Raw genomic sequence first — 70,627 nt, 5'->3', positions numbered from 1 at the left:
GATGAGCACTGAGGATCCTTTATATGTGACAAATTGTTTCTCTCTCACTGCTTTCAAAATTCTTTGTCTTTCAATAGAGTTTATTTATAATGTGTCTTGATGGTGGTTCTGTTTGAGTTCATTCCACATGGGATTCATTAAGCTTCTTAAGTATTTATAGCCATGTATTTCATCACATTTGGGACGTTTTCTGCCCTTATTTCTTTAAATAGTCTCTCTTCTCCTTCTGGGACTCCCACAGTGCACATGTTGGTCTGTCTGATGGTATCACACAGGTGCCTTAGGCTCTGTTCACCAATCATTTTTCTTTCTGTTCCTCAGACTCAACAATTTCCATAGTCCTATTGTTGAGTTTGCAGATTCTTCTACCTCTGCAAACCTGTGAATTTTTTCATTTCAGTTATATTCAGCCCCAGAATTTCTTTCAGTTTTTTAGATTTTCTACATCTTTCTTGGCAAAGTGTATATTTTCTGTATTAATAATTAATTCAACAAATATTTATAAAAAAAACCTACATATACAAGTGAAGAGGAAAAACTGCCTACTTTCAAATGACATTCTACAGGAGGTAACTTACTGACAACAATTAAACAAATACATAAAACCATTCAGGTATTAACAACTGTGATGAAGAAAACAAAACAGTATAGAATAATAGAAAATGTGATGGGGAAGTCCCTTCTAGAGAGAAGGGTTAGCAGAGACCTCGCTTGTGCGGTTAGGCTTGTGAAAGTCTTGGGTAACAGCATTTCAAGCCTCGAGGACAATAAAGGCAGCTTTCTGAATCATGGCCTGTTTGAGGAAGAACCAAGGACCAGCCTGTATTGCCAGAAATAAGGGAGAGGAAGAGGGGCTGGAGAGCTTGGCTGGCTCCAGGCAGCTGGATAATGGGGATATATTGCAAATGGAGCCTTCCTTTTTCTGGGTCACTTTGGGGTTTTCTTCTTTTAAAAAAATCTTTTATTGAGGTATATTTGATGTACAACACTGTTAGTTTTAGCTGTACAACATGGTGATTCAAAATTTTTATTGATTATACTCCATTTGTAGTTATTATAAAATATTGGCTATATTCCCTGTGCTGGACAATAAATCCTTGTAGCTCACTTATTTTATACATAGTAGTTTGTACCTCTTACTAACCTACTCCTATCTTGCCCTTTCACTCTGCCACCAAAAGATCTAAGTTTTAATCTATGTAACAAAACCTTTTTCTTGGAATACCAAAAAAAAAAAAAAAAAAAGAACACTGCTCTATCTACAAGGATAAATCATAAGCTCTAGGGATTGAAAGACACAAAGAGGAACAATTCCAGAACTCTCGTTTGAAAAGACTCTTAGTTGCTGACATATTTGGGGTAGAAGAATCCCATTTTCCTGAAACAAACCAATTAAGTAGTGTGTCTATCCTATTACAACACAACCTCTCTTTTACTTGCCAACTAGGAATGCTGGAAAGAAGTCCAAGGTGCGTTTGGTCTTGAGTGACATGGGGCAAGTCCTCTAATCTCTTTAAAGCTCAGCTCTTCATCTGCCTCTGTGCTGTAGCAAAGTGACATGAACCTTAAGATATTTTGTGAGCATGTAAGTGTATTAGTTCAGGTTGCCTCTAGAAGCAGCTGCCAAGACAGGCTTAGACATGAAGGAGATTAACTGGAGGAAGGCAGAGAGGCTGGTTTGATCCGATGGAAGGAGAGAGAGAGAAGTAAGGAGGCATGGATGGGAAGAGTGCCAAATGCCAGCTCAATTCCAAGAGAAGCTCTTCTAGGAGACCAGGCTGAGGACAGACTGTCCGGGAGCCAAAGTCATCTGCTGAAGGATCCCTTGCCTTGCTGGATGGACCTGCCTTCACGTCCCCTCTGTGCTCAGTCATCAGTGAGGAGACACTTGTGGGAAATGCAGTGTCTGTGCAAATGCAGGCGTGCACGCGGGGAGCAGCGTTTGGGTCCATCAGTCATGGGTGCTCTTTGCAGGAGGATCCAAGCAGCACGTTTCCGTGACTGCAACAATCCACCACCCTCTCGCCTCATAGTTTATTGCTCCCCTCAGGGAACAGCCAGCTATTTCATGGTTCCCGGGGCCTTCTCTTCCTGAGGGGTCAGTGGGACACGTGACAGCTCCCATTGCTGTCCCTGGTTGGCCTCTGGGCACAGCTGGTGGCTCCCAGTCCACCTTCCACTCTCCGTTCTAGTGGCCTCTGGTTAGGATGCCATTCCCACACTGAAAGGACGAAGTGGGTCCCTGGGTTGGACGTTGTTGTATAGGATTCCATGGCAACGGATCAGGCATTTCGTAGGCTCCTGGATTATGGGGATGGCTGAAGTTTGGAGGCCCACAAGGGAAGCTCACACATAGCATAGGCAACTATCCCTGTGAGGATAAACCCCTGACCCTTCCAGCATGGAAGGAGCTGAGAGTGGTTGGCCTGCCACCAGGAGGCTGGTGGGTCTCCTTGGATAGGGCAACATCAGAAGCTCCTGTCAGTGTGTGCTGCTCACAGGCTGGACAGAGGCAGCAGTACCTAGGTCAGTCTTCTAAATGGGGTCCAACCGGTTGATACTATAGGCACGCTCTCTGTCAACATGATCGTTTCATTTATGGGCCCATCACACTGACTCCATTGTTGGAACTCCAGAATCCCAGAGGCTCTGTTGTGATTCTTGCCATTGGTACCCCATGGCATTTTTCCCACGACTGACACCCCTAACACCATACAGTTTGCTGGGCTGTATGGCCCAAGGGATTGGGCTGCTTGTGTGGCAGCCTACACCTGTTGTGGAACTCTTGCATGCTCTGTGAAAGCGTTAGTCCCTCAGCCGTGTCTGACTCTTGGCATTCCCATGAAAAGCAGCCCACCAGACTCCTCTGTCCATGGAAATCCCCAGGCAAGAATACTGAAGTGCATTGCCATTCCCTTCTCCAAGGGATCTTCCCGACCCAGGGATCAAACCTGGGTCTCCAGCATCGCAGGCAGATTCTTTACTGTCTGAACCACCAGGGTAGCCCTTTGTGCTTTGGGCCCCATTCAAAACTGCCAGACTTCCATGTTGCCTGACATATCACCTGGACAGGTATTCTTAGATGTGATGCGTGTTGCCTCCGGAACCCAGCGACTGTGCTTCCTGTTCTGTGGTAGGAGATGCAAGAAGTGGCAATTTGTGTCTTATTTAGGAGTGGGTATCCCAACACCCTCCTGACTGCTGGACTCCTGAGAACATCACTGAAGAGGTAGGTTCCTGAATCAGCAGAGGATTTGAGTTTTACCTCTTGGAGTGCATGTGTCTTAGCAAGGACTCCAGAGCGCTGGCCATCTCTTGCTCATCCTATCCAATCAGCATAATCAATGTAATGGGTCATAATGATTTCTACGGATGTTCAGGCAGTTCATATCTCTTTGAACCATATTATGATGGAGGATGGAAGAGTTAACAGAACCTTGATGCAAAATTGCAGATGAATATCACTTGTCCATCCCGTGTGAATTCAAACTGATTCTGGTCTTCTTTTCTAGGTAAAACTTTTTTAAAAGAACGGGATAGTAAATATTATAGGTTTTGCAGGCCATATCGTCTCTGTTGCAAGTACTTAACTCTGCTGTTGTAGTGTGAAAGCAGATAATATGTAAATGAGTAAACATGGCTGTGTTCCAATAAAACTTTATTTACAAAACAGACAGCCGACCAGGTTCGATCCACACACTGTAGTTTTTTTCATTCCTGCTCTTTTCTATCCAGAATAAAAAGGAGTGTACTCACCAGTTCAGTTAACACACATCATTTACCCGAGACCTGATGCTCTAGTCTTGGTGCCACACCTGGCCAGCAGTGCAGCTGAGGCTTGTCAAGTTCACAGCCGTCCACGGTCACTCTCCAGCTTCCTCAGGGGCCAGCTTGTTAATATGACATGGAAAGTCATCCCCACATCCCTTAGGCCTTTAATGGTGACACTAACCTCTGCCATGACCCTTGAGATGCAATAGTATTTTTGGCTAACTGTTTTGGTGGAGAGGGATTTGTTGCAGAGTTTCCCACGTGGCCTTCATCACTGTAACAGCTCTCTCTTACTCTATAGGCTTAGAAGCTTACGTCAGGGTTACTCCAATTGCCAAGGATATTAATACTGGTGATACATGCAGGGTTTGGAGAAAGGACTATTGGCTGGATCTTCAGATTCTCTGTCTCCACAGCGAACCTGACCCACTGTGAGCCAGACTTTGCCAGGACGCCACCTGTCACCTGGCTCCTGCAATACCTCACTCTCACAGAAACATGATGATTGTGTTAATACAGGTCCTCCAAGAAGCAGAAACCAAGCTGGTATTAAACATGCAAGAAATTAGATGTCCAACAGACACATGAAAAAGATGCTCAACATCACTAATCATCAGAGAAATGCAAATCAAAACCGCAATAAGATATCACCTCACACCTCTCAGAATGGCTATCATCCAAAAAACAAGAAATAACAAGTGTCGGTGAGAATGTGGAAAAGGGAACCCTCATGCACTGTTGGTGGGAATGAAATTTGGTGCAGACACTACGGAAGTACAGGTCTCTCAAAATATTAAAAATAGAATTACCTGTAATTCCACTTCTAGATATTTACCCAAAGAAAACAAAAACACGAGTGTGAAAAGATACATGCTTCCCTATGTTCATCTCAGTATTAGTCACAATACCCAAGATATGGACAGGACCTGTGTCAACAGTTCAGTTCAGTTCAGTCGCTCAGTCATGTCCAACTCTTTGCGACCCCATGAACCGCAGCACGCCAGGCCTCCCTGTCCATCACCAACTCCCGGAGTTCACTCAAACCCATGTCCACTGAGTTGGTGATGCCATAACAGGTGAATGGATAAAAGATTATATACATATATACATAAAGTTTACACATATTTATACACAGTGGAATATAACTCAGTTATTAAAAAATGAAATCGTGCCATTTCGACAACGTGGGTCAATCCAGAAGGTACTACGGTAAGTGAAATAAGACAGAAAGAGAAAGAAAAATACTGCATGATCTCATGTATGCGTGGAAACTTCAAAGAAAACAAACAAAGCACAATGCAAACAAACTCTCTCATAGAGAACAAAAGGGCAGGTGCCAGAAGGAAGTGGGTGGGGAGGTGAAAAAGGCGAAGGCGATTGAGAGGCACAAACCTCCAATTATATAATAAATAAGTCACAGGGATGTAATTAGTGTGCAGTGTAAGGAATATGCTCAAAAATACTGTAATAATTTTGCATAGGGACAGATGGTTACATGACTTATTGTGGTGACCATTTCCTAATGTATGCAAACATCAAATCATGTGCTATACCTGAAACCAACACTGTAGTGTACGTTAACTACGTTTCAATTTTAAAAGTACGTGAGAAATAAATTATTATTATAAGTCACTGGGGGTGTGAGCGAGGACTTCTGGAAACTTAATATCCAGCATTTGAAAAGTTCCCACAATTAAATAACAAAGAACAGACTATCCAGTTTAAACATGGGTAGATTGAGTAGACATTTCTTCAAAGAAAGTGTGCAAGTGGCCAGTAAGGCCCTGAAGAGATGCTGAGCATCACTAATTACTATGGAAACGCAAAGCAAGACCGCAACGACGTACCATTTCACACCCACCTAGCATGGATAATATAACAATAAATAAAAAACTACAAGCGATGATGAAGATGTGGAAAAACTAGAAAACTTGTGCACTGCTGGTGGAAATGTAAGATAGTGCAGCCTAGAAAACACTGTAGTGATTCCTTAAAAAAACTAAAATTGAATTACCACACGATCCAGCAATTTCACTTCTGGGTATAAACTCAAAAGGATCGAAAGCAAGTTCTCAAAGAGATATTTGTACATCCATATTTATAGAAGTGTTATTCACAATAGCCGAAAAGCAGCCCAAATATCCATCAACAGATGAATTCAGTGCATACATACAACAGGGTATTCAGCCTTAAAGTGTTAGTTGCTCAGTCATGTCCCACTGTTTGTGACCCCATGGACGGTAGCCCACCAGGCTTCTCTGTCCACAGAATTCTCCAGGCAAGGATACTGGAGTGGGTTACCATTCCCTTCTCCAGGGGATCTTCCGGACCCCAGGGGATCTTCCTGACCGAAGGATCAAACTCGGGTCTGCTGGATTGCAGGCAGATGTTTTTATCATCTGAGGCACCAGGAAAGCTCCAAAAGGAGGGAAATTTTTTCAGATGCTATAACATAGGCAAATCTTAAAGACATTGTTGGTTAAGTGAAATCAGACAGCCATGAAAGGACAAATACTGTCTGATTCCACTTTGATGGGATGCTTGTAGTAGTCAGATTCAGAGGCACAGAAAGAATGGCAGTCCCAGGGGCCAGGAGCCGGGGCGTGGGTTTGGAGCTCGGGAAGACAGAAAACATTCTGGAGGTAAAGGGCAGTGAGGGCTGCACAGGCGAAGGCGCTTGAGGCTGCTTTAAGATTTGTACTTGTAGTGAATTTCCTGGCAGCCCAGCGGTTAGGACTCTGCCCTGTCACTGCCAAGGTCCCCGGTGTGATCCCTGATCAGGGAACTAAGGTCCCACAAGCCTTGCTGCCCGGCCAAAACAGAAAAAACACTGTGCCCTTTTATATAGGTTAAAAAACGGTGAATTTTATGTACATGTTCTTTACAACAATTTAAAAATTAGTGTTTGAAATGATACATTTTATGTTGTGCATCTTTTAAATTAAAATACACATTTTGAAAAATGCAAGCAATTTATTTTGGGAGGAAGCTTGTGAGAAGAAATGGAGAGGGAGCCAGGAGAGGCTGAGAGGACCATGAGACCACAAGGTAGCCGTGACCCCGCCAAGGCGAGCGGCGCCCTGCGGGGGAAGCGTCTGTCGGCTCTGCCGTTCTAAGCAGAGTCGGCCAGGCTGCCTGGGGACCCCCACCCCTCATGGGGCCTCTCAGAGGAAGCGCGCGCCCCCCAGCAGTAGGCCTGCCCTGGCTGGCTTAGTGAGGGCTGGAAGGAGCCCGGGAAGCCCCAGGGGGAAGGCAGGGATGCGTGTGGAGGGCGGCAACTGCAGCTGCAGGCTGGTCCTCGCTCCCTCCTGACCAGTAGTGACGCTTCAGATCCAACTACGAAAGTCAGCTCAGACCCTGCATCTCACAGACCCTCACACCCCTGGGAGCTGGCCTCTGCCCAGGGCACTCTCACTCAAGGGAATGGCCCTCCGAGGGAGGGACAAGGGCGTCACCACCATACACACTTGTCACGGGGCTGCACGGGTCCTGCTCCAGGCAGTGAGTCCAGATCCCCAGACCGGCTCAAGCCCAAGAACTGAGCAGCAGAGTGAACACGGTATGGGGTGACCCTGCTGATCCTCGTGTTCTTCCCCTCTTGTCAGTTTTTTTTTTTTTTTTAAGGTTTGGACGTTTCCAGGTGGCGCTAGTGGTAAAGAACCTGCCTGCCAATGCAGGAGACATAAGAGACGTGGGTTCGATCCCCGGGTGGAGAAGATGCCCTGGAGGAGGGCACGGCAGCCCACTCCAGTGTCCTTGCCTGGAGAATCCCATGGACAGAGGAGCCTGGGGGGCTACAGCCCACGGGGTCGCTGAGTCGGACAGGACTGGAGTGACTTAACACACGCAGGGAGCGGTCTGGGGCTGCCTGGCCTTCGGGTGCTCCGCCCGGTTAGAATCGCTGCAACTTCCCGCCGTCCACTGCCTCCTGGCCGCCCTCCGGCCCGGCTGACATCCCGGGCGCCGTGCCCCCGCCCCCTGCCCTCGCTGCTTCCGCAGCAGCACCCCCACGTGCCCTCTCGCCCGGGGATTTCAGCCGCGCGGTGTCAGGGCCGCCCACCCCTTCCCGGCCCCTCAAAGTGCTAGGGACCCTCTCCACAGGGCGCTCCAACGACCCCCAACAAGGATGCTCTCTGCATCATCCCCCTGAAACCCTCTCTCCTGCCAGGTTTTCTGCCCTCACAAAATATATCCATTCCAGCGCGGTCTGTCGCAAAGAAAGAAAGAAAGTGAAGTCGCTCAGCAGTGTTCAACTCTTTGTGACCCCATGGACCGTAGCCTACCAGGTTCCGCCGTCCATGGGAATTTCCAGGCAGGAATACTGGAGTAGCCTGTTAACAATTCCCGGGAAATAAAAATATACTCGGAGGAATAAAATCTAACCTTTTCTATCCTCGGGGCTGTCTAGTTTCACCGGCAATGGAATTGCAAGCTGGCCAGTCAGACCGGAGTTCCTGGGGCAAATGGGCTGCTCTCCCACCTCAGCTTAGGGCCGTGTGCAGAGGCATCTCCGCTTAGGGCCGTGTGCAGACGCATCTCCGCTTAGGGCCGTGTGCAGAGGCATCTCCGCTTAGGGCCGTGTGCAGAGGCATCTCCGCTTAGGGCCGTGTGCAGAGGCATCTCAGCTTAGGGCCGCGAGCCGATGCGTCTCCGTTTATGGCCGTGTGCAGAGACTCTGCACCCAGCACCCGGCTCTACCTCTGGAGCCTCAGCAGCCCAGCTGCCCCGCCCAGTGAGAACCTTGCCCCCCTCCCCGCCCTCCAGGAGGCCCTAAAAGCAGCCCCGCCCACCTGCCTGGGGAGAGGGTTTGCTCCAGAGCCTGAGCTCGCGCCTCTCCACCCTCCCACCCAAGAGGGAAAATTTCCTTTCCTCCTGCACCCAACTCGGTCTCATTCTATTGGCTGGAGCTACGTCAGGCAGGAGAACCGTTGTTGGGGACCAGCTCAGAAGTGTTGATAACACATTCACGTCCCTTAGCATCTTTATTCCTTCTTCCAGGCCATCTTGGGCATTTATTCTGTTCTGCAACTTTTTTTTCCAGGCCTTTAAAGGCAATCCTCGCTGTGAGTTTGTCTCACCCTGGGGTTCTTGAATGGTATGAAATTCCAAGAAGGGTCCTTCAAGTCACAGATTCTTATTTCTTTGGTCTTATTTCTAGCCATGAAGATATCATCCCAGGGATACTCACCTGATTCCTGCTGGTCTGTCCTGTTAAGGATTCTTGCACTTCTTGGTGGGTCCTTTCCTTCCTCACTTGTCAGGCTGTCCTCAGCTGGGTTATGCTGAAATTATCAACCTGGCAGCCAGGGAAGAAGGCAGGGGCAGCTCCTGGGGGGACAAGGGGACCAGGCCTCAAAGGCACCTTCCAGCACGGGGGGGGGATCTGCCAGCTCTTCCTGGAGAAGGACGGGCCACCTCTGTATGCTCCCAGAGTCCAGGCTGCTCTTCAGAGCACCAGGGGCTCACGTGTAGACACCACCACTGGGTGTTTCAAGCTCCCAGCTTTCCCCAGCCAGACCTGCTTGGGAGGAGCACCCCAGGATTCCATTAGACTACAGCTAATTGAATGGATTCCATTAGACTAGAGCTCTTCTAGTGCGGGAGATGAGGACCACTTTGTAAGCTCCCCACAGTCCCTCTGCGTCTCACACCCGGCCTTCAACCTGCTGTTCATGCCCCTGAGTCTCTCACTTTCCTGCGGGTCATCGGTTCAGCTTAGCTCTACTGCCTGTGGGGGTTTCCCCCCACCTTTCAAATTCCTGAACATGTACACCTGCAAGGGCACCCCCTCCACTGGGAGGTCTCCTAGGTCACTGCTGGTGGAGCCTGTGGCAATTAGGCCACCACCTTGCAGTAAGGACTGTTTGTACTCCACCCATCTCCCCATCTTGTGCTTCCTGGAGACTTGAGCAGCACATTTTTGTGGTTCCTGCATTAAGTAAGCAAGGAGACTTCTTCTATAGATATGTATAGAAATAAATGGTAGCTAAATAACTACTAACACTCTCACTTAAGTTCTAATAACTCAGTTCTCTGATCTAACAGGAGTAATTTATCATCTATCATATCTAATTCATAAATTTTTGGAGACTCAAATATAACGCTTCATTTAAGGGTGTAATTAAACATTTTAAGGGGCTTCCCTGGAGGCTCAGTCAAGAAACCACCTGCCAAGTAGAAGACACAGGTTCAATCCCTGGGTCAGGAAGATCCCCTGGAGAGGGAATTGGCGACCCACTCCATTCTCATATTCTTGCCTGGAGAATCCCATGGACAGAGGAGTTTGGCAGGCTGCAGTTCACAGAGTTGTAAAGAATGGGACACAAGTTTGCAACGGAGCCCATATGCCCACAAACATCTGAAAGATAAAAAGCAGCAGCAGTGAAGGTCTTTATAACTAGCACAGCTCTTACTGTAATTTCCCTTTACCCGAGGAGAACAATGTTGATGTTGTATTGGGTTGACCAAACAGTTTCTTTGGTTTTTTCCCATAGCATCTTACAAAAAAAACCTGAATGAACTATTTGGCCAACTCAATATAAGGCAATACCAAGCACAGTACCTTAAGCAACTGAGCCTGAAATATCAGTTTAAGTCAGGGAGCTGAGTATGTACTTACCAAATATTCTGAAGACACATTCAAAATGTATCTTATTGATGACTTCAAATTAAAAAAAATAAAACTAATGAGATTACTTTAAAGAGTTTGCCTCTGTCATGGTAAATTTAAAAGCAATGATAATAAATGGTAAGATCCTTTACTTATACAGGTACAAGTGAATATGGCTAAAAATGATATTTAACATGTGTATTAGTGTGGCAATCTGAAGGCACATAATAAGGCAGTGCTTTTCAAATTATTTCCCCCAAATACCCCTAACTTAAAAGGAATATAAATTCAAATATGCAAAGAGGGATTGGCTGGGGAAAAAAGTTTCATTGAATATGGTCAAGTGCTATGAGACAGGAGTGCATACGTGTCAATAAGGTTCTCATCTAATTTCTTTGTCTATTCTATGATCACAAAGGCAATATCAGAAAACAGACAATCAAAAAAACCACATAGTGAATCTGCACGATCTCATTCACCTTGAAGGTGTCAGTGGATACCTTCAGGCCTTTTCCTGTGCATATATGCTCACGTGTACATGTGTCTGTGTTACTGTATTTTAAAATGGGATCAGGCTGGGAACTCCCTGCCAGTCCAGTGGCTAAGAGTCCATGATTCCAATGCACAGGGCATGAGTTCTATCCCTGGCCAGGGCACAAAAATCCCACACGCAGCAGGACTTGACCTAAAAGATGGGGTGAGACTATCTATGCTGTTTAAAAACCTGCCATAATTTCAGTAATCTACTCATTATCAGACAACTGGGGCATTCCGTCTGCTTCTCTGTTGTTAGATACATAGGTTCTCCCCTACTTTTCATAATAAAATCAGTGAGCAAAAATAACTGCTCCAAACAAACCAGAAAAAAGTTAAAGCATAAGAATCTTTTAAAATTTAAAAAAAAAAAAACAAAAAACCACCTGGCTTTAAAAATGTTTAAGAACACAGTTGTAACATCATGAATCTTGCCAGTTCTTTGAACACCAGAGATGGTGGAACACTGGTTTTCCCCTAATTCAATAGCACTGGCAGTTTTGTAAGAAGAGGAGGAGACCCCAGGGACACAGGGCTCGGAGGGAAGACCATGTGCAGACGCAGCAGGGCCAGAGTCGTCTGCAAGCCAAGCGGAGAGGTCTCAGGAGGCACCAAACCTCAGCCTTCAGACTGCGAGAAAGCACATTTCTGTCGGTTAAGCTTTCTAGACTTGGCATTTTGCTATGGCTGCCCTGGCAGATTAATATTGCTGCTAAGTCGCTTCAGTTGTGTCCGACTCTGTGCGACCCCATAGATGGCAGCCCACCAGGCTCCCCCGTCCCTGGGATTCTCCAGGCAAGAACACTGGAATGGGTTGCCATTTCTTTCTCCAATGAAAGTGGAGAAAGTGAAAAGTGAAAGTCACGTCACTCAGTTGTGTCTGACTCTTAGCAACCCCATGGACTGCGGCCTACCAGGCTCCTCCGTCCATGGGATTTTCCAGGCAAGAGTACTGGAGTGGGGTAGTAGGAAGTAAAACTTTAACCTCCATCTCGTGTGTGTGGGGCGTCCAGGTGGAGACAGGAAGCCTGCCTTCTTTCACTCCTAGCAGGCAGATTTGTTTTAGACTCCAGCTGTTTTGGAGAAGGCAATGGCACCCCACTCCAGCAGTCTATGGGGTCAGTCACAGTCAGACACGACTAAGCGACTTCACTTTCACTTTTCACTTTCATGTATTGAAGAAGGAAATGGCACCCTACTCCAGTGTTCTTGCCTGGAGAATCCCAGGGACGGGGGAGCCTGGTGGGCTGCCGTCTATGGGGTCACACAGAGTTGGACACGACCGAAGCGACTTAGCAGCAGCAACTTAGCAGTAGCAGCCAGCTGTTTGCTAAGGACAGGGCTCTGACGAAGGTCAAGTGCAGCTCCAACTATGGGAATAGCTCTTTGAGGGCCTCACCTCTAGGATCTTGGCTCAGATGACTCATCGGGCACAGGCCATTGATTCCACCAGCCACTAAGACTCAAGTACCAAGACTGACAAACTCTGAAGCACAACAGCAGTGCCGGAGACAAATTACAACCCTGATAGTTAGCTCGGTTTTCAGCTTTTGGTATCTAGATTTTCCCTAATTTTTCAGGTTTAACTGTGTATTTTAACATATAGTTAATTTTTCAATTTAGGCATTTTGTAAGGGATATTTTTAAGGCTATCTACTATGCCATATATCTGGAAACTGAGGTCCTACACGTCTTGTTACAAGAGTGAAGAAACCTTTCCTAGGGGCCTTCCTGCAGAATTTCCCTGTGTCTCGTTGGTAGGAGCCTTTGTATTAATCAACCAATCAATTCAGGAAGAATGGGATTTCCAAGACTGACGGAAACTGGTCAGTTTATCTCAGGGCTGCGTGGGGGAGTGATGGACAATGAGACAGATCTGGGGGATAGGGAGGGAACAACTACTGTGGAGACAACATACTATGCCTGAATCAGGGATAATGCAGTGGACACTGGGTAAATCAGTGTGACTAGCACAGAATGTTTACCTAGAGAGTAACAGGACCTAAGAGCAGAAAGGCATTTCAGGGGCCCAAGCGTGGGAGTGCCAAAAATGCCCAGCCAATGAGTTCACAATTTAACTTATGTGTAAAATGGTGACACTGAGGATTTTTGAATCAGAAGATAACAATTAAAACGGTGTGTTCGTACTGCTATTTTGACAACAGTGTTAAGAGTGAAATAGAGGAGGAACAAAGTATAGGCAATAATTATAATTTTTTGCCTATACTGCAAAACTGTATAGGCAGTAACTGAGGCATGTAATTTTCGCAGAAACTGAGGCATGCATGAAGTGATAACGACCCAAACCAGGTAAGATTTCAATAGGAAGTCAAAGGAAGGGAAAGACATTCGGAGAGAAGAATGAACAAAATGTGACTGAATTGGACAGAGGATAAGTTGCGAGGTGGGAGGAAGAGCTTTAGTCTACTTAAATATACATGACAGTGTAAAAAAGACTGAAGAGTCAGATTACAGAGTTTCAATTCCAGCTCTGCCATTTCCCAGCTGGTAACTTCGGACAAATCCCTTAGAAGTCTTTGGTCCTCGGTTGTACCACTTGTAAAAATTTGATATGATTATATAGTTTGGATCTTAAAATGTTGTGAGACTTAAATGAAGAGGTTCTAAATGTCCACAGAAAATTATGGAAGATCACAGATGTTTATTGGGCAGCTCTACCACATACAAGGATTTAGACCGGGTATTACAACAGCAGCTAGTGGGTAGGACACTACTCTTTAAGGCGATGGCTCTGTGTCGGGAGAAGGACCCGTGATTATTCATGTCTTAAGGAGCTGTGAAGAGGGAAGGCATTGAGGGTAAATCGGAGATGGCAAGGACAGGTCTCGATCCATTTCCATCCAGGTAAGGAGATATGGCCGGTGGACGCAGTCACTTCCAGGCCAAGGTGGTTAAAGTACCTTTTGGTGAATTCAGAGGTTATCAGTTGAAAATAGTGGTGCAGGAACTCCCCTGGTGGTTCAGTGGCTAAGACTCTGCTCCCAATGTGGGGTCCTGGTTTCAATCCCTGGTCAGGGAACCAGATCCCACACTCTCCAAATAAAAGTTTGCTGCATCCCACAACTAAGACCCAGAGCAGCCAAATAAAAACAATTTTAAATAAATAAAAAGAGTGGGTGCCAAAGGAGACTGAATTCCTGGCTCTCTGCTTCAAGGTGGGCGGACCGGGAGGGTGGGCGGACGGAAAATATCTCCAGTGGGTTTCGCATGAGTAAGCAAACTTTCATGGTATAAATTCATCCGGATCTCCATAGTGCTCATTACAGCGGTTACCTTGCTGTGACTGAAACACGGGGGTTAAGAAAGTGTTGCAGTGAACCGCTGATGATACAAGTTACCCCCGTACGCCCACTGACTTAAGCCAACAACCATTTTACCTGTCATGACTCCATGAGCCACAAACTGGGCCAGCTCAGTTGAGCAGCTGTTTTTCTCTTCTCCCCAGAAATCACTCCTGAGTCCGTCTGCATCTGAGGCTGACTGAGGATGGGCTCAGGTGACCTTATTCACACGCTGGGCACTGAGCGCAGCTGTCGGCAAGGATGCCTCAGTTTTCCTCAAGGCCTCTGCTGAAGTCTAGTGCGGGCTTGTTGATTACAGCATGCTCTGGTGATTCCAACTATGTCTGAAAAGGGTCAGTTTTACAAAGCAGCCGTCATGCAGAATAAGAGATCACATTTTATGTGCACATGAACAGGTTGAAGGAGGAAATGCCATTTCAGGTGGAGCCTGAATGATGCAAAATGCTTTATCAGGCTGAAAAGGACAGTGATTTACTGACAGTTTGGGGGACCGGAAGCCAAAGTCCAGCAGGGCTGCTGCCACACCTCGGAGAGTCTCGGGGAGGCCCTTTCTTGCCTCGAGCAGCTCCCTGGGCTCCGGGCTGCTTCCCGCCAGGCGCGGCCCCCATGGTCGTGTCCCCACGTCCTCTGTATGTCAGTTTTAAGGACACTTGCCACTTGATTCAGCACCCCCACCTTGGACAATCCAGGACGATCCTCTCTTCTCAAAATCCATAGCTTAATTATATCTGAAAGGGCCCCTTTCCCGTCAAAGGTAACATTAACAGGTTCCCAAGATGAGAACACAGACATACATTTTAGGGGGACCACCATCACCCCACCACAGGTCTAAAAAGCAATTAAAATGAAGAGATTGTGAAACTGGATTAAAAAAAAAAAAAACAACTAGGGACTTCCCTGGTGGTCCAGTGGTAAAGGATCTGCCTTCCAAGACAGGGGATGCAGGTTCAATCCCTGGTCAGGGAGTAAGATCCCACGGGCCGTGGGGCAACTGAGTCTGTGCCACAACTCGAGAGAAGCCTGAGTGTCACAACTGAGACCCAAAGAGGCATAAATAAATATTTTTTAAAATTAAAATAAAAAGACCCAATTATATGACCCTAAAAGAAATACACTTTTACTGTAAAGACAAATAAAAAGGATAGTGAAGTCACTCAGTGGTGTCTGACTCTTTGCGACCCCATGGACTGTAGCCTACCAGGTTCCTCCATCCATGGGATTTTCCAGGCAAGAATACTGGAGTGGGGTGCCGTTTCCTTCTCCAGGAGATCTTCCCAACCCAGGGATTGAACCCAGGTCTCCCGCATTATAGGCAGACGTTTTACCGTCTGAGCCATCAGGGAAGCCCCCCAAAATAAAAGGATAGGAAGAGCTTATACCATGACAACACATCCTAAGAAAGCTGGAGTGCTTATGTCAATAACAAAGCGGATTTCAGAACAAAGAAAAATATCAGAAGAGGGACACTATATAAAGGTAAGGGGGTCGTACAAGGGCACATAACAATCCCGTATATTTATGTCCCTAACAACAGAACTTCAAAGTCCATGAAGGAAACCTGAAAAAGTCACAAGCATAGACACATCCAAAGCTATTTTCAACAATGCTATAGAAATGTGTCATCAAGAGACGCTGTCAGACAGAGCAGTGGGTGGTGATGACGCCCTTACACAATGATACAAATGGGACCACTCGTAGCAAGCGTACAGTTCAGTTGCACGCAGAAGATCCGTGTTCCACGGAGTCCCACAGAGGCATCGATTTCACACTTGGAGTAAACGTGAACGGCGTGTGTGCTGTGCTGATCGCTGAGGCTCATCCCTCCCGCCCACCACGGGGAGGATACTGACACGGATTGCACTCGGCAGACGAGTCAGACACGTCAATGTCACGGGTATTTGACCTGAAACTCAGGGTGCCTTTCAGTGCAGTCATGGAACAGCAGACATGCTTTCTCCCTCAGGCAGCGGTGAGTGCCGAGAACACGGCTCTGATTTGTACGTGCTGCTGACGACCTTAACCGACATCTCTGTGCTGGTGTGTGGGAAATGCTACAGATCAAGCGCTGGCCGTGTCATTTTAAAAGCGCAATTCGAAATCATTTATTGTGATAAGGTACAAATGGAATCACCTTCTTGCTAGATCTTTAGCAGTGTTCTTTCTGGGAGATACACTGCTAGTACTGGACATCCTGAAGAGGAGGTTTCATTTTGCATCCCTGCATGACAAAAGGGCTAGAGGCAATTAGTCTGGATATTCTATATGACAGTGATTGTGTGCATGTAGTTTATAATTGGAACGATTGTTCAGGGTTAACAAGGCTGCGCTTCACTCTCAACATACACGGACTGCATTTGAAACGCAGCCCATACACTGCACCTACCATTAATTCGATGACTGCTTGGGGGGGACCTACTAACTGGACTGCCAAATAAAATCATGGTTACCTCGTTGTTATGGTAGGATAGTGCTTCTCAGAACAGCAGGCTGAGATCGACGGGCGTGTTGATAAAACCAATGCTGATTCTTAACCGTAAGATATTAGGGGAAAGTGCCTTTGTATCCTTTCTTCACTGTGTGACTTAGGTGTGGGGTTTTGCCGCTATTTGTTCATCCGTTCACTTCAACAAGCTTTTTTTTTTTTTTTTTTTTAGCATTTTCTATGTAATTGTGCTGGTAGAGATAAAAAAGATGATTAAGACAATCTTTTCCCCTTGAAGACCTCACGAGTTGCCAATAAAAAAGTCCTCATAAACACAAAGCCAAAAAGTAAGAAAGTGCAAATATAGAGACATGTTTTTGATACTGTGGAGTGCTGAGGTGGTCTGCCCAGCTCAGACTGCAGAGGAGGCAATGAGCAAGGTGAGCAGTCAGAGAGGGCTTCACAGAAGAGGGGTTGTAGGGGTGGAGGCTTCAAGCACAGGTATAACATCACCACTCCCAGGAGATGAGGGGTATTTTTGCAGGAATAAATATCATGGGCAATGCATAAACAATCCATCTCCAGCCATTTAGCAGAGGGCCCTGATACAGAGTAAGTCCTTGTTACTTGTTCTGTTCCAGCTGTGCCCTGGGGAAAGAAATGGTAACAAACTGAACTAGAACAAAAATAGAGGCAAAGGAAGACGACTTTGAGACCCAAAGAAGTAAAACGGATAAGACTTGGTGATCACCTGGATGCAGGGATGAGGGAAGAAAATCTGGGGGCAAAAAAAAAAATCTCTGAATTAGCTGTGCCTTTAAAAGCAGCGACGGGACTTCCCTAATGGTCCAGTGGTTAAGAATCCACCTTGCAATGCAAGGGACTTAAGTTCAATCCCTGATCAAGGAACTGAGATCCCACATGCCTCAGGGCAACTAAGCCTGTGGGCCACAAGGAAAGATCGCCAATGAAGCAACTAGCACTCTCTGCAGTTAGATGAATAATATATATATATATATTTTTTTTAAAAAGAGGATATAAATGGCGAAGTAGTATTTGGGAGGGAATGATCACGAAATCCATTCTGAGCTCAGGGGTATTTATATCTGTACTACAGGCGGAGAGTAGATGTGTGGACCTCACAAGCATGAACCAGAGATCTGGGAGTCATGAGTGTGCAGGAAACATTTAAACCATAAACACAGATAAAATTGTGTGAGGGTCGAGTGTGCAGTGGGAGAGGGTGAAGGCTGCTGAAGAAGCAGGTGATCAGCGCTTTCAAAGCAGTTAGCCAAGCACTGGACGCATGGCCTACATTTAACCCTCAGGTCGTGCCTGCTCCTCACCCTAGTGGTGGGCAAAGCTACTGGCCTACTGCTCGGCAGAGGATGATGGAGCGGGTGGAAGAGGACCCGCAAGAGCTAGATCACTTCCTGTCAGGCAGTGCATCCACAGCTCCTCCAGGAGACAGAAACGACGGATGGAGGGGAGCCGAGGGCAGGGGTGCTCAGGGCAGGCGGCACCAGTGGGTGGGCCCTCGGGAAGACAGCCAGGGTGCGCTGGGCTCGCAAACAGAAACCGCTGTAATTCCCCCAAGAATTTTCTAAGACCAGCTCTGTGAGACAAAGGGTACCAACAGATGTCCCATGGAAGGAAACAAAGATTCCCTGTGGGCGACCTCAGGGTGTGTGACGTTTGCTCTCAATCATGAGCACTGAGAGTGAAACGTGCTATACGCAGAGCCTTGGTGTGACACGCCATGGCACATCACCCAGCGATCCAAAAAGCGTCAGATACACAAATCGCGTCCAAAACAACCGTGCCATCAGGCCGTGTCTGCACAGGATGTCTGTGGGCGGCTCTCGGATCCCAGCACCCACCGGCCCACTCATAGCACAATACGTTCATAGTTCCTGAAAAGGTAACACCGGGGACACTTCAAAGTCAACCCCAGGCAGCTTTTCTGGGGCCGAGTTCAGTTTGATAACGCATGCATCTGAGCCGTCAGTAAAACAGCCCAATGTTACTCACTGAAGACAATTTAACATGACCTCAGAGTTAGCATCTTTATCATCCAGTTTTTACGGTATTAATTTACAATCGTTAATTTCTCAAATTTGCATTATTATGTAAAAATGTTAATTTTAGAATTTCATATGAAATGCCCATCTACTAGTCAAGGACTGTAGATTTCAGAAGGAAAAAACCATGGATTCATTTACCCATTGGAAGTCTTCATTCACTGAGTGTCATAGCGCGAGTGTGCTCAGTCGCGTTTGACTGTGCGACCCCAGGGACTGTAGGTTCCTCTGTCCATGGGATTTCCCAGGCAAGAACACTGGAGTCGGTGGCCCTCTCCAGGGCACCCTCCTGACCCTGGTTCAGACCCGCGTCTCCCGGGGCTCCTGAACCGGCAGGCAGATTCTCTAGCACTGAGCCACCGGGGAGGCCCAAGCGTCATGAAACAACACAGAAAGTGTGAGCCGGGCTGCGGAGACACAAAGACGAGGAGAGCGCACTCGCCACCATCCTCCCTTCTGTCCTGTTCACCATCTGTTGGGAAAACAATGCCCCCAAATTATTACATATAAAAGGCTAAAATGGAGCAGATAATTGTGGGCAATCAAAGGAAAGATGTCCAGAGGGGAACCAGAGACCAGTGAAAAATGTTTTAAGCGATAAACAATTAATACTAGGGAATTCCCTGTAGATCCAGTGGTTAGCGCTCCATGAATCCACTGCAGGGGGCGGGAGTTCAATCCCTGGTCCAGGAATTAAGATCCTGCCCAGGGCAGCCAAAAACACAACATGCTAAATGCTAAAAGGACTGGCGAGCTGGAGGAGTTTGTTTTGCCTTTGCAAGTCACACTGCAGTGGACGTCAGTTAACTGTATCCCCACCATCAGTACAGAACTGTTCTCGGGCAGTGCCCTGGGCAGGCCCCAGTTGTCTTCAGCACAACCCATACTCATGAAGATTGGTTCACGAACGGACACACAATAAAAAGATGGCTGTTAGGACTTCTGGGGGCAAAAAGGCTTCTTCTCCACCAGGTGCTCCGTAAGACTCTTTCAGTGGGACAAGGAAGAGAAACCTAGGAGCCTTTTACCCCATCTTTCACCCACAGAAACAGCCATCAGCAGTAAGGAGGAAACAGTCTGAGCCATGGGCAAGCCCTGTGCCTGGACCAAGTCCTGCCTCAGGGTGACAGGGCCTATCCCTTCTACTGTAACCAAATAAAGCCACCTGACCCACATCCTGCCACCCAGAAGCCTAATGTAGCTACTGAAAAAAACTGATACAAATGAAACAGGGAAACACCTGTCTCTGAACCACCTTCCTCCTCCTCTTCCAAATAATAAGCATGTTCAATGTCAACACAAACATCAAAGACGACAGGAAGGAGTACAGAATATATGTCACATCATGGAACATGCAGAGAGGTGGCACAAAACTCTTCCTAAAGCAAACTTGGGTGTAAGTGCATTCTAAATAAAGCAGGGACTAAAGGTACCATTCTAGGGTGGAATGCGGTAGCCCCCCACTTTCACACAGTTCTGTGTGCTTTAGCACAGAGAATCTAAGAGGAAATTAACACATGCTAGAATAAGGTAGGCTTTACCATCTGAGCCACCAACCCACTCCAGTACTCTTGCCTGGAAAATCCTACAGACGGAGGAGCCTGGTAGGCTACAGTCCACGGGGTCGCAAAGAGTCGGACACGACTGAGCAACTTCACTTCAGAATAAGGTAGGCAACAAGATCCAAGGAGGCTCTTTCAAACAAGAGGTGCAGTGAATGAGTCACTGGATGTGCCTTGACACGGACTCCCAAGTGTGAAGATGAGACAAAAACTGAAGGGGGTGGAAAAACGACACTCTAATGATCAAATCTGGAAATTATTTATACTAAGATACTTCATCAACTCTTAATTATATAGGTTTCCAGCTCTGGTAAGATTTCAGTTCAGTTCAGTTGCTCAGTGGTGTTCGACTCTTTGCAACCCCATGGCCTGCAGTATACCAGGCTTCCCTGTCCCTCATCAACCCCCAGAGCTTGCTCAAACTCATTATCACCAAATTGGTGATGCCATCCAACCATCTCATCCTCCTGCCTTCAATCTTTCCCAGCATCAGGGACTTTTCTAATGAGTCAGTTCTTCACATCAGGTGGCTAAAGCATTGGAGCTTCAGCTTCAGCATCAGTCCTTCCAATGAATATTGAGGACTCATTTCCTTTAGGATGGACTGGCTGGATCTCCTTGCAGTCCAAGAGAGTCTTCTCCAACACGACAGTTCAAAAGCATCAATTCTTTTGGCACTCAGCTTTCTTTATAGTCCAATTCTCACATCCATATATGACTGGAAAAAACAGCTTTGACTAGACTGACCTTTGTTGGCAAAGTAATGTCTCTCCTTTTTACTATGCTGTCTAGGTTGGTCATAGCTTTTCTTCCAAGGAGCAAGTGTCTTTTAATTTCATGGTTGCAGTCACCATCTGCAGTGATTTTGGAGCCCCTCAAAATAAAGTCTCACTGTTTTCTTTGTTTCCCCATCTATTTGACATGAAGTGATGGGTAAGATGCCACGAGCTTAGTTTTTTGAGATTTAAAGAAATGTATCTAAAAGAATGCACACACTGGTAACACCTGAGTACAAAACAGCTTCTGGGGCCTAAATGCCCAAAGGCTTTTAACTAACATGATTTTTAAACCTGGCAATGGAGGACATAATCTAAGGTTCTGGTTAACTCAGTGATTTCCTTTACCCAGTAATGTGAACACCATTTTTATATCCCTTTTTGCATTTATGGTTTTTTAATTGAAAGTGAAAGTGACGTCGCTCAGTCATCTCCGACTCTTTGGGACCCCATGGACTACAGCCTACCAGGCTCCTCTGTCCATGGAATTTTCCAGGCAAGAGTACTGGAGTGGGTGGCCATTTCCTTCTCCAGGGGATCTTTCCAACCCAGGGATCAAACCCAGGTCTCCCACATTGCAGCCAGAAGATTTACCATCTGAGCCACCTATGGGTTCTCAAGAAGTTGTAAAAATAGTACAGCAGGTTTCCTTCACTCAGTTTCCCCAAATGGTTACATCTTCCATATTTGTAACACAGTATCAAAGCTAGGAATGGGACTTTGGAACAAAATACTCTAGTTCTATCTCTAAGCACACCTGTAGACTTCTGACAGGATCAGAACACAGAACTGCTACTACTACTATCAAACATCTCCCTCACCACACCCCTATATTCACACCTGCCCCCTCACTCAGTAAATGTTTCACAAAACCAGTATTCACTCTTTGTAGATGACTATTTTCTGTCATGAACGTGGTCTAAAAATTTGGTCTCTATCCTTTGAATTAATGCTACAAACTATTAACTGGTCCTCATCCTCAATTTTAAAAACAATGTAATCAATCAGAACTTCCAGACTCACTTCAAGAATTTGGTTTGGCAAAAAACACACACACACACAGCTGATTCACAGTCAATTCCCTTTTATAACCACATTTGCCCTTTCCACAGTTTTACTGAGGGTAAAACTCCTCAGCCTCCCAGGTTTTAAACTTTTCTCAGATCACTAAGCATTCTCCTGATTAACTAATTTATTATCCCAGCACAAAGGAAGATTTACAAAAGAAGATCCCAATTTATTAATTACTATGAGATTTACAACGGACCAATAGGGTCATTTCAATCAGCGCCGACTAAGAATACAAATATAATGCCAGGGTGACAAGGTAAACGCAGATGTCAAAAACGGGTGGTGATGGTCTGCCCTCATCCTTCTCCTGTACCACTCTACAACCTGCTCTTGTCCTCAGGGGTCAACTGCTGCCCTCAGTTCTCAAAAAGTGAGGAACACTTACAAAGCAGCTTACTCTTCAAGCCTGAAACACAGGCTGAGGGGAGGAGGCAAGAGTACTGTTCATTCTAACGCCTGAAATTACCTCCTGGGATGTGTGCTAATTTTCTCAGTCAGTTTTTTGGGGAGGAGCGGGATAACTTTCATCTTTCAGACAGGAAATATAATCTTAGTTTGATTTTGCAAATTACTTAGCAACTTGAAACCGACGCCTCTTCCTGCTATTGGTCCTCCGGTTAGTCTGGGTCAAAGAGCCGGGCGCTGGAGGGCTCCCCTCCCAGCACACAGCACCTGCAAATACTCAAGCCTTTCCTGGATGAGCCCAAGCTGGCTATAAACGAACCTGGGCGACTCGGACCACTTTCTGGCATTTTATCAGTTGTAGCGATTATGCTGAAAAGATCCCGAGGCTCGTCTGACAGGAGAAAAAGAATGTCCAGGTGTCCTGACAGAAGGCCAATGGGAAACTTGGAGCGGAGGTCCTGAGGGTGGAGAAGGCATGCTCTCCGGTCCCCGCGTGCTGCAGGAGTCTTCTCAGCCGCCCGAGTCCACCTCATCTCCGGGCAAGGCCGCAGGGGCGGCGGACGGCCCGGGCTCCGGTCCTCAGGGCGCGGGCGGGGACCGCAGGGGCCAAGCTCGGGGTCGGCAAGGGTGGGGAGGTCCCTCGGTCCGGGGTCAGGGGTGCGGGCCGGGGTCCAGAACCGGAGGGCGGGCTCCGGAGGCTCGAGGCCGGGGTGGGAAGGGGAGTCGGGGCTCGGAGGGCCGAGGTGCGGGGGTGGCGGCTAGGTCCGACAGCCCGAGCTCCGCCAGGCCCCGCGCGCGCAGCCCGGCCCGCCCCGCCGCCGCGCCCCGCCTCCTCAGGCGGCGGCCATGGCGGCCTGGCGGGTCCCGGCCTCCGCGCTCGGGAGGCCGCGGCCCGCCGCCCCGCCGCCGCCCCGTGACGGAGCAGCATTCCGACGGGGCCGCGGCGTCCCCCTCTGCTCCGCTGCGCGGGAAGACGGCGGTGGCCCTGGGCCTGACTCGCTGGGCGGGCAGGAGGAAGCGGCCAAACGCCCGGCGAACCAAGAGTTAACGGCGGCGGAACGTAGGATCGTGGAGCTACACGCGGCCGCCTGCGCGGTGAGGCCCCGCCCCGCCCGCAGTCCCCGCCCCGCCCCGCCCGCAGTCCCCGCCCCGCCCGCAGTCCCCGCCCCGCCCCGCCCGCAGCCCCCGCCCGAGGGCCGTGCGCTTGCGCGGTAAGGCCCCGCCTCCCGAGACGCCTAAGCCCCGCCCCGCCCGGGCCTCTGTCCTGGGGCCATGCGCCCGCTCCGCGAGGCCCCGCCCCTCGGGCGCCCCGCCCCGCCCCGCCGCCTGGGGCGTCTGTGCGCATGCCTGTCCCCCCACCTGGAGCCAGGTGGCTAGAGGCCGGCGTAGGCGTGTCTCTGGCCTGTTCGTGCGGCTGGGTCCCGTTCTGAAACTTTCTCCTGAAAACTAGCCACAGTTCCCTATTCTCAGCGAAGAATTAACATGTATCTATTTTGAGTATGAGTGCAACTCCTTTCTAATCTGTGTCCGAACTAAACTCCGTGGGGTTCATCATCACGCTGCGTGTGTGAGTGTGTGTGTGTGTGTGTGTGTGTGTTGGAGGGGTGTGAGGCATTGATGTAGGAGGTAGAGGAGCTGAGAAGTCACAGGAAAATATGTGTGTTTTTATCCGCAGTATCAGTTTAACACCAATGATTTCAATAATGAGAACGTAAAAGATGAACTATTTTTTTAATTTAATTTTTGCTACCATCCTTTCGTCCTTTGCACCTCTCAGAGCACAGTTACAAAGGAAACTATAATCAGGAGTCTACATTCTTCGCAGACAATCTTGAGCTGTTTTCTCTGGTTTGGGGTTTCAGTTCAGTTCAGTTCAGTCGCTCAGTCGTGTCCGACTCTTTGCGACCCCATCAATTGCCGCACTCCAGGCTTCCCTGTCACACATCACCAACTCCCAGAGTTCACTCAGACTCAGGTCCATCGAGTCGGTGATGCCATCGAGCCATCTCATCCTCTGTCGTCCCCTTCTCCTCCTTCTCCCAATCCCTCCCAGCATCAGAGTCTTTTCCAATGAGTCAACACTTTGCATGAGGTGGCCAAAGTACTGGAGCTTCAGCTTTAGCATCATTCCTTCCAAAGAAATCCCAGGGCTGATCTTTAGAATGGACTGGTTGGATCTCCTTGCAGTCCAAGGGACTCTCAAGAGTCTTTAAATCAAAAGTTGTCACCTCCCACCATGCTTTCTAATATCTTAAACTATGTACGTTTAAAGGTAGCATATTTATATTTGCATCATCTTTAAAGAGCAAGTGAGTTCTATGATAAAGATACAAAAAGAGATATGAAAGTAGCCTGTGATACACTGCAGGTGATCCGTCCTTCACGGGACTGATGTTAACCAGGTCTGAGCTGGAACCCAGGGAGCAGAGAAGGAAAACTTGCAGGTTGCCTGAAGTTGACTTTTTCGCTGGCAGTTGGTAGGCTGTGAAATCCACTCCCTGATTCATTCCAGTGTTGAAACTTCTGCACGGAGACTCTTTAGGAAACAACTGGCAGCTTTTATTGCTCTTGTTTATACTCTTTTTAAAATAACGTGTGTAATTTGTTCCCATATTTCACCATGTGGGCTTCCCTGGTGGCTCAAGATGGTAAACAATCTCCTGCCTTGCGGGAGACCTGGGTTCGATCCCTGGGTCGGGAAGAACCCCTGCAGGAGGGCATGGCAACCCACTCTAGTATTCTTGCCTGGAGAATCCCATGGACAAAGGAGCCTGGTCAGTATAATCCATGGGGCCGCAAAAAGTCAGACATGACTGAGCAACTAAGCACATTTCACCATATAAATGTGGTAAATAGAAGTAAAAAGTGTCATTCTCTGTAGAACAAACACCAGTGGCCTGGAAAGATGGGCTCCATCAGCCTGGGAAAGAAACATTTTCTCATTCAGGAAATCCACCAGTGTCAGCATTGCAGGTTAAATGACTGTCCCAAGCCTATAAGTAAAGCTGATAACAAGCTTGTTGTTCTTACTGTTCAAAAATCAGAGCCCCCTGCCCCTGGTCCTTCTCTCACACCTGCAGGCAAGCAGCTCTCTTACCTGTACTGATCTGCCTCCCTGGACATCTCGTTCTCGGTCAGCATTCCTGCCCCACCTTTGTCTGTTGCCACCATTACCTAAGGCTCATTCACTAAGGATAAATTAAGTTTGTGCAGGCAGCCAACAAGCTCAGAGTTTCCCCATCAACAGGGAAAGCAAGAGAGCTGCCCACACCCGGGAGCAGTCGGTAAAGCTCCCAGGCTCCAGGCAATTTGCTCTCAGAAGATCCCCAGCTATGAAAAGCAGAGAGATGTCTGCAGACAGAGTTACCTGTGTTCTTTCGCTTTTCTTCCAAGTCTTGCAACACAGACTTTGTATTAATAAATAAAGAAGTGAGATCTTGACAGTCATTCGAACGTAGTGTTTAGTGACTCTGGTCTCACGTAATCTGCTTCTGTGACCCCAAAGGATTTTGGAGGCCCCTTAGACTGGCCTTGGGAGTCGATTGTGGGATTTCTGCTGCCCTTGTTGCCTTGGAGGAGGCCTAGACTTGAACTCTAATTGTCGTTTTGCTCCACACTTTACTCATGAGGTATATAGTTGATTAAAAGCCGAACTAGAACAAAATATTCAGCCATTAAGGAAGACACTCCGAAGAAGCAGTTTGTGGCACACACGAAAATGTATGTCAGAAGACATTTCCGTGTCACGTGTAATTTAATGGAAAGGCTCTATGCAAGAGTGGTGTACTTACTGCATGGTAAAAGGGTTACAGAAAAAGTCCAGGAGAAAGTTTTTTCCCTTCAAAATTTTCCCCTTCAAAATCTCAAGGCTAGTTAAAAAGAATGAAATAGTGCCGTTTGCAGCAACGTGGATGGACCAAGAAATTGTCATACTGACTGAAGTAAGTCAGATGGAGAAGGAGAAATATAGTATGAAAGTGAAAGTGGGGCTTCCCTGGTGGTTCAGCTGGTAAAGAATCCGCCTGCAATGTAGGAGATCTGGGTTTGATCCCTGGGTTGAGACGATGCCCTGGAGAAGGGAATGGCTACCAACTCCAGGATTCTGGCCTGGAGAATTCCAGTATTCTGGTGGCAAAAAGTTGGACATGACACCCCCCTGGAATCTAAAAAGAAATGATCCAAATGAACTTATTTACGAGACAGAAACAGACCCACAGACTTAGAGAATGAATCTATGGTTGCCAAAGGGAACAGATAGTTGCAGAGTTTGGGATCAACATGCCCAAGCTGTGTTTAAAACAGATAACCATCCAGGACCTACTGTACAGCACAGAGAACTCTTCTCAATGTTACATGGCAGCCTGGATGGGAGGAGAGTTTGGGGGAGAATGGATACACGTGTGGGCTTCCCAGGTGGTGGTAGTGGTAAAGGACCCACCTACCAGTGCAGGAGACGTAAGAAATGTGGTCCAGTTCCTGGGTCGGGAAGCTCCCCTGGAGGAGGGCATGGTAACCCACTCCAGTATTCTTGCGTGGAGAGTCCCATGGACAGAGGATCCTACTCAGTCGCAAAGAGCAGGACCTGACTGAGAGCACATGCATAGATACATGTATATGTATGGCTGAGTCCCTTTGCTGTCCACCTGAAACTATCACAACGTTGTTTTTCTATTTTTAAGTATTTATTTATTTGGCTGTGCTGGGTCTTGCAGCAGACAGGATCTTTTGATGTAGAATTCGAATTCTTATTTGCATTAAGTGGGATCTAGCTTCCTGACCAGGGATTGAACCCAGGCCCCCTGCAATGGGAGCTCGGAGTCCCAGCCACTGGACCATCAAGGAAGTCCCCCTATCACAACATTGTTAATCAGGTGTGAAAGTGAAAGTAGCTCAGTCATTTCTGACTCTTTTATACTCCAATGCAAAATTAAGTTTTTTTAAAAAATTTCCAGGATAAATAATGTCAGCCACGTGGTCCACATCCATAGCAGAGGTTGCATCGTTTACTTTGTCTTCACATAGTGTACCTGGAACAACTTTTTAAAACCCTATTTGAATAAGTAGAGCACGATTCCTTGACATCTGAAGGGCTGTAGTAAAAGCTGCTTTTGATCAAACTCATGAAGCAGTGAGTGTTAATATGCTAAAACAATACTTTCATTTTGCTTTAAAACGGTAATAAAAACACTCCAAAAAAAGAAAACAGTCCAAAGTGTTCAGGGGAGCGGCGCATCATGAAGGTAAGGAAAAGTGTTCAATAATAGCGAAGGCCGCACTTTTTCTAGAAGGACCGTTGGTTTTGATTAGCACCTTTTCTGTAAGTTTAAATCATTATCCGCATATTTTAAGCACTGAAATTGCAACTGCAACTTCTGAGTGAAGGTTCATTTTCAGCCTCTTAAGCTCTTAAAGTCATTAAATCACCTGTTATTAAACTTGTTACCTAGAAACTGAATGAAAAATACCTGCGCGGTGGCTGCATCGTTATTGGGTATAGAGGCGTGCTTGTTTTTCCATCAACTTCTCATTTTTCTCAAACTATATTTTCTCCTCATGTCATATAAAGTTGGACTGTGTATAATGTCGGAATGCATGCAGGCCTTAATTGCAAGTGCCACGAAAATTGCTGGGAAGAAGTTTAATATTGTTTGACGAAAAATGTTGCAGTATTTTATGGGTAGGAATTATGGTGAGGAGATACGATGAATTTTGAGATGAATGAATTGTTTGATTTCATTACTCTTCAGGCTGGCCAGCTAAACTATGTGGACCCAGCTACCGGCTACATGGTGTTCACCCAGCTGGCCCACTTGCAGAGAGGCCAGTGCTGCGGCTCAGCCTGTAGACACGTGAGTACCAGCTCCGCTCGCAGTACAGCAGCAGTTTTCGGTGCTTCTGTGACTTCATAAATACCTATTATTTGAAAAACAAGTCAAATAAAAATGCTAAATAGACCTGTGGTGCACTTTCACAAGCTTCCCTAGTCTAGGACAGTGAAAGTCCTAAGGATCAACAGAGGACCTTTAAAGTTAATGGAATTTTGTAACATTTCACCGTGAGCATCGGTTCCTTGAAATGCCGTGATGGGAAATTCATGGGAGTTCTTTTATTGTGAAGAAACTTTTCACGAGGTTTCAAATAAGCTGTGTTCACTAGGCGAGTTCAAAGACAGCAGGAAAAGAAATCCAGAATATTGCAGACTAGATCCCAGAAGCATTTATTTTTCATTTTTTAGCTGAATCAATAGATACTTGCCCAACACTGGCAGGTATATTTTTGTTGAAGGTAATGATTTTCCTTCTCCCTTGCTCCCTTTCTTTCTTCCTTTCCTCCTCCTCCTGTCTCCTCCTCCTCTTCTTCCTTCTGTATTATTATTATTACTCCCCTTCCCTTCCTCCTTCTCTCCTGCCTCCTGCTCTTTCTGTAGCTATTTTCTACTCTGTCTTTAAAATAACCATGAGACTCGCCACCCCATACTTAGTGCTGTACATTTCCTAAAATGTATATTTCAGCGACCCTAAATCCCTATGCTCACTGATTAAGATGTGCTAAATATGTAATCCTTCCCCATTTTGAGCAATAAATAAATAAATAAATGTGAATGGATTCTTCACTGTAACCTTTTTTAGAGTAGGTCCCTTTCGCAGTAAGGGAAATTGTTAAGCAGTTAAGATTATAAACAGATAACCTCTGTTTATAGACCACTTTGAATGTTTGGGGGCAAGAAGTTGTTATTTGCTTCAACTGACCCACTGTATATCAAGGAACCAACACTAAAATCCTTCTATTAGCCAGTATTGATAAAGTAAGCCTTCACTTTTATGGATGTTCCTACCTCTGCCATTAGCTGTTGCTAATCAAATGCCTAAGAGCTTTGCCTGAATTGAGGACTTGGAGGATTTTTTTTTAAGGGTGAGTTTTTGATGGTAAAATTCTTTAAGTTGGAAGGATGCATTTAGGAAGTGATTCTTGGACCCTAATTAGGACCATTTGCCAGACTTTGCCACCATCCTCCTCTGAGTCTATAGGCGGTAGATCAAATAATCTATAGAACATTATCAGCAGTCTGTCTTTTTCACCATGAGATATTCACTTTTTCAAGATGACTGTTAAATAATTCAACAATAACTTGTTTTCTTTCTTTTGCAGTGTCCATATGGTCAAATCAATGTTAAAGATCCATCCAAAAAGAAGCAGTTCAATTCATATTTTTATGTGTGACAACAATTTTATCTCTGTTCTCCATCTAATTGAGCCTTATTAAAAATAAATAAATAAAATTTTAATCCAGAATGGCTTTCGGGGCTGTTAGTACTTAAGCACGGGATTCATCTTAAGTACATATGTTAAAAGAACATCAACAAAATAAAAAAGTTAGCAAGTATTTGTGTTTCTGAAGTGGCACATTGATAATTATTTTGCTTTCTTTTTGCTTCATTATCAGACAATGCTGAAAAAAGAAAATAATGACTCTTCCATTAAATAAATACCAGCAATCAGGTCACATTAGTAGCTCTTGATTTTTTTTCTTTTTTTATAGCCCCACTTCTCCTACTGTTTTTCTCCTCAGTGCTAGCAACCCAGGGAGGTTGCTGGCAGATAGAGGAGTCTGACTCCATCCTCCCTTTTACTTGCGTCTTGAGGGATGAAGAGGTTGGTGTCACACAGCACTGGGCAGCATGTGAGTGCCCAAGAAGTCCTCTTCCGCAGCAAGGAGCGCACTCATGTTCCATCCGTTCCCTAATAAAAACTTCAAATCATTCCGACTTGGGGGTCAGGCTAGTGAAGACGCCTCGCCTAAACTATTCTTTTTTCCTCTCTCCCACATTTTACGCCTCTACCTCTAATGGCGCTCCTCAGGCTGATCTGTCTTAGGGTATTTATTAGCTTTATTAGCCCATTTCATTCCACTTCTATGAAGACCCAGGACTTCAGCCTCCAACTCGGCTTCTAGGACCCCGGGGACCACCCTCTCCACACCTCTCTGTTTCCCTGTGACCAGGGCAATCCTCCAGGAAGCCTTTCTCTGGCCAGGGGAAGCTGATGGGTGAGATGGCGGGCTGGCTTTACCCAGAGCTGACCCTCAGCTTTTACTCCCAGCAGAATCTGAAAGGTTCTCTAACATCTCCAAGGTCTACCTTAATCTCTGCCTGTGGCCCCAGTGAAGGTTTTTCCCCCCAAAGATTTCTACAGATCTTAAGCAACAAAAATGTCTGATGCCTTCTCCCATATTCGATTCAAAACAAAGGCCCTTCTAAACTTTAAAAGGCATGGGGAAAAAAAAACACAACACACCATTAAGTCTCTAATATGCCATGACTTCCAGTCTTCATTTTATGTCAAATATTAAATTGTTTTCCAAAACTTTGGCAGTTTTGGTGCCCCTGTGTTTCTGATTCTCTAACTGAGGTGCCCTGAACAACCCTGTCCCATGGGCCTAGTGGGATCTTAGCATCCTCTTTGGGTGTAAAGAGTAGTGTCTGTGGCCTGGTGTTGCCCTCTCCAGGAGCTCTTTGGAGGAGAATCAGAGAACAGATCAGCATTGTGATGGAGCAGGCAGTCTTTCCAGAAAAGTCTGTGGACTCCTGGCAGCCAATTTCTTTTCCATTCTCAGGTCAAGGAGCAAGTGGCTAGCTCCAGGTTTCCAGGCAGATTTGAAGATTACCAAAGCCATCTTCTGGGTGGGGGCTGGATGGGGCTTTCTTTAGTAGTCCCAAGAGTTGAGAAGGAAATGGAGTCTAAAAGGCCATTTTTTTTTTTTTTTTTTCTGGAGAAACTAGAGGAAGAGGAAAGCAAGTTCACGTTGAGCTCTGCCCCGCCCCACCTTGTTTAGACAGTGTTATAGAAAGCGGCTTGGAAGGTGGGAAGAAGGTCTGGATGCTGCCTCCGGGACGAGCGCCTGTCGCTCCTTCCAGCTCACCTCCTGCAGCGGGGACCTGGCCCAAAGTAGGATGTCCATCGCGGGAGGACCCTTATCGGGACTCTGTGACTCTTCCTGCCATAACTTCTAAGCGTTCCCCACAACCACAGCCGAGGAGCCGCCGCTGGGATGGGGTTGGGGTGGGCTGGGGGCGGGGAGGGGGGCGCTCTGACTCTTCCTGCCTCTAGAGCTCGGGAATCAAGGTCTGAAGTTCTCCGCCGCGGTTCTAGGGGAGATGCTGGTGAAGCCCCCCGGGAGGGCTGGCAGCGGCGGGTGCTCCCACATTAAACGCAATACGGCCACATAAATGGGCCTCGCCTGAGAGCTTCCAGCTATATTGTATTCGCACATTGTAAAGTAAAAAGTCAGGTTTCTTATTGGGTGTGTGTGTACAAACACATGTGGATGCCTGAGAAATAGACTTCCCGGTTTAAATCAACTCTGGGGCTACTTCTGGAGGCTCCTGCCGCCGCGAGGCGGGCACCATAAATCAAGAGAGATTGATTTCTAGATGGTTTCTAATACGGAAAGACCCGGGGGAAGCAGGAGTTCTCGTGCGGGGTTTAGCGGGGTGGAGGCTGGGGAAAGCTTCCTGGTGGGGCGTCCGGTCCCCTCTCCCGGGAAGGCCCGGCCCTGGGCTGTTCGCCCAGCAGGTGGATTGCTAGCACACTCCCCGCTCTTCAAAAGCCACACCGACCCCATCGATTTTGCAGAGCCAGGAAGGGAAGGGCTTTTATTCCACCGCCCCCCGCCCGACAATCCCGTGCAATTTGGGGCTCCCACACCGGTCTTGTTGTGTTTGGACCAGAAGGGGCCCGAGAAAGGGGGGTGCTCCCTGGGCGAGACGCGGGTCTTTGTCCCTCGCGGTGCGCGGTGTCCTAAGGCGACCTCGGGAGTGTCCGGCGCGCCGGGTTCTACCGCCGGAAGCCAGCGGGGGTCTGCGAACAAATCTGGAGAAGGGGGCCCACGACCTGGCGAACGGCCATGGGCATGTCGCTTTTCCTGAGCTCTCTGAAGCCTCGCGGCCCCCCAGAGGAACGCCCCCCGCCCTCCCCCACAACTCCACTGTGTGGGAACACCTGCCTTTTTATCTTCTCTACATTCGAGCAAGGGCTTGAGTTGTGGAGGGGACATCTGCCCGTGATGGAGGATTAAAACTCGCTGCTATTGGTAGTTTTCGCTACCCTTCAACAATTAAAAGGTACTTCTGGATGCCAAAACTATCCCCTCCTCAGGAAAAAAAACAGTCGGTTAAGTTTGTATTGGGGTGGGGTGGGTGGGTGGTGCGCGCCTCTGGAAAAGCTTGATTCCCGAGAAAAGGTCGTGGGAGAACTCGCAACTGTCTCTTGCCTGAGGTGGGTGGTCACCGGGACTATACCCGCGGGGTGCATTTTGCCAAGGGAGGCGAGGGTTGGCGGGGAGGGAGGGGGGGGCGGGGGCGGGGGGGGGGGAGGCGGGCGCTGGAAGATTCCTGGCAATCACATCTTCCCATCCGAAATCTGTCTCCTGAAGCGTGAGCTTCCGTGCACGCGCGTCTCTGCCTGCCTGTGTGTGTGTGTGTGTAAAATGCATTTTTAAAAATCAAATAACGTAAAACGGTAGTGACCTCAAAGAGGTTAAATAAAGCCCGCTGCTTTGGACACCGACGAGCGGGAGGACCTGAACGTTTTCGGGTCGGGGTCGCCGTCCATCCAATTCGATGGCCTCGCCAGGGAGCAGGGGAGCGGACCCCGGGAGGCTGGGGAAACGAGCGGAGATGGGGGCGTTCTCGGGGAGAAAGAGCTAAGGAGGACGGGTTGGGAAGGGGAAACGGGAGGGGGTGGGGGGCGGTGAGGGAAACTTAGATCAACTAGCAGAACTGGTTGGCTGGTGGAACCGGCTGGGACAGCCAAGGGTCGAGGAGAAAGAAGAACCCCACCCGGGGGCTCCAAGCTGCACTCCGGGGCTTGGGGCGGAAAGGCTAAGCCAGAGGGCTTTGATTCGCGGCTCCCGCTGGATCCCTTGCCAGCCCTGAAGCGTGTGGCGGAGCTGGCGGGGAGGGCGAGAAGAGGTGGGTGCACCCTTGTGCCCAGCACCACGTGCCCCCATCCCAGGCAGTGGCCGCCGGCGGCTCGCGGGCGCGCGGAGCCCCCAGTGCCCTGCACGCTGGACCCACGCGCGTGGGCCAGGGAGGGAGGGAGGGCTAGATGGGCAGGGCGGCGGCTCCGCCGGGACCGCATCCGGGGGCAGCGGACCTCGCCGCTCGCACCCCTTCCCCATCCGCGCAGCCACCTCCGGGTGATCCCCGCCCCCACCTCTGAGAGCTCGGGGAGCTCGGGTTGGGAGACTGGGTAAATAATTGGCCAGAGGCCAGGCTTCCCGGTTCTTCGTCCGTTTTCTCGCGGCCTGACTGCGTCCGGGGTTGCTGGGGGCGACGCAGCCACTCGGAAAGCCGAGACCGACCAGGTACCCTGGCACCCGCCGTGTCCCGGGCATTAGAGTCTGTGCCGGAAAACGATCGTCTCCCGGGGTCGGAGTCGGTTTTCTCCGGATGGATCGCCGTCCCCGCCTCCTAGCCGGAGCCAGGCTGCAGGGATACCGGGGGCCGGCGTGCTGATCCGCAGGAGAAGGCCACCCTCGGGCGCAGAGCGCACCGCGCAGGGCCGGGTTGCGGGCGCCCGGTCCCGGAGCGCCGAGAGGAAAGGAGGGGGTGCGGCGGGCGGGCAATCTGTGGCTCAGCCCCCGACCCCCTCCAGGCGCTCCCGCCCGCTCGCCGTCTATGCGGGCACCAGCTGGCAGCGCCAGCATCTCTGAGGTGCCAGCATCTCCGGGAAGGCCAAGGAGGGCCGGGGGCTCGGGCGGGGGGCGGGGTGCAGGGCGCGCTGCGGGACGCCAGTCCTCGAGGGGCTCCCGGCTTTATGAGGGTCCCTCTCGGCCGTCTCCTCCATTAACACCTCTCCTGATTGCTGAGAAGCTGGGAGGGCTGGACGCAGCCTCAGAGCCTGTCGCCCAGCCCTGGCCCGCGCCGGTGCCCTCTGCCCACCCCTTCTCCTCCTCCTCCCGATCTGGAAGCATAACTAGAAATAAAAGACAGGTGGAGCGAGCTGCGGGTCAGAGGTGAGGGATTTGGGTCAATTCCTACGGAGAGGGAGAGGAGAGGAGAAAAGACAGAGAGATCCACCCACCAACCACCTGATTATTTATTTGGATTCACAGAGGCCCCCTTGGCGAGATTCTGGGGACTGGCTCGCTTGTCTGGCCGCCGCCGCCCTACTTCTCCTCCCCGGACTGGCTTCTTGGAGGAAACGTCTGGACCTCAAGGTAAGATCTTGATTGGGGTTCTCTGATCCGAGCAGTTTTCCGCCTTCGGTGTGCTCCCGACCTCCGGGCGCCCAGGAGCGCCCCGGGCACCTACCGGAGGCGGCCCGGCATCCCCGAAGGCCGCTCGGTCCCCAAGGCCGAGAGGAGCGGGAGGAGCGGTTGGGACGCGCTCCCCGGGTCGGGGGAGGCGCGCGGGGTCCCGGGCCGCACCTCGGAGCTGACGCGCGGGTTCTCTGCGGTGCAGCCACCATCGCGGCGTGAGCCACCCCAGCTCGCAGAATGCTGAACGGCACCACTCTGGAGGCAGGTGAGTTACCCGCCAGGCTCTCTCGTGCCCTGTTCCCTAGGCCGGAGCATTTATCTCGTGGGTGAGTGGGTGTGCACGCTTGTGTACCCGCCTTCATCGGGTGCGACGAAGAGGGGTCGTGCTAGCCCTGGAGATCGTCCCGCGATCAGTAGGCTCTAAAATACGCGGTCTCGTTCAGTGTCCGCTGACATTAGTCCTGAAAGGCGCCTTTCCCTCCTCCGGCCTTGCTCTCCGAGGCCTGAGATTCTCGGGGTGCAGGCGCGGGGGCCCGGAGGTCGCCCGGCCACTGCGCTGAGAGTTGGGGCGCCAGGGATGCGCTCCGGTCCTCGGCATAGCTGCTGGGGGCGTCTCCTCACCGGGATGGATGGGAGGGATGAGGCGGGTGGGGACGGGGGCGGGGGAGGGCGCTAGGAAGATGCCGCGTCTCCTCCGGAAACTGCCTTCACCCCCCATTTTTGGTTCAATCTGACCCCCGCGCAGCGGTTTCTGTGGGCGATCTCCGCGGACGCGGAGTGGGGTTTGGCGGGGGACAGCTCCCTTTATTCCTGTGGTGGCGGCGGGCCCGCCGCGCGGCAAATCCCAGGTGAAAGGGCTTCAGATTTCAGAAGCGCGGTCTTCGCCACCGGGCGGCGGGCCCTTAGAGAAGAAACCGGGGTCGGGTGGGGCGCCTTCCGGGGAGAAGGAGGCCCGTAGGCGCAGAGCGCACCCGAGGGCAGGGCCCCGCGCGAGCCGCGGGCGCGGGGAGCTCTCCGGGCCGAGGTGCCCGGCGGGGCCTGCCGCGGGGCTCCTTCTTCCTCGCGGTAGAGCTCGCGAGGCCCGGAGCCGCTCAGCCCACTCCCACCGGGGCTGGCGGCCCTCCTCGGAGGACTGATGCCGAGGTGCGCGGCGCCAGGCTTGCCTCGGTGTACCTACAGTTGCCCTGAGCCCGAGGATGGAGACAGGATTGGCGAGCCTCGGGGCCATCCCCTCGCTATCCCGCCGGGCGGAGGCCCCGCGACGTGCAGGGCTGGGTGCTCGGGTGCCAGCCCCAGGACGGCGCTGACTCCCCTGGCCCTGGGGTGCTCAGAGCAATGCTGGAAGCCGGACGCCTCTTCGAGAGCTGCACCTTTCAGACCAAGGAGGACCCTCCACCAGCTTAATAGGGTCAGGAGGAAAGGTGACCTCTGCCCTTTTAAGGGCAAACTCGGGGCAGAGCATCTTGACCTCCAAAATTCAGATCTAAAGAGACCTCGCTTGTGCTCACAATCGAGGCTTCCTCTCTCGACTCTGAAGCCTCCGTCAGCCCCTGGGTGAAGCGGTGCGTTCCCTTTACTTCTCTCTCTTTCTCCTCGAGAGGGACCCCGCTGCGGCCCTCGAGGAGATTCCGGGACCCCGACCCTCGAGCCCAACTCCCGTGCCCGCAGTCGCTGCGGTCCGTTTTCCTCAAAGCCCCACAGGGGCTGGCGGAGCAGAGAGGGCAGAGTGGGTGAAGTGTGCTCCCTCGGGCGGAGGGCAGCCCCTGGCCAGGGTTCTGCCGCCTTGCTCCAAAGAGAGCTTTGAGTTTAGACGGGAGACTGGAGGAGTCATTGTGGGCCGCGGACGGAGGCGGTCCCTGCACCTGTCCCAGCCAGAGGTGCGGGCACTCAGCCCCGGGAACTGAGCGAGCGGCACCCCAGCGTGTAGGGAGCACCCCAGGGCCGCCCCGCGCCCCAGCACCTCCTCTTGAGAGATGAAAGAAGGCAGAGACACCTAGACCCTCTCCTGGAAGTGCTTACTGTCCCTTGCGAGTGCTGGGGGATGGGGGGGGTGGGGGGTAGGGGATGGGATGGGGTGGGCCATCTTCCGGAGGCTGCAAGACAAAAAGGTTAGGACGTCCCAGGCCACAGCCCTTTTTCTGGAGCCGGGAGAGGAGGCAGGGCTGGATCCACCTCGAGCGATTTCTGATGGCCACACGATTAAGGAGGACCTCCCAAACTCCAGCAGCCCCCCTGCCCCACCCCGAGGTCTCGGCAAACTTCCTGCATTGGCAGAGAAGGAAGAAGGCGAGCAGTTGGCATCTTTATGGGAAGTTAGCAAATCCCACCCGGCACAGAAACTTATAACCCCAGTTTTATAAGAAAAAGCCGAGACAGCAGGCTCCAACCCGGAAGGTGATGGCAGGAGGCCCCCGCCCTGCCCGCACCGGTCAGTCAAGGAGCAAATCTGTGCATGCGGGCGAGGAATGGTGGAAGCGAGGACTGGAGGGCTCACGGGCCTTCCGTGCCTGCTTCCCTGGAGACGCTTCACAAAGTTCTGGCCTCTCCTTGGAGTTGTTGGGTAAACCCTCACTTAATGAAGTCTCCAAAATTTCATCCCCAGCAAGAAGGGAGTGGTGTTCTCCGGCTCTTTATTTTTGTTGAGCAGGACCCAGATCCAGCAACAGCCAAACCCAAACCCAGTTCCCAACCTCCACCTGGGGGTGAAGTGTGGGGGGAGTTAGCCCAGAAACTGGACAAAGCGAGTCCCTGGATTGAGGTCCCAGGTTTACTTTCCCTTGGAGCCTCCTTGGTTAAAGGATGTCCTTCTCAGAGACCCCTCCTCTTTCCTCTCCTCCCCTTTCCTCCTCCTCCCCCTTCCCTTCCCCCGTCCTCGGCCTCCCCCTCCCTGGGCCCTGTCCCCTTTTGTGGAAAGGCAGTCTGCCCCTTTGTAAGAGGACCTAACGTCTCTGAAAGAGGTGTTGCCCTCAGCCCCTGCGCTGGTGCACGTGGGTTTGAAAAGTTCATTGATTTCCATCCAAAGGGGCTAATTACATTACTTACAGTAAATAGCAGCCCTGCTGTCCAGTAGGGCTGCCAGAGTTGGGGGATGGGGAAGGTCTCCAGTTTAGTTCACTTGACTGGCTTCATTTTGTGTGTGTGTGTGAAATTGTGTTTTATGAGCTGTATTCTGGCACCCGGAGGACTGTAACAGCGTCCAGTCTGCAAATAACTTTTTTTTTTTTTTTTTTTGACCCTGAGAAAAGAGCAAGGGGGAAGCAGGCGAGTCTTGGGTTTCATGGCAGAGGCGATTCCAGCAGCTTCAGAAGGCGATGCTTTGGGACAGGAAGTCGGATCGGCACCGTTCTCGTCTTCCTTCCTTTCTCCTCCCTCCCCCCCTTTCTTCCCTCCCCCTCTCCATCTTTCGAGATTTGGCCCCCGTTCCCGGTCGGGCTCCTCGGGGAGGGACGCGAGTCTGCCACCAGGGGACCCCTCGGGTGTCCCGGACCTGCCGCAAAGCCGACGGGGCGCGGTGGGGGAACGGGCAGCCTGGGGGAGGCCCGCGGAGGCCCGGCGGGTCTTCCCGCTCTCGGCTGGGAGCTGGGTCGGTTCCTGCCGCCGCTCCCCGCGTCGGGCTCCTCGGGGGCTTCTGGCGGTTTGCATGAATCGACAATATCCGAGTATTGTGGCCACTTTTTAACGGGGCCGAGGAGGGGCCGCGGCTCGCGGGAACAATCCCGCCTCTTGTGAGGCGCGGGGGCTGCCGTTCCGCCCGTCAGCTCTCACCTCGCCCTCCTCCATGGCGAGGGGCCCTTTCGCATCCTCCTCACCGCGCGGGGCGCCCACGTTTACAGGTCCCCAGTCCAGCCGGGGCAGCGGGGCGCGCGCCCGGTCCCGGGATGTCGGGGGCGGCGCCAAGCTCGCGCGAGCCCCCGCCTCGCTGCCCACACGGACAGGTTTCCTCCGGGACGCGAGTTTCTCCCCCAGCCTGAACCGGCATCCCCCGGTGGCCACGCTGCAGTTGCACACACATCTCCAAGCCCACTCATCTCCAAGCCCTGTCCCCTACACTGATTGCTCCAAGATTTTTTTTTTTTTTTGCCAGAAGTAAACTCTAGAAACAGAGGCTCTCCTAGTTCCTGTTCACTTTGGGGCTTGCTTCAACCCCAGGTAGGGTCGGGAGGCCGTGGGGAGATGAAGCAAACCTGCTTTTAAAAAGTGAGTTGAGGAAGTCAGGGGTAGGGGAGGAGAGGAATGCCTGCCCAACATTTATTTATTTGGGGTCCCCTCGAGCTGGGGATCAGAAAGTCCACAAGGAGGAGACGTGAAGTTTGGGGCTGGGATTCTGCGTTTCTTGAGTCTGGGTCTGATCTTGAACTTGGACCAAACAGGCCGACTCTCTGCCTGCTGCGCCAGGGTGGGGACAATAAGGGTTCCTTTTTCCCTTTAAAACGTGATTACTGGGAACTCTTGGAAGGGTGTGTGTGTGTGTGTGTGTGTGTGTGTGTGTGTGTTGGGGGGAAGTAAATGCCCCCTCCTCCTGCCTCCCCCTTACCCCCCCCCCCCCCAGTGTTTGTCCCCGCTTCCCCATCACCAGGGGGTTGAGAGGAGTATGACAGGTCTTTGTTGTCTGAATAAAAATCCGTGGCGGCTCCGGGAGAGAACTCCTCCTACTAAATTATCAAAAATGGGCTGGCTTTAGTCTCTTAACAAATTGGACACCGCTCCGGCGGCAGGAGCAGTCCCCAACCCAACCTACAGGCGCTGGGAACTTGCAAGCAGCCAGGGGCCGCTGAAAATAGCACTTCTTTTTCTTTCTTTGTGTTCAAAATTATTTTCTTTCTCCACCAGGTTTTGCTCCCCCCTCCCCCCGCCCCCGCAGTTGTTCCCCGTTAGTAACTCGAGCTCTCGGAGAGGTCAGATCCGTCTGCTTCGCCTCCGCTCCCCCCCCCTTCCCGTGTTTGTTTTCTGCGCATCTCCTTCAGGGAGTCGCCGGGGCTGGCGTCCCCCCTGCTTCTTCTTTTCCGAGCAGACCCATTTCCACCGCGGCTGCCTCTTTTCTTCTTCCCCCTCTCCCTCAGTCCCCGAGCGTCTCGGCGCTCTCCCATCGCCCCGCCTCTGCGCTCCCCGCTTCTTCTCGGATGAGCTGAGAGCCCCCGGGGCGAGTGTATATGGAAATAGTGGGGTGCCGAGCAGAAGACAGCTCGTGTCCTTTCCGCCCCCCAGCCATGCTCTTCCACGGGATCTCTGGAGGCCACATCCAAGGCATCATGGAAGAGATGGAGCGCAGATCCAAGAGCGAGGCCCGCCTGGCCAAAGGCGCCCAGCTCAACGGCCGCGACGCGGTAAGGAAGGGCCGGCGGCCGCGGGAGCCGGGAGCCCGCGCGCGCGCAGGGGGAGCCGAGTCGAGCCGCCGAGGCGCCCGGGCGAGGGTGGCGGTTCGTAGGCGCGTCCGCTGCGATCGGCGGTTGGGTTATCTTCGGTTCGCCTGGCTGCTGCGGGGTAAGAAAAGGCCCCTTTCTGATATAGCTACACTCCTAAGAGCCCGAGCTCGCTCGTCTCCGCCGCAGCTGGTCCGGGGGAAGCAGGGCTAGTCGGGCACGAGAGGATGGCGACGTCCTCTCCGGCGGCGCAGACGCCGGTCTCCCGGCCCGCTGGAGTCCCGGGCGCCTCCCCGGCGAGGGTCGGCGGCTCGAGGGCGAGCGGGTGCGGGCCACGGGCTGCGGCGCGCGGACGAGCGTCCGGGCCGAGCTGAAGCTCCGGGTCTCCAGTGCCTGGGTCTGGAGACCGGCTGTTCGGGGTGGACTAGAATGCGTCCTCCGGACGCTCGGGACGCGGAACGCGCAAAGGCCGCGATGGCCTGGGGATCTCTGGCGGCCCGGCTCGGTCAGCTCCCGGGCCTGGCGCGCGTAGCTTGCTAGGGAGTCGAATAGAAAATCCAGAGGAGCGGGGCGCCGAGCCCAAGCGCGAGAAGTTTCTAACCCTTCCACGCTGTGGTCGACCACGCTGTGTCGATTAGGCACGCAGGATAAAAGTCAGGCCCGCTTCGTAAAGAAAATTAATGAACAATCTCTGTGCTCGCCTTTCCCATTTACGGAGAGGGAAAACGACAGACGTCTCCGTAGAGTTTCAGCCAAACTGAGCTGTGTAGATCCTCCGGCACCACACCGGGAATCGCAGCTCAAACTAAGCCGGTGGACAGACTGCCCGGGGCCAGTCAGCGGTGTTTGGGGTCCACCAAGTAGCCGACATGGTGGATGTTTCTACATTTGCAAAAAATGATTTCACTGCGGGGGTGGGGGGAGCTGGTCTGAGTAAAGTGCGAAACTCTACTTTTCCAGGCCTGCCAGGGTTTCTTAGGGGAAAGTCCAACCCATTTCTGCTAGTCCTGAGGGAAATGTCCCGCAGTTAACCACCCACCTTTTGTGGCTATCCCGTTAAAAAACAAAAAGCGGTAATGCAAACCCGAATTTCACGGCGGGGTTGCGCTTAAGGCGAGGGGTCTCCTTCCTCGCCGGGTCGTGGGGACACAGGCGGGAAGCTTAAGGCCGGCATTGGAAAGATTTTCAGTACAAAGATCTCCGAGGTATGTTTATGTCAGGGAATGGGGGGGTCAGTGTAGAGGTGATCGGATAACGGACCTTCCCAGGAACAGGTATGGTGCTTCCTTAGTAGGAGAAGGACCGATAACCCCAGCAAGATCTGCCAAATATATCTCGATGGAAACAACGTCCACCACATTATGAGCACGAGTATTAAACCCTCTCCCTTCTCTTTTACTTTAAATGTTGCTTATAGGGATATAGAGAAAGAGAAATGTAATAGTGTTTGTTGAAAACCAGTATGTGCTTGTTCAGGTCTCCGTTTCTTCCTCCAACAACAATTTCTGTTGTTTCATTTCGGGCGAATCGAAAGCCACACTTTTAATTATTTGAGTTCGGAAACCTCCACCATTTATACAGTCCATGCCCTTCTAGCCCTTGTGGAAAAGGTTCGAGGTGACCGGCGGGTCTTTAGGTTGAGTCCAGGTTCAGACGGACGCGGCAGAAAGTGGCAGAAGGAAAAACTGCAAACGTTTTCCCGATGCCTGCCTTCGCGGAGGGGCCCCTGACTGGCGGCGCTCGCGGAAACCGCGCGCGCGCAGGGGGAGCCAAGTCTAGGGGGTTCTCGAGTCGGGGAGGCCGGGGGCTGGCTCTGCGCCGGGGACCCGCGTGGGGCGGCCCCGCGCGCTCCTCACCGCGCGCGCGCTTCCTTGCAGGGCATGCCCCCGCTGAGCCCGGAGAAGCCTGCCCTGTGCGCTGGCTGCGGGGGCAAGATCGCCGACAGGTACTACCTGCTGGCCGTGGACAAGCAGTGGCACCTGAGGTGCCTGAAGTGCTGTGAATGTAAGCTGGCGCTCGAGTCCGAGCTCACCTGCTTCGCCAAGGACGGCAGCATTTACTGCAAGGAGGATTACTACAGGTATCCCACCCCGCCCCTCCCCTCCCCGGGGCCACCGGCCCGAGCCCCTGCGTCCCCTCCCGGCTCCCCCCCTGCCCAAGGAAGCCCCCCGCGTGCGCCTTCAAACTGCAGCGTGCCCACCCCCGCCAGGCGCGGGAGGAGGACGCCCCGGGAGGGGGGCACCCCTGGTCTAGAGCGAGGTCTAGACTCTCCCGCCCAGGCGGCCCCCTGAGCACCGCTGAGGGAACTGGGCACGTCCTCGGAGGGTCAGTGAACGTGTCCGCGTCTACCGAGGCTAAAGCGGGTTGGGTTTGTGTTTTCCGTTTGCTACGTACGAACTCAGCCAGGCCCGTGCCTTGGAACTGAGCCGGCGGCCGGAGCAGCAGCAGTAGCTGCTGGCTGTCGGGTTTTCGCGAGGGTGGCGGGAAAATCACCTCAATTACCACGAAAAGGAATAAATAACTGCTCTTGCCAAAACGCAGGCCACTCAGTTCGGACATGCCCTGACCGCGGGCTGGAACCTTCCCGCCAGCCTCCCCAGTCGCCGGAGAGTGAACTGGCCGCAGCACGTTCACTGATTCTGCTCGGTGTTTCTTGCCTTGGGGACCGCAGCGATGGGCAGGCGACCCGGCTCGCTCTCGGCCGAGGCGAGAACAGTGGTTAGAAAAGAATTAGCTCGCCTCTGCAGAACTGTCGTTTCTTTTTCTCCCCCAGGGCTGTGTCTGAATGTCTTCGTGCACACTCACACTTTCATAAATAACAACACCCTTCCTGTGAATGCCTTGTAATCGAGGAGATGGTTTCACTTGGCATCGCAATTTAATATTCTTAACATACTGTTGTGAGTTAGCCAGGGCACGGTTTGTTTTGGGTTTTGATTTTTAAAATTTTTACTTTACAGGGAAGAAAAGTGAGGATCAGTTCCTCGATTCTTATTTTAATGTAAGGGTTCTTTGTCATATTCATCAGAGCAGGTCAATCAGCAGATAAAATGAATGTATATCCAAGAGGGCGTGGGTCCTCCCCTCCCGGATCTCCATCTTGGGCTGCTGCTGACCAAGCCCCCAGATGCCGCGGTGAGAGGTGGCCCTGCCTTGGCCTCCGCTAGCTCTCTGACGCCGCTGTTTCCTTCCAGAAGGTTCTCTGTGCAGAGATGTGCCCGCTGCCACCTCGGCATCTCCGCCTCCGAGATGGTCATGCGCGCCCGAGACTCCGTCTACCACCTGAGCTGTTTCACCTGCTCCACGTGCAACAAGACCCTGACCACAGGCGACCATTTTGGCATGAAGGACAGCCTGGTGTACTGCCGCACCCACTTCGAGACCCTCTTGCAAGGAGAGTATCCGCCGCAGCTGAGCTACACCGAGCTGGCGGCCAAGAGCGGCGGCTTGGCCCTGCCTTACTTCAACGGCACCGGCACGGTGCAGAAGGGGCGGCCCCGGAAACGGAAGAGCCCAGCGCTAGGGGTGGACATCGTCAACTACAATTCAGGTGGGTGCCCACCCCCTCCTGGCCGCCCCTGCCGCCCCAGCCCCGGTCTGCCCGGAGAATTCCATCTGGCTTCTCCCCTGCCCCACCTTGGTTGCAAGAGGGCGCTTTCCTTAGCAAGACCCTTTTCTCGCCACAGCTCTGGGTCACTCAGAAAGAAGCTGGACGATAGCGTGAGAGAAAGAGGGAGGAGAGAGAAGGGGGATGGGGGAGGGGAGAGGGAGAAAGGGAGAGAGAGACACCTTTATTTCGTTTGTGGCCAGAAATACATTCACAACCTTGGGGCTGCGGCGACTTCCCCCAAACAGTCAGGGCCAAACCCTTGTTGCCCATTAGTTAATGAGCCCATTAGTTTCTGGCTCCCAGTTGGAGCGAAACAGCCCCAGGGCAATTCCTGTGTGGAGGCCAAGTTATAGATCCTGGAGGAGGTTTCCCTGAATACTAAAAAAGAAAAAAAAAATCTTCAGAGCCCAGTCCCAGTGTGTCTAGAGGGGACAGAGGCTGTGGTCACCAGCCCAGAGTTAATCAGGGAAACAGTTGGCATGAGTGTTGAAAAACCAAATCCCTCATGTTGGTGCAGACTGGCTGGAGGGGCGGGAGTCACTCTCCAGAGTCCATGTGAGCTGGCCTGCCCCTTCCCGGGCCAGCTCACTGCCCTGTGATAAACCCTCCAGACACCCAGACCGTCCCCCCCACCACCCCAGCTTTCTCTCTTAATTAAAAACAAAACACAGGCAACAGGCCAGAAAGCATTTTCTTCCTTGCTTGGGGGGGGGAGGGCAGACCTATCACTCATCAGTCTCACTCACCAGTACCCCGTTGTTGGCAGCCTGCCCCCCTCCACTTGCCAGCCCCCAGGTGAGGACGGTGACAGGTCCCCAGGACCACAGTCTACCTCTAAGCAAGATGGAAGCTCTTCCTGTGAGTCCCAGCCCCCTGGAAAAGAGGTTACAGAAAACCCTGGAGCTTACTTAGTGGCGTCCTCAGGACTGGTTTGTTGTTGTTCAGTTGCTAAGTCCTGTCTGACTGTTTGCAACCCCATGGACTGCAGGCCGGCAGGCTCCTCTGTCCTTCACTATCTCCCAGAGTTTGCTCAAACTTGTGCCCTTTGAGTCAGCAATGCTATCCAACCATCTCATCCTCTGTCGCCCCGTTCAGCCATTCTGACTTTCAGCGTGTTGGCCCAGCCCCACTGGACGTTTTAGGAGGATACTCGAGCTCAGGGAGTCCTTTCTGTTGGAAAGGACCTTGGGGACCTCATGGTGGTCACCCCGCTCTGTTACCAGGCACACCCAGATGCCAGCTGAAGGTTGGGCATCCCAGAGCGTGCATCTTGCCTGTTTTTCTCTTCCAGTCCCCACGTACCTGGTGTGGTACATGAGCCGCTGTGGCTCAGTAGTAAAGGGACGCTGTTCCCCCTCATAAGTGACCTGCCCAGGGACACTCAGCCAGTGTGAACAAGTAGAAACGGGTCCTGCTCCGAAGGGGGAATCTGTCCAGCTCTCCCCTCAGCTCCCTCCTGGCTCTGATTTCACAGATGAGGGATAGCGGGGGGTGTCCCCGAGAAAGTGGGGACCTTTGTCCCAGGGGTTGAACCCCGGGTCACTGGAGGGGGAGGGCCCGCTTCTGGCAGCAGACCTGCCTAGATGGGTCAGTGTCCCGCAGCGGGTGCATCCCTGGGTTTTGCCAACCCCCTACCGGGGGTCAGGACCTCCTGCTGCCCCTCTGCGCCTCGGCCAGCAGGCTGATTCGGGGGCCACGATGCCCAGCGTGGTTACTTGGGCTCCTTTGATGCGTGGTCCCAGGGGCGGCCAGGCAGGGCACCGATTGTTCTTTATTAATAGAAGATGACATCGGAATCTCTAGCCACTCACCAAGGCCCTAATGCCCTAATTAGAGAGAGAGAGAGAAATAGAGAGGGAGAGAGACTAGGCGGGTCTGCAGAGAGCAGGAAGCCCGAGGCTCCCAGAAGGTCCAGAAGCGTGGGGAGGAGCTTTCTAGCCAAAGGCGGCAAGCCTGGTTTCTTCGATTGTTTGTTTAACCTAATTAGCTTCATTTGATTTTGCCTTGATCTTACTTTACGTTAGAAAGATGCAGGGAGCTTTAAGGACAATAAAACAGTGTTTCTCCTGCTTCTCCGGGGAGCACCAGAGAGTACAGATTTATTTCTTAAAAAAGAATGAGAATCTCTTTCCTCTCCGACCATTCCACTTCCATTTCCAATTCGGCCATTAGTTTGCAAATTAAGTCGCTGCAAGGTTTTGGAGAGAGCTGATGCTTCTGTTCATTAAGGAGGGAGAGGTTGCAGAGGCCGTCGGAACAGAGCCAGTGTGCATCACAGAGCCGGTAACTCTTAATTAACGTCCACCGCATCCCTTCGGGACTTTCCCCAGAGACACGAGCAAACAGCATACAGTTCAGATCTGGGTGAAATAATCTAGAGAAACTCGGTTAAAGATGCCTGACCAAAAATCAGCCTACCACTAAAAAAAAGTTTATGAAGCCAGTGCCTATTTGTTATTACAAAGAAACACTTCAGTGAATTAAAACCACGTTGAAAGTGCAGAAAATAAAATGGACCCACAGTTTTAGCTCCTTGTTTTATCTTTCTTTGAAGCCATCTCTGCTTAAATGTAAACTAGTCTCAGAAAAGAGTCACATTGCTACTAAACAGATCTGATTCACACACTGATAATATTTTCAAACACATGTACACGAAATATGTTTGTGACGAAGAATTCCAGAGATGTGAAGTTAGGCAAAGATCCGTAAATGTTTGACATAAGGCAAGTGCCTTTCCTTGAGACTGTTCCTAATTTACTTTATATCTCTTTGTGCAGATAGCAGACGGATATTTTAGAAAGAGCCACAGGAAGTCCATTTGGGATGCTGGTTTGAAATGAAGCCCTCCGGGGTGAGAAGAAGATTTAGGGCCGATAGCTCTGGTTTGGGTAATTTATCATTGACAGACTAGATTTTTGCCACTTCTTGAAATCTCCCCTCCTTAGGTTCTTTCTTGGCTTCCAAACTTCCAAAGCTCCCTGACATTGTTAAATTAGCCTGGCACTGACCCCTAGTGGTCTCTCTCAGAGCAGTTCTCAGAGGGTTGCGTACCTTCAGAATAGAAACTCACTTTGGATAGGTGACCATTTCCTAAGTGACCAGAGAATAAAGTAGTTAGATCTTCTTATTAATTTTATAGTGCCAGATGAGTGTACTCACAGGTGTATATTTAAGACAGTTTTAAGAGACTTATCATTTCATCTCATAATTCAGTGGTGGGGGGACCCCTATAGCTTTAAAAGTAGACCCTGGGGAAACATGGTCACCTGCAAATTTACAGAAGACATTTGTAGTTAAATTTAAGTAGTTTAGGCTAATATACCGAGTTACTCTGTAGGTAACACAGACTGCGCTATTAAGTGGGATAATATAACTGATCCCACAGTTTGTCTGTTTATATGAATACCATCTTAATCAAGCGCTAACTTAATCTTTTTGCACACTGAATTGTATTCTGTTTGAAAACAAGTCCCATAGTAGTGTTTAATACACTGAAATTCTCTACTGAGTTTTAAATCAGCCATAATGGATACAGAATGCATATGCAGAGAAGTAGTTTTTATCATACCTGTTCTATCATTGTGTGTGTGTGAAAAAATGTCTATAATTATTTTTCATTAATTCATTTTAGAGACTAATGAGTACTATAGTTTGGTTAGGAATCAAACTCATTTCTAAGAAATAGTAACTTGTGGGTGAGGGTTGATGGCTAAGGGCATTATTTAAGTACCAAGTTAAGTCTTCTGCCTCAGTGTAATATTCAGTTTAATAAGCTACTCAGGAAGAGTTACACATCACTCACCTAGGATAGGATTGAAATCTTATCTGAAGAAGCCTCCAATGACTAAGGTGTGCCTCTTTGACTGTTTTGGTGTGGCTACATTTATAATCTGGTTGTGAAATATAGCTCAGTTTACTGAGATAAGTATGGTTTTATGGTAGGTCATAAGATGCTGTTTCATCCATTTGGGGATACAAAAGGGCAATTCTATAGAATATTTGAACTTGACATCTCTCCCCAGGGGTGCAATAGGATAAAATGTAAAACATATTCTATTCTCTCTCTTATTTCTGGGTACCTGGTGCCCTTTCAGTGGGGTTTAAGGAGTCCCTGTTCAACCTTTGGCTATGTATATTGAACTTGCAGGCCATCTCAAGTTGATCTGACTTTGCATGAATAATCATTGATGATTTTATGGATGAACAAAAATTCAAAATCTTGATGTGAAGCTCGTTGAATTCCTGGCCCCGTGTTGGAACTCGAGGGTCCGATGGCGAGCATGATAGTGTCTTTCTTGCCAGGAACTCGCCTGCCCTCTTCACGGGTCTCATGGAAATGTGAACAAAGGTGTCACTAGTTCATGCCTAGTCTCATGACAGTGGGGAGAATTTAAGTGGATTTTATGGTGCAGGTGACTCTCGTTGTTGGGTCTCTGGATGTATACTGATTCACTGAAAGCGTTTTTTTAAAAAGTAATTCTCACCAAAGCATTGGAGAAGGGAATAGCAACCCGCTCCAGTATTCTTGTCTGGAAAATCCCATGGACAGAGGAGCCTGACAGGCTACAGTCCATGGGGTCACAGAGAGTCGGACACGACTGATCACGCACGCTTGCAACCAGAGCATCGCAGGCATATAATATTTTCTCAAGCAGAACGGAACAATTAATCTTAAGAGATGTCTCACTTTCTTCAAGATTCTGGTTTCTCCCCCAGGCATGTGATCATGTTGATTTTAGATATTCTATTACAGTGCACTAAAATGCTGGATGGTCAGTCTGAATATACATCAGATAAACATCTGAAGTAAGGTGTAAAGGAAAAAAAAATTGCCATGCCCTTTAAATTGTGAAAGTTGGCTGAATCAGTAAACATTTAGAAAAGTGTTTTCCTTATAATCATATTTCTTATGCAAAGCTAGGAGGTTATCGGAAATGACCTTTTAAATGTGCATCTTTACATCCTGGAGATGAAGACTTTCAGGCTGGTTTCAAAGGCTGGGTTGTTTTGCCCTCAGTGCGGAGGGGGCTGTGTGTGGGGGGGGGGGGTGTAAAGGTGTCACCCCTCCCCCCGGCCTGCCAGCCAGGGGCACAGCTCACACTCTGGCTCTCACAGGACCAGAGCAGAAAGGGCCACCATCCCAATGGGACATCAGCCTCTCTGAGCTGGGAGTTGTGAGGAGAGATTCTGGCATGAACCAAGTGAACACACACCTGGGCTCTTTCTCTTTCAGAACTATCTATTCCAGTGACTCCAAGGGAAAACTCTCTTCATCCTGGTTAGCCCCATGTGAACCAGTTACCACTAAAAGTCCTCAAAAGTAATATTCTTCTGGTTATGTAAGAATCTTGCAGGTTTTTATCTTGTAACTTCTTCCCCTCTTCTTTTTAACTTTTTCTGAAAACATTCTAGGATATGCAGAAAAGGGTAAAAATTGAAACTTAGATTCTTCCTTCATGGGGGTTGGGGCAGGGAGATGGCTCTGTAAAACTTTTAGGCTTGAGAGAGCTGAAATTACTGGCTTGCATATCCCTCCTATGCAAGCCACAGACTACACCTCGTTTCACAAATACAGACAAAACGAAGACTCTCTGAAAACCGAGTGTGTGGAGGGCCAGTGCTCATACACATCACACAGTAGAAGAGGGTTTGGGTTTTTTTTTTTCCTTTTCACTCTTGGAGAAGATTTCTCTCACTCCCACACGTAGACCTTACTCATCTTCTCAAGTCTTTCTAGCAACCATTAAGCCAAAGAGTTTAGATTTATCTCATAATTTATCTAAATGTATTAGATGTATCTAATACTTTTCTACTGCATAAACTTCGAGTGGGTCCACACTTAACAGACTAGTTTGGCGACTTGGGTCGATTAACCTCCTTCTTTTGTCTGGATCCTGCTCGTAACTGGGTCGACAGCTTTCTCCACCGTTGCTGTCCTGTCACGACAGGAGCATGCCACCTGCCATCTTTTCAGCTAAAGTAGGCCCTTGCACTGAGCCCTTGTTTTCGTCCACTGTGGCTGCCACAGGTTGTAACGAGAACGAGGCCGACCACTTGGACCGGGATCAGCAGCCTTACCCGCCCTCGCAGAAGACCAAGCGCATGCGCACCTCCTTCAAGCATCACCAGCTGCGGACCATGAAATCCTACTTCGCCATCAACCACAACCCGGACGCCAAGGACCTCAAGCAACTTGCTCAGAAAACAGGCCTGACCAAAAGAGTTTTGCAGGTAAGAAACGTCCATTGTTGGCTGTGCCTACAACTTCCCCTTGCAGTGAAAACAGTTCTCTTCCCTGTTTGATTTCCTGTACTGCTTCTCATTAGTTTACCTTACTTACCTCCCTGGAGAGTGTACCAAACTTTTGCAGGGGCTTCCCAGAGACTGCCCAGAGAGCGAGAGCAAGAGACCCAGGGTCTCCTAAAATGCAGCCACATCCTCCCTACAGATGGGGAGAGAGGCCCACAAAGGCAGCTCAGCTTGCCCCACTGCTCTGCAAACGCAGGTGGTGCTGTCTGCACAAGCTGTGGCTTTGGAGACCTCTGTCCACGTCAGGGTCAGTGCAGCACACACCTGGGGAGACCTGCTGCTACCCCCTTACTTCAGCACACTGTTGGCGGGCTCACTCCCCCATTCCGAGCTTCCAAATTCACGTGGATCCTTTTGGTCAGCTCCTGAAAAGCCACAAGCATGGTTAGCTGTCTCTGCAACCAATCAGAGCCAGTACTTTCCCATTTTAACCAACCGCATTTGACCACTGTATACTGCAGTGAGACCTGCCGGCCCACTGCCTTGCTAGGCTCATCATGGTAAGAATGTCTAACAGAGACCTGGTAGTGGGTGGCTGGGGGTCGCCTCTGATGCTCTCACCCTCAGTGACAGACAGCAGGCTTTTTAAATTCCACGCACCCGTTTCCGGTTGCTTGGAGTCTGTGGCCCTGGAGGTTTTTCCTATGCACGGAGTACTTGGCATGTGTCAGACTCAAGAACAGCCAGAAATCTGTTTCAATGATGTTCATTTCATGCGAGTGATTCTAACTTGGTGAAACATCCGCTGACCTCGCCTGTCCTCTTTCTGGAAAGACAACCGTTGAGGGATGAGGGTGTATTTCCACCGCCCCCACCCCCCACCCTCACCCCCTCGATCGCTGTGCCTTCATTTCCCCAGGGTATCTCCACTTAACCATATGTGCCCCCAAGCGGCACTCGTTAATGCTGGGGGTGGGGGCCCCTGTGCAGCTAAGAGGGTATCTGTAGTCTTACTGGGATTACTCTGTTGTCAAAGAAAGCAGAAACAAACAAACAAAAAAAAGGTGGGAGGAAGCCCCTTCTCCCCCAAGGAAAATAAACATTTAAAAAGAGAAACGTATATCCAAAACAATTAAAAAAGAGAAAGGGAAAGGAAAAAAAAGAAGTATAAAAATAAACATCGGTAAAGAAATCCATTGGGATTGGTTTGCAGGTTTGGTTCCAAAACGCACGAGCCAAATTCAGAAGGAACCTTTTGCGGCAGGAGAATGGGGGTGTTGATAAAGCCGATGGCACGTCGCTTCCGGCCCCGCCCTCGGCAGACAGCGGCGCGCTGAGTCCAGCAGGCACTGCGACCACTTTAACAGACCTGCCCAACCCCTCTCTCACTGTAGCGACAGCCGTGACCTCTAGCATGGACAGCCACGAGTCCGCGAGCCCCTCGCAGACTACCTTAACGAACCTTTTCTAACATTGGGTTCGGGTTTTTTTTTTTTTTTAATTCTTCCTCTTCTTTTTATTATTATTCTAAGGATTATTTTATTATTTACAAAACGATATTTTTTTCCCTCACCCACGAGATACTTGGCAAGTAACAACGACAGCTTGGTGTGTAGTGTCTTGCAGCCACTTGGCGAATGAGTTTACAGTATCGTCTCCTTTACAAAGTGTATTATTTTTTGTCTACAAAGTGTATTTGGATTTAAACAAGATTAATTAGATCGTTCAGTCGGTAAGGGGAATTTTGGAATCATTCTAATAAGTGCCTCTTAAAATTGTATGTTACTTATTTCCAGAATCTCAAAGGAAAAAACAAAACAAAGAGTGGTATTGTGATGGGCAAAGAACCATATTCCCAGTTACATAATTAGGCTAATAAGGAATCAGATAATTGATTAAAATTATTTTTTAATCTTGCAACTGTACCTGTACTTATGAAAGTTTGGAAACTTCACATTGTCTTTTAAAAAAATTTTTAAATGCAAAAAATGTTTTAATCATTCCTTTTTCTTACAAATGAGGAATATAGTTAAATAAACAATAGCTAATTTAAATATTAAAGATTAATTAGATGGGAAAATCTAACCAGGAATGTGACTTTTATTTTCTCTTAGGGGTATAGTCCCAACAAAACTTTCTTATTAGTTAGTTATTGCTTTTCAACATTTGAAAAATACTTAAACCTCCTGTGTATCCATGAAAATTCCAAACAGAATTTGAAATTTTATACATTTAACCTTCTCAAGCTGATGATAGGTGTGAAAGCATTCTTTCTAAATTATTTTTCCCCAGGGAAAATGGAAATAAGCAAAATATAATTTTTTAAGAAGTTAAAAAAAATCAGTATAATTTAATCGATAGCTCTTAATTGGCTTTAGCTGTACCATGATATTGTATCTGGCATTCTATACAAATAAAGTTAAAACAAAAACTTAGTAACTAATATTAACAATGAAAATTCTTTGGTTTTGTTTTGCTTCATTTTACTTCGGCATAGGTTGATGTATTTGTCAGGAAAAAAAAAAAAAACTTTTCTGACGTTAGAGGTTTGAAGTTCTTAGTTTAAAGATAAACTCAGAAGCCTTGTGGATGCTAATCTGAATATATTTCCTAGTTTACAGTAGCATTTTTTTTCTTTTAATTTAAGCTAAAATCTTAATGGTCTGGGCAGTGGTGAATGTTCATCTATATGCTTCTGTTGTAGTTAAATATCAATTAGATTGTGGATTTCCTAAAAAAAAATAAAATAAAAAAGAAGTCAAGATATATGTCTTGCTTTAGTGGATTGTTAAGAATAACTTTGCACATATTCTCCACTTTTCGGACCCCTTAAATCTCCTCTGGTGTTCGAAGTGGTTATTTAATAGATTTTAAAGGTGTCCTTCTGGTTGTATAAATGTGTGGTTACATATTGACAGTTCACTGCCCACATTAAAGTGCATTATTGTAACTTTTGCTCAGGGTCTTTAGAAAATTAGCACAGAAAGTAGCTTATTTTTTAAAAAAAAGATGATGGAAGATAAGTTAACACTGTAACAGAAGAAGGTGTGTTTGCCATTATATATTTAGCAAGTGTGGTTATCATCTTATATGGAGCTTAAATCTTGACTTTTCATATTTCTATTACATTTTGGGCATTTACCACTAACCAGACCAAACAACCTTGGTAAGGCTGAGATCTTATTAATACACTTTTACAGGTAAAATATTGATACTTATAAATTTTGTTCTTTGACAGAACAATATATGGTACTATAGATCTACTTTATTAAGTAGACTAATTATAACTCAGTTCTCCTATGTGCCTTATGAGATAACTTGGAAGTAAGTTTGTGAAAAATCAGGATATATGTGTTGTTTGTTAAATTAACTGTTTTAAGCCCTTTTGACACCTCACTAGTTTTGTACTGTTTTACCTCTTATTTCTGAAACTCTTTTTATGGTGTATCCTGTTAGAGGGGACAGACATGTCATAGAAAGCAGTTGTGCACTCTTTCCAATATAGTTGATAAATTCAATAATCTTATATATTGAGCTTCGTGTTTATAGTACAGTAAGTGGTCTAGCAAAATTGTCCATGTTTCTTTGTTTATTGAGAAATGCATTGTATAGAAACTATTTCCCTTAAATATTTATGGACCAAACAGTTGTGATATATCCTATTAAATTTGTGTGAATAAACCATTTTGAATCTAAGGACTTTTATTTCCCATCAGTTTTATTTAAGGTTTAACTGTACTAGTGTGTTTTTGATATCTATTTGTAAAAGCTGTTAAAATGGTAATACAAAATTTTTTAATATACAGACATACGAATAGTTTTTAGTTTTCCAAACTTATGATTCATTTTGAGTTACCATTGCATTTGCAATGCAATTCAGCTTAGAATTACCTTTAAATATATTTTCCTACAATAAAAGTAATGCCCCATGGATTTGACTCAGCCTGATTTTTAGAATTAAAAAAAATAATTAGCAGAAAAAGTAATTGCATGAAAAGAAACTTTAAATATGATTAAGTTTCATGTTAGGTCTATTGAGCACAAATGGATATTTGTAAATCTAAATAGAAATTGAAGACCCCTAAAAGCCAAGTTGCTCTGGAGTTAATAAATTGTCACTATGATTTTTTTCAGGGAGAACAAATCTTGGGGCATTACAGCCAAACATCCCGACGTTTGAAAATTCCCTAAAGTATTAAAAGAAGGGGAAAAGTTTGATCGGAAATCCACTGCAGTGAAGACAAAGACAATATTAGGTTATGATAATCATACATTAAAAGATCTATTGAGCCAAAAAGAGAGAGAGAGAGAGAAAGAGAGAGAGAGAGAGAGAGACCAAGAGACTTAAATGTCATTTACTGAATGTTAACAAAACTTCTGTTCTTTATGATGTCTAACACAAATGGAGGCTTAAAATTATATGATTTTAAACAAAGTGAGACAAACCGTGTATAAACCAGAGCAGCCAGGCAGTAATATGCCCACCCCATAGCTGAAGAAAATTATTCTTGGAAAAAAAAAAAAAATCCCACACATTTGTCAAGCACAGTACTTGTAAAATAAAGTCCGAAAGCTTTCATTTCACCTGCTTGCTAATGTGTTTTAGTCCTATCTGTTAATGACATTTCCCAGCTGTAAATTCAAAGGAAAGCTATCGCTCATTTAAGAGGATAGGGATCAGACCCCAGTAATTTTAGCACTATTGTTTATTACTTCCTTCTGAAACGGAAATCTCTGCATGGACTTTCACATCTGTCACTTCTAGTGTGCATCTCTGTATGATGACTTCTCGTTGCTGTTTCTTGTATGATAAATAGCTTTCATTAATAAACATCTTATTCGATGGAAACATAGTTAACTTTATGTTAAACACACACTTTTGGAATTAATTTTGAACACTGTCTTAAGAGGCAGCACAACCTATTTCCAACTTGTTATACTTAGGAAAAATTCCAAATGATATAATGAGGTTAAGTTCTGGTAATCTAGGATAAAATTATTTACTTGGTTTTGGACTTTTCATGACCTTTTATTTGTTGTATTCAATTGACACATAGACTAAAAGTTTTTTTTTTTTTTAAACAAAACCCAAATTACAACATAAATAAACCTCAATATACTGTCATGCAAAATTTCAGGAGCTTTTTTAGACGATTAGGGTAAAATTTATAGATCCTCTGTAAGTTTACATGTTTGCTATGCAATGAGCAAATTTATTGAAAGTACACAAATATATTCTGAACTGTGATGAGATCCTGTCTTGCATGGTTCAGATTACATATGATATTACAAACAAAAGAGCAAGTGGAAAGAAAAACAAATATTTAGGAATGAGGTTTTTTAATGGTTAAAGGGAATATTTGAAGATAGAATTTTTTAACGACTCATATTTAGCTGTATATCCAAAGCGTATGTTAAACAAATTAACATATACCTTTCCAGAAATTTTTTCATTATGAGGAAATTTTTATTATATACAAATGAACCCTATGTAAATGATGTGACTTTTATGAATGATAGACATTAAATATTTCATTTACATGTCTTCTCAGAATTTTGAATGTTTTCTTAAATGCTTTCACTTCCTGAATACTAAGAAAAAAAATTTAAAAAGAGAGAGCAACTTACTAATAGTAAAAAAAAAAAAAAAGCAGTGCACCATGACAAGTAGACTGTTTTGAATGATGATGAAACATGTTCCTTTTGTCAGTAACTTGAATGTTTACGCCTCACTGAAACCTCATCCACAGCTATAGTAACTTAAACAGCTTTTCCGATACGTTTCCAGCCAGTTTATTCCAATCCTTGTCCTCCCGGGTTCCTTCTTTCCCTGTGCTGTCACCCATGGCAGTTTCGTTTAGAAATATTTTGGAACCTCGCCTGGTTTTACAGACCTTTAAATATTTGTCTGGAATGTGAAATGCGGGAAGAGACCACAGAGGGAAAGAACAGAGCTGAAATTAGGCGTCTGAAAAAAAAATGCAAATTTGAAACAGGCACATTTTTAAAGAGGAAAAGAAAGGAGCGTTAATTGTGAGTGGGAAGAGAAAGAAGCCTGCGATGCCGAATCCGAAGGTCTGTGGTGCTTTGCCGTGATGGACAGCGGGCTCTGAGTCTGCAGGACTGCACCCTCACTGGTGTGGACGAGAAAGACATGGACCTCTTGGCCGGCAGCAGGGCACTATGTTTTTGTAGCTTCTACCTCCCAGATGTCTGGGTTGGCTGAATTCTTGCAAATTGATCTTGGGCAAAAAAAAAAAAAAACCTTCGCTGAGAGTCAGCAGCTGTCGGCTTAGGTGAGTTACCACCTTCAGGCTGACTTGCAGAGTAGGTGGGTTCTTTTTTTTTTTTTTTTTAACATATACCTCAAATAAGGACATGACTCCATAGTAAAGGACCCAAAGCAAATACTTTTAAAAACCTTCATGATGTTTCATCACCTACAAAGTAGATTTAGCTTTATTTAATAACCCTTGTGGAATCCACCGCATGCTATTTTATAACAATCTTTGGACGCACAGCATTTTAACAGCCACACAGAAATAGCACCTTGTTTTCTGTTGCAGTGTGCCTGCCAGAGCATCATGGGGAGAAGTGTTACAAGTGGGAAACTCTGATGAACAAGAATATATATATATATCTGTGTGTGTATAACTGAATCACTTTGGTGTACAGCAGAAATTAACACTGTAAATCAACTATACTTCAATAAAAATTGTTTAAAAAAAAGAAGTGGGAAATTCTGGAATGGAAATTTGGAGTCATGTCATCCTAGGCTCTTACGAGAATCCTAGGAACAAGATTGTTATAAAAATAAATGTAAAGAACTAATTTTGTATGCAGTTTTGCTATTTAATTTTCAACTATGTTATAAACAAAGCTAGCTTTACTTGTAGAGAGTTTGTGTACCAAGGGGATCCAAAATATTTTATGGTCTCTAGACGCCAGGGTTAAATGAGGACACTAGGACTTAGTCCAAATTTCAGAAATGGCATTGTGTTTGCTTTGAAACCATACAGCTATATATAGCTTATAGATAAACTCTGGATTGGCCTTTTGGATCTATTTTATACATTTAGTAATTGGGAACTGACTCTGAATACTCAAATAAATAACACCCTTCTGATATAAAGCCACAGTCCTTTGCTTTATAGTCAATCTCAAAATTAGGAAGTTATTTTCTTTACAGTGCAATGCTGATTTAAAAATATTTTTATAACACTTATCTTGCCCATGTAATTTTTTTCAGGATAATATTACCATCTACCATATTCTCAAAATACATTATAACTCTTAACATTATTTTGAATGCCCTCTGGAAGGATTTCCATCTCATTTTATCTGTTTCTATAGCCAGAAAAGAAAAAAGTTTGGAACTGTGCATGGTACTTAAGGGAAAGCCTGTGAATAAATATGATGTAAGTAGCAATATAGTCACCACAACTAAATTTCTTTTTAACTCTGTTTCAAAATAGATATTTTTATCTAACATCACTCTTCACTCCCAGTATTCCTTTTTGAATATTAATGTAGTAAACTCTCCTGTATCATGCATCACATTAATCAGTTTTCCTTCCCTTGGGTTATTAACTTTTGCTTTTTTGCACTACTTTTATCGTGCTGAAATGATAAAAAGCAGGCGAGAATAGAGATCCAGGTATTAGCCATATGTAGAAAGTTCCTGGTGTGCATCTCTGTGAATCTTTCCTCATGCATTAGAATTTTCAAGAATGATTTTTTTTTTTCTTTTGGAACATCATGTTTACATCTTGCATGATCTTATAAATTAATCTGAAGAGTTAACTGGATACCTTTTATGGTTATTTGAAAATAAAATTTGCTACAGATATGCTTCAGTCTCCATTGCCTCCTATTATGCATGAATGTATTAATTTTTTCTGTACTTTCCCATTGAACCAGAAAATATTAACCTCAAAGGACATTTTAATTGTTATTTATGATAAATATACAAAGATGAAGGAATCCAAAGGTAAGGTTGCCTTTCCTTAATCATTCCCTTTCTGCTTCCTTTCTTTTTCAGAAGCAACAAAAATCATGAAGGGATATCTGCCTTAACTTTGACATTCAAGGGTTTTGACAGCTTGCATCACTTAAAGTTATATTTATTATTCAGTAAACTTTAATTCTGTGGAATAAGTGCCCTTTATGAAATGTGATTTTTGAAAAGCACTAAGATATTTCACCACCTCAAGCAGCTGAAACTGTTTGAATTCTACAAACTGGTTTTTTTTTTCCAGAAAAAAAAGTATAGTGGAAATTATTTTAAATGTAATATTTGTAGCATTTTACCAGCTTGACCTGGATGCTCTACAGGAATTTTAAAGAGCTATAAAAAACCTCCAAAATGTTATGATGTAAATAATTAAGTGATGATATTTTACTGTAATATAAGCCGAGAGAGTTTATTTTAGAAATACAGTTACACAGACGTTTTGTCATTTCAGTGCAGGTCTGAGTTACTCTTGGCTATTTTAATGAGAAAGAGATCTATTTCCGAGGGCTCTAATAGAATTCTTGATTCAATTTTCCTCTTGAGCATCATGAGCCCGTGTGTGTGTGTTGTGCATTTTCTTCCGAACATCCATGAAAAGACATATATTTTTAAGAAAAAAGGTTTATCTCTTTTAAACCAATTTTTAATTAAAAGCAAAGCAAAAAGGGAAAATAATGGCAACTTTTCTTAAGTTGGAAATCTCGTGAAAGGTCCATTTTTTGTCGTCCTCACATGAAGCCTCGCTCCTGACAGCCCCGTGCTGCTGCTGCTGCTGCTCTTTCTGGATTCTCTGCAAGTTACTGTCTTCACGGAGTGTGGCCATAACTTCGCTTTTTATTGGGATTACATTGCTGGGTTGGACTTTTCTATTCAACACAGCGTGACCAAGGCTTATATTTCAACACAAACAAAACAAAAAAAGGCAATTTTTGTTGGAGTGTATAGTTTAACTTGCTGCCTCTATTAAAAGGGGCATGTTAGAAAGGAAAAATTCAGAGAAGATATTTTGGTCCAAGCTGAACTGTGTTCATGTGTTAAGGTGGCTGGAGCTCAGTGCGTTCATTAGTGGTCACGAGGATCGCTAGTAGCACGTGAGTACACAGGCTGGTGTGCTGACTATGCACGTTATGTTGACGAGGCAGCTAGATTCTGAGGCTCACCCAGAGGGATTTCACCATGGAGGCAGTTCCCATGGCCTGAACTGATGTTGTTTAGTTGCCAAGTTGTGTCTGACTCTGTGATACCACGGGCTGTAGCCCACCGGGCTCCTCTGTCCACGGGGTTTCCCAGGCAAGAATCCTGGAGTGGGTTGCCATTTCCTTCTCCAGGGGATCTTCCCAACTACGGGATCGATCCTGTGTCTCCTGCATTGACAGACAGGTTTTTTACACTGAACCACCAGGGAAGCCCCATAGCCTAAACACCTAACTGTTAAGTGTTAGATTAGGAAACATTTGGTATCAACTCTGGCTTTCTGCTTTTCTAGAGTACCTTGCAGTGAAACATTTCACCAATAAAAATGATCACCATGGGCTTTGCTTTGGTTTTAGTTTTGCCTTGGATATGTGTAAACTCATGGATTCCCTGTGTAGATTGGAAAGAACCTTAGTAAATTGGCTGAAATCCTATCCACCCCCATCTCTTTTCCTTTTGCAGTGGAAATAGAAAGCACCAAGGCAGATGTGTTTTGTTTCTAGTTCAGAGGCTGTTGTGGGCTTCCCTCAGGAAAACATGGATAGCCAGAGTTCCAATTTAACCTCTGCGTGCGAGTGTGCTCAGTTGCTAAGTCATATCCAACTCTTTGTGACTCCCCTGGACTGCAGACCACCAGGCTTCTCTGTCCATGGGATTTCCCAGGCAAGAATCCTGGAGCAGGTTGCCATTTCGTTCTCCAGGGGATCCTCCCGACACAGGGATTGAATCCATGTCTCTTGCATCTCCTGTGTTCGCAGGCAGATTCTCTACCACTGAGCCACCTGGGGACCCCTTAACTTCTGCAGATTTACTTTTTTTTTTTTTTAAAGCAATGCCAAAACCAAGTCCGTGAAGCAGTCCAGCCACTGCTGATACAGCTTATTTAAAGCTGCCTCTTTGTGAGTTCTATGTAGGCTCCATTTAGGAAGATGAGAACAGAAGAGTGGGGTTATTACTGCCGGGAATTTTCTATGACTGTCTACAGCTTCCGTTCGGCTTATCCACTGCTCACCTGTGTCCCTGTAAAATTCTCTTTCATCTCACAGCTCTTCCCATCCCTACTCTGAAAGCATTTTCCTTCAAGTTAGCAGTTCTTCTTCTTCCTTTTTTTTTTTTTTGTATATAAAAATCTTGACATTCAAAGAAGATACTTTGGTTTTAACTGGTTAAATTTCCCCTGCATTCACATTGGCTTTGGTGCCAGATTCTATACCCCTGAAGACTTGCTCTTCTTTAACTTGACCACCAAGCACCAGGACCTTGCCTTAGGCAGCCCACCTGCCCTGCCGGCTCATGGCCATCCGCTCACCAACCAGCTAGGGGGACCTCTCTGGCTACCTGTGCGTGCCACCCTGGAAACAGCATCCTTCTTAGTGTTTCCTCTCTTCTAGTGACAACTCCAAATACATTTCTTGGAAATCTTCCCCTGACTGTTTTGTCAGTGGAGATGTAGCCGGAACAAAATTGAACGTATTTTTTCCTCTGCTGCACACTTTATTTCTAGGCTTGGTTATTTCTGCTCACAATTTTACTCTTCCCCTATTCCCCAGACTGGGAATTACCCAGCTATCAGTTTTTCTCTATTGCCTTCTTTTTTACAAAAACAGTCATTTTGTATCATTCTGTTACCAAATCCTAGTGATGCTTTCTTTATCCTATATCTCTAATCAGCCCTCTTGATTCACCTTTTATTTATTTATTTTTGGCCACGACTCCATCCCTGTACTCACTGGAACTTGTGGGGAACACACCAGAACTAATGTGTGGGAAGGTATTCTTTGCAGAAGCCATGAGTTGTTCCAGATATTGTTTGCTTTTCCCATCTCTGCACTCTGACCCCCTATTACAGTAGACCCAATGGTCAGCAATTTAAAAAAGATTTTATTTAAACTGGAAGATTTTACTTTCTTGGGCTCCAAAATCACTGTGGACAGTGACTGCAGTCATGAAATTAAAAGACACTTGCTCTTTGGAAGAAAAGCTATGACAAACTTAGTCAGTGTATTAAAAAGTAGAGACATCATTTTGCTGACAAAGGTCCATATAGTCAAAGCTATGGTTTTCTCAGAAGTCACGTACAGATGTGAGTGTTGAACCATAAAGAAGGCAGAGTGCCCAAGAACTGATGCCTTTGAACTGTGATGCTGGAGAAGACTCTTGAGAGTCCTTCAGACGGCAAGGAGATCAATCAATCCTAAAGGAAATTAACCCTCAATATGCATTGGAAGGACTGATGCTGAAGCTCCAATACTTTGGCCACCTGAAGCAAGGAGCTGACTCATTGAAAAAGACCCTGATGATCAGAAAGATTGATTGCCCCAGAAGGGGACAACAGAGGATGAGATGGTTGGCTGGCATCACTGACTCGACGGACATGAGTTTGAGCAAACTCTGGGAGTTGGTGATGGACAGGGAGGCCTGCTGTGCTGCAGTCCATGGAGTTGCAAAGAGTCAGACACGACTGAGTGAGTGAACGACAACAAATATTTAAACTAATTATATGACACAGGGACCTTCCCTGGTGGCACAGACGATAAAGAATCTGCCTACAATGCAGAAAATAGGGTTGGATCCCTGGGTTGGGAAGATCCCCTGGATAAGGAAATGGCAACCCACTCCAGTGTTCTTGCCTGAAGAGTTCCATGGACAGAGGAGCCTGGCGAGCTACTGTCCATGGGGTTGCAAAGAGTCAGACACAACTGAGTGACTTTCACTCGTATGACAACTTTCTCACCAATGTAGACGCTTATGATCTAGAAGGTTATGACTCTTCTTTGTGGGGATTTAAAAAGAGCCTGGTTGGGGTTTCCCTGGTGGTACAGTGGCTGACTCCACACTTCCACTGCTGGAAGGCAGGGGACACAGGTTCAGTCCCTGGTCTGTGAACTATATCCTGCATGCTGTGTGGGTCAGCCGATAAATAAGTAAATAGGTAATAAAAGAAGTATGGCTGTCACTCATTTGAACGGCTGGAGCAAGGCTTTCTCGGCCCATGGATAAATAGAAGAGAATATACCTATCATTACTTTTATGTGGCAAAGATGTTAAATGTTTACTTCATGTCAAAACAAATGGTGTACACAACAGAAGAAATAAGTGCTGCTTGAAATGCAAAATCTATCTCACATAAAATCTTGGCTTCTAGGTGGCTGTGCCCTCAGCCCTTAGGGATACTGGTGGGGGATTCTGAGAAGTTGTGGGGTTGATGGTCCCCAATGTTCTTTCTGGTTCCAATCACATGTGACAGATTTGCAAAGAAGCAGCATGGTGAATAGGCGGGCACACCCAAGGTCACATTCTGCCTCTTGCACAGGGTTCTAATCCAAGCTCTTAAGCTCATTTGCTGACTTTCCTCATCTGCAATCACAGCCCTGTGAGGTGTTTTGTTTTTTTTTCCCCCTCAGTCTCTCTCCACTCAAAATCTTTCCTATATGTTACAAGAGCAATCTTTCCAAACATTATCTTTCAGCTGTACCTTCTTTCTAGGAAACTAATGAATTCCCAGCATAGATATGATTAGGTATAAATTCCTCTCTGAAACAGCCAAGGTTCCCCATACTAAGAATTTGTCTTACTTTTTCATTTTTTTTTTCCCCAACATGAACCCTTCACTGTCTGTAGCACAGGCTGTATTCTATCATATTTTTGCCCACCGTCCCTTCTTTAATTATAAAACATTTCTCATTACTTCTTATCTGCCTACATCTTACAAATTCTTTTTTTTTTTTTCCCCTTCCTTTGGGCATATATAATACTAATCAAGAAAAAATTTCAGAAGAAAGAAAATCACCTACCAACCTCTGGTGACTCAGATGGTAAGGAATCTGCCTGCGATGCAGAAGACCTGGGCTTGATCCCCGTGTTGGGAAGATCCCCTGGAGGAGGGAATGGCAGCCCACTCCAATCCTCTTGCCTGGGGTGCTCCATGCACAGAGGAGCCTGGCGGGCTGCAGTCCCTGGGGTCGCAGAGGGTTGGACACAACTGAGCAACTAATGCTGTCACCATCCTCAAACAGTCATATAACATCTCTCTCTATGTTTTCCAAGTTCTTTTCCAGTTTCGATATTTTGTTAAATCTCATCACATGGTAAGCTGGGGCATGAAAAGCATTCAATAAATGGCAATTTATTTGAACCTCAGAATGATCATTTCTTTGTTATTCTAATTCTATCTCCATGAAAATTGCCTTCATTAATGCTTGTGATAAGCCAAGTCTGCCTTCCCGATTCCCCATAACTCTCACTGTATGTATGGCCCACACCCTCAACATGAGTATTTTTGTCTTGTTACTTCCTCTTTCTCAAACATTATGTTCTTCTTGAGCAGATGGATGGTGTCTTATACGTCTATTGCCTTTGGATTCGTTTTGTGCAGTCCCTCAGTCGTGTCTGACTCTTTGTGACCCCATAGACTTCAGCGCACCAGGCCTCCCTGTCCTTCACTGTTTCCCGAAATTTACTCAAACTCATGTCCATGGAGTCGGTGAGGCCATCCAACCATCTCATCCTCTACCGTCCCCTTCTCTTCCTGCCTTCAATCTTTCCCAGCATCAGGGTCTTTTCAAATGAGTCAGCTCTTCACATCAGGTGGCCAAAGTATTGGAGTTTCCGCTTCAGCATCAGTCCTTCCAATGAATATTCAGGACTGATTTCCTTTAGGATGGACTAGTTGGATCTCCTGGCAGTCCAAGGGACTCTCAAGAGTCTTCTCCAACACCATAGTTTAAAAGCATCACTTCCTTGGCACTCTGCCTTCTTTATGGTCCAATTCTCACATCTGTACATGACTACTGGAAAAACCATAGCTTTGACTATACAGACCTTTGTCCACAAAGTGATGTCTCTGCTTTTTAATATGCTGTCTCGGTTTGTCATAGCTTTTCTTCCTTGGCATAGGTGTTAGGGAAATAGTAGCTGTTCAGCAGGCATTTTAACAACTAAGTTGAGAAGCGATACTCCTCTCATGGGTCAGTGGATAGAACTGGCTGAAGAAGACAGTCTGACCCAAATTCTAAGCTTTCATTCTGGAGAATTACTGTTGGCACTTAGAATTCTCCAAGATGTCAGGCAGGGGAAAGGCAACAGATACTTTTCCAGCAGGTCTTATCTGAGTCTTTCTTTCCTTCTCGGAGACTAGCAAATGCTCCTTGGAGTTAGCCTCTCCAGGATGGAGGGCATACAGCACCCACGGTCACTGCAGATTTCTCATAAGGAGAGAATCCCAGAGGCCAGTCTTGGCATCCTCACAGGTAACACAGGAGCTCCCGGCCTTGAATCTTTGGGGTACATCACTGCAGTGGTTCTTTGCATTTTGTTAAGCCCACCAGGGTCCTCTGTCCATGGGACTCTCCAGGGAAGGATACTGGAGTGGGTTGCCCTTCTTTTCTCCAGGGGTCTTCCCAACCCAGGGATCGAACTCAGGTCTCCTGCATTTCAGGCAGATTCTTTACCATCTGAGCCACCAGGGAAGCCCCATTCTGAACATCAAAAAACTATTGTTAATGAAAGGAAGCCAGCTATCCCAAGTTAAGGAATTTGGCCCTTTTCCATGAATGGGAAGATGCAAGAGTCTGGGCTCACTGACATCATTCCTTTCAGAAGCCCCTCAGCTCTCCTCAGCCAGCATCCTGGCGTTGTTCTCATCCTGAGCTCCCTTGGGGCTCATGGGAGGGAGTGGCTGCAGCCTGATGGCTGGTCCTCTCGGTCCTGAGTGCCCCAGGGCTCACCAGCTCACTGTCCCTGGCAGCTGCAACTCTGTTGACCACGACACCCTTGTTTACTGATACGGTAGGAAATACTCCATTTCTCAGCAGCAGCGAGACCTGATGACCATCCCATGAACACTGAAGTAAGAGGCTGTGGAGCATTTCTTTCTTTTCTGTTCTGAGACAGGTGAACATTTCAAGTACGGTCAGATATGCAGATGGTTCAGGTCAGTTGCTCTCAAAAATTCTTCTTTTACAGAGAGCTTTGCTTGGGGAACTTTTTCACAGAACTGAATACATGAAACAGATGAAAACAGACTGTGCTGGTGGAGAAAAGAAGGGGTGTGGGAGGCCGTGGTCCCTCCGACCCTCGCTGTGGGGCCTGGGGTCTTCAGGTGCCTATTCTACAACAGCAAGATTTTGGAACCAGTCCTGTGGTCCTGCTAAAAGGTCATGGTGAAGCATGGAGGAGCACACAGGTGAATCTCTGGTGGCCGTCTTTGGAAGGGGGAGAAGGTGAAAGTGGGGAATTAAGCTGGGACCTGGGTGAACAGCTCCAACGGTCTTGATCTTGGTTTTATCCTACATGAAAAGAGAAGCTGCCCTAAACCATTGCTTCTAAAGTCAGCTGACCCTCAACTTCACCTGGAGGGTTGGCTAGAAGGGGTTCTTGCCCCGCCCCTACTGCCTGGAAGAGTTCTAAAATCTGTTGTTTCATAATTGTGCTCCAGGTGGCCGGGTGAGTTTGGGAAAGCTCTAGCTTCTGTCTTTTCCGCCACAGCTTCCAGCATCAAACTTTTTCAGGGTTCCACTCGCTTCCTCTATTTCTCCCGCAGGTCACTTTGCGACAGGGATGTTCTTTAGATTGGTAAGAGTCTAGCGACTCTGAAAAAGCAGGAATTTAAACCCAGGGGAGTAATGACAATTATATAAAAATGTTTCACCCCCAGAAAACATGCACAAACAGCAATCAGGAATCTTGAGAAAACAGCAAAGACCAGTGTGTGCACTGCAAGATTGTGCTCTGAGTTCAGTAAAGTAAAGTGTTTCTCAATATCCTTTGGGGGTGAAAAGTGTACTGATTACAAAGTATGTATTTCTGCATCACCCAAGGTTTGTCAGTCTGGGGGTGTAGAGGCCTCCCATGACTTTGGTCACCCCAGTCTCAGTGTTAGCTGCTTCGTGCTCCTCTCCACTCATCCCTGGGGTTGTCTCAGACACGCTCATCTGCCCACCTGGCAGGCCCATGAAGGAGGTGCCCTCACGTCCCCCTCCCCAGCCCTGGTTTCCCCGGGTATCTTCTGAACAAGGGCATCCTTCTGAGAATTGGACATTTGCTCCCAAGATGCTGTTTCTCAAGACTTCTAAGGAAGGTGCACGCCTCTGCTGACCCCTAGCTTCTCTGTCTCCTGGGGTGGGAGCAGGGCTGTGGTCCGAGGCCTTCATCAACTTTTGCTTGGGGACCCCCTGCCCCCAGACCTTGCTGCCTGCCCCTGGGCCTGAAGAAGGGAGAGAGGTCATTTCAGAATCTTCCCCATGTCACCCTCAGACGTCCTCACCCAATCCTCCTTCCCCCTCCACCCCCAAACAGAAGTCCTCGGACAACCAACTCCTGCAGATGGACCCATCTCAGGTCTGTCCGTTTTGCCAGACCTGATTTAACATATCTGAATCACCACGTGGGCTCAAGGTTGGATGGAGCTGCGTGGATTGGGAACTGGTTTGAAAGCTCAATCCCAGAGAGGGTCAATTAATGGATTAATACCCCTGAGGGAGGTGCCTGGGGCTTGTTTGTGGACTCTTGTCTTCAGCATTTTTATTACTGAATTAGGACAGAGCTGTCAAGCTGGCCACATCTGCAGATGGTGCGAAGCTGGGAGGGACAGGAAAATACTACGGATGGCAAAGGCAGAACGGAAAAGATGCCAAGAGGCTGGGAGGCTGATGGGAACATAAGAGAGAAAATGTAGGAGGAAAAACATGGAGACCCCTAACTCCACCTGCACAAATTCAAGGTGTCGTAGAGATCATTGCATGTATTTTACCAGGAAATGCTTTCAAAATACAAGATCTTACTAGAATTCTCATGTAAGAGAGTGAATCTGTTCTGGTTGAGGCTTGAGTGGAGGACCTGGGGACCCTGTACTCCTCCTCACCTCTCTCCATGGCTTCTGAAGAGGTTTTGTAAAACATGATTTGAAAGCCTCTCGGGTGGTGGAGAGAGTAAGAGGCTAGAGAGGGGAGGATGGTGCAGGGCTCTGAAAACAGCTGGATCAGTGTCAGTTCAAGGTAGACTCACTAGGAGCTCACACTGTGATGTGGTCATTCCTGCAAATACATGATTTTATCTGAGGACCCTGAGTACTAAGATTAGGAATACATGTCTTCTGGACAAACCATACAGGGATATGATGTTTTCACACTGCTGTGATCATCTGGGAACTATAACTTAGCATCTTACTATTTTATAAACATTCTGTCTCTGTTGGAAACTTGGCCAAGGAGGTCACATATGGTTGCACAGGCTGTGCACTGCGCAAGTCCAAGGACAAAATTTTCAAAGACAATATTGATTATAGAAGGTTGTTCCTCTTCATTTTGTTTTCTCATTTTTTTTCCTTCAGTTTCCTTGTCTTTCAGAACTCCAAGCTGGCTTCTTTTAAGGTCAAACATACACCAAAGCATATAGCTAGAAAATAATATGAATTTTTAAAAAAAGATATTTGTTTCTCCAGGATTTAAAGAATTATAGTAGCACCAGAATGTGTTGTTTTCTTGTCGGGGTGTGTGACGAGAGTAACCAAGGCAATACAAATACTCTGTACGATTAAGGTTTCCAGTGTTCTTTCCAAAATCCGCAGTGGATTGTGACTTTCTCAAGTTAGAGGGTGGCTTCAGGGTTATCACTGACTCAGCTCGACCTCCTTCCACACTCAATCTCCTCTCCTCTTCTTAAAAACAGTGGTCTGCACGGGGTGATCTCCGCGCTGGTTTCTACTTCAGTGAGTCACAATTCTACGGTCATTCCTCATCATTGAAAGCTCGTCATTTAGGGATGGAGCTGATGACGCCAAACACACGGGCTGCAGTTCAGTCGCCAAGTCACATCCAACTCTGCACCAGGCTTCCCCGGTCCTTCACTAGCTCCTGGAGTTTGCTCAGATTCATGTGCATTGAGTCAGGGACGCTAGCTAACCGTCTCACCCTCTGTTGCCCTCTTCTCTTGCCTTCAATCTTTTCCAGCATCCTAACACATTATGTGTGTGCTAAGTCGCTTCAGCCATGTCTGACTCTTTGCGACCCCACGGACTGTAACCCGCCAGGCTCCTCTGTCCATGAGATTCTCCAGGCAAGGATACTGGAGTGGGTTGCCATGCCCTCCTCGAGGGGATCTTCCTGACGCAGGGATTGAACCCAGGTCTCTATGTCTCCTGCATTGGCAGGTGGGTGGGTTCTTTACTACCAGCGCCCCCTGGGAAGCCCTAACACATTATATTATCATTAAATCTGTTTATTTCACTCAGAGTTAAGCAGTCTCCGTGGAGGAGATTCCAAAACAATGATTCTCAAAGAATGGTGCCGGGAACGCTGGGGCGTGGGGGGTTCCCTAGATGCTTCCAGGGTTTCTGCAAGGTCAAAACTGTTTGCATAATTATACTAAGACGTAACTTGCCATTTTAACTCTGACTCTCTCATGAGTGTACAGAGTGTGAGAAGCCTGTGGTAATGTTTTCAGATCCCATGTTGCAACTAACCTTTAAGAAGCTACCATTATCAATGGGAGTGGGATCAAAGGAGGCTATCTACAATGATCTGAAAGGCTGTTAAAATATCCTTCTCTTTTCCAATTACATTTCCTAACCAGTTCAAATGTTCTTCACATACTGCAACCAAAACAACATGTTGTAACAGATTGAAAACAGAAGCACAAGTGAGACTCAGTTTTAATTTCTAATACTCAGAGTGTTTATCATCTAATAAATATTGATATAAGCCTGCAAAAAGCAAGGATCTTTGGAGTCCTTCAGCAATATTGAGTGTGACCATGAGACCAAACAGGATCTTTTCTAATGAGTGGTCTCTTCACATCAGGTGGTCAAAGTATGGGAGCCTCAGCTTCAGCATCAGTCCTTCCAAGGAATATTCAGGGTTGATTTCCTTTAGGATAGACTCATTTGATCTCCTTGCTGTCCAAGGGACTCTCAAGAGTCTTCTCCAGCACTGCAATTCAAAAGCATCAGTTTGGCGCTCAGCCTTCCTTATGGTCCAACTCTCACATCCTTACATGACGACTGGAAAAACCATAGCTTTGACTATATGGACCTCTGATGGCAAAGTGATGTCTCTGCTTTTTAATATGCTGTCTAGGTTTCTGATGGTTTTCCTTCTGTACTGTAATAGGTTTATAATACTTTCACACAAAAAATACATAAGAAACAAACACAAAAAATAAATACTTTTAATCTTACAGTACAGTACCCTGAAAAGTACAGTATTAAGAACAGCAGCTGGCACACAGGGCCTGGCATTGAGGGAACAGGCAAGAAGAGTTTCTGACCGGAGGAGAGGAGGTGAGAGATTGTAGAGCTGAAGGATCGTCAGTGATAGGAAATGGAGAGTGAGCTGCAATTTCTTTGAAAGCTTGCAACTAGAAGGTTTGTGTGTTGGGAACTTAGTGTACTCATAAGAACCTCATTAGCTGGACTTTGTCTCTGTCTCTCTCTCAAAAATAAGCCTTCTGCTTGGGTATTCACAGTGCAGGAATCGAAGGAAAAGGGTAGAACTGTGTAGACAAGCAGCTTGTATTTCTGTACTTTCGAGTAACTTCCTAATGAATTTCCAGATGACCCCCGGGCTGTTGAGTTTCCCATCTCTCCCCCTCCCACTTAAAAGCAAACCTTTTCCAGGGCGTATTCCTGCTTTCCTCTCACTCAGTGTGAAGATTCACATCAACGAGATGAGGCAGATCGAGCAAGCCTGGTTTCAGCCTCTGCGGGGACACAGGCAGTGTTGGAAGGGTCACAGTGGTCCTTTCATTCCCAATCAGGTCACCAGTCGCGAGATCCTAGAACCTTCCCCAGGGTCAGCCCTGGATGCTAGAGTCAAGCTCACTGCAATTTCGGCTCATCAGATGGAGCACAGGGAGAGGGGAGGCGACAGCCCGCACGCCAACGGCTAGATGAGGGCTGCCTTCAAGCAAGCTTAGAAGACCAAGTGGGGGTCACGATGACTCGCAGTCCTGTGGAATGTGGCCTGGCTGCGGTTATTTTCATATGTGAGTTTCCAAGGCACCGACTATGAAATACTCATGAAGTAGAATTTTTCCATTATTCATTCACTCATTTACACGCTTTTGCTAATAATCTAAGTTCTCTCACTCCATCTTTTCATCCCATTTGAATGACCAAAAGTCAAACTTGGATGAGCCTCTATTTTTTTTCCTCGACCGAAGTCAAACAGCTGAGCTCTTCTGGAGAGATTTGCACAACAGGTCAGACGGATGTTGTGATAAAGTCACAATATGAGCCTCAAGATATGAGCCTGGCCATCCAAGAATTCCTGTGATCAATTCTTCCCCACCCTTGGCAACAACTCCTCAGAGCTACTCCGTTCTTGTCAAATTGTTAACACCACCTCCTTCCTGTACGACACCTCCACCGTGCAGCCTCACTCAGTCA

General features: G+C 47.7%; 2 protein-coding genes across 4 annotated transcripts; both read left to right on the top strand.

The window, feature by feature from the left end:
• Nucleotides 1-22,298: 22,298 nt before the first annotated feature.
• On the top strand, nucleotides 22,299-29,948 carry CUNH1orf53 (chromosome unknown C1orf53 homolog). Of its 2 annotated transcripts, none has more exons than XR_005725025.1 (3): nucleotides 22,299-23,040; nucleotides 28,303-28,404; nucleotides 29,705-29,948. XR_005725025.1 is itself a non-coding variant. In XM_040263716.1 (3 exons), the coding sequence occupies exons 1-3, from the start codon at nucleotides 23,402-23,404 to the stop codon at nucleotides 29,774-29,776; spliced, it is 423 nt and encodes a 140-aa protein (XP_040119650.1). In that variant the 5' UTR covers nucleotide 23,401; the 3' UTR covers nucleotides 29,777-29,948. The 2 variants fall into 2 exon arrangements, 1 of the variants encoding a protein (XP_040119650.1); XM_040263716.1 differs by lacking the exon at nucleotides 22,299-23,040 and adding an exon at nucleotides 23,401-23,650.
• A 9,538-nt stretch (nucleotides 29,949-39,486) lies between these two features.
• On the top strand, nucleotides 39,487-57,887 carry LHX9 (LIM homeobox 9). Of its 2 annotated transcripts, none has more exons than XM_040263715.1 (5): nucleotides 39,487-40,141; nucleotides 42,055-42,257; nucleotides 43,372-43,727; nucleotides 49,816-50,018; nucleotides 54,171-57,887. In XM_040263715.1, the coding sequence occupies exons 1-5, from the start codon at nucleotides 39,968-39,970 to the stop codon at nucleotides 54,225-54,227; spliced, it is 993 nt and encodes a 330-aa protein (XP_040119649.1). In that variant the 5' UTR covers nucleotides 39,487-39,967; the 3' UTR covers nucleotides 54,228-57,887. The 2 variants fall into 2 exon arrangements, with proteins under 2 accessions (XP_040119649.1, XP_040119648.1); XM_040263714.1 differs by having other exon boundaries at nucleotides 51,250-57,887.
• Nucleotides 57,888-70,627: the final 12,740 nt, after the last annotated feature.

Source organism: Oryx dammah, unplaced genomic scaffold, assembly GCF_014754425.2.
Source record: "Oryx dammah isolate SB20612 unplaced genomic scaffold, SCBI_Odam_1.1 HiC_scaffold_21, whole genome shotgun sequence".
NCBI classification, from domain to species: domain Eukaryota; kingdom Metazoa; phylum Chordata; class Mammalia; order Artiodactyla; family Bovidae; genus Oryx; species Oryx dammah.
Note: the sequence above shows the minus strand (reverse complement) of the source record. Positions and strands in the feature narration are given on the sequence as shown.

Coding starts and splice junctions, on each gene's coding strand:
- CUNH1orf53 (XM_040263716.1), top strand. CDS start 23,402: ATGGCGGCCTGGCGGGTCCCGGCCTCCGCGCTCGGGAGGCCGCGGCCC. Junction 23,651..28,302: donor TACACGCGGCCGCCTGCGCG/GTGAGGCCCCGC, acceptor ATTACTCTTCAG/GCTGGCCAGCTAAACTATGT. Junction 28,405..29,704: donor GCGGCTCAGCCTGTAGACAC/GTGAGTACCAGC, acceptor TTTCTTTTGCAG/TGTCCATATGGTCAAATCAA.
- LHX9 (XM_040263714.1), top strand. CDS start 39,968: ATGGAAATAGTGGGGTGCCGAGCAGAAGACAGCTCGTGTCCTTTCCGC. Junction 42,258..43,371: donor TGCAAGGAGGATTACTACAG/GTATCCCACCCC, acceptor GTTTCCTTCCAG/AAGGTTCTCTGTGCAGAGAT. Junction 43,728..49,815: donor CATCGTCAACTACAATTCAG/GTGGGTGCCCAC, acceptor TGGCTGCCACAG/GTTGTAACGAGAACGAGGCC.